The following is a 60,948-nucleotide window of genomic DNA, read 5'->3' on the forward strand; positions in this document are numbered from 1 at the left end:
ATTTAGGTTTATAAAGTGATCAATCCTACTGTTCGTTAATAAAGAGTAGCACAAAAGTGGGCGGTGTGTGGTGTTAAGTTGCATTCCCTCTAGTCTATCACTTCTAAATTAGAGACCGACTGGTTCAGATTGTCTTCGAATAGTTTTACGGGAAAAGCAACAAACAGACAAAAATACTAAAAAATACATATCCAGCCCAAGCAGTCAGTATGAACACTGCCTCCAGTATTGTTTATATTACACTATTACAATATGTTTTATTTTAGAACTATTCCAACAACATGCTTCAAAGTTAATTTCAATTTTTTTTTCGTGTTACATTCGCTTCCAGTACTTGTTGAAGGTATTGTCGTTGTGTTATGCCTAGTTTATAGGAAGAACATCACAGAAATAGATTACCTCCAAGTGCACGACAAGAAGCTGGAGGACTAGACGTGGTAGAGAAAAGAAACTAATGTATCTACTTCCTCGTATAAGAAGTCAAGTTGGACACGATGTAAATGTTCAAAGGAAAAACAGATTGGTCAAACTAAACCAAAAAAAAGGCTTAGTACGCTTTCTCAACCAGAATTTGTGTGTTTCAGGATTAGATTAAACTGTGGTCTGTTGTAAAGCATAGATCTACACGAAGGGCTATCTGTGCCTTGCTCTCTGCTGGTATCGATACCCGATTCATAAACATTATAAGCCTTTAGAGTTACTGCTGAGTCATCTGGTGGTCAGAATTAGAGCTTAGAAAAACCTGACAAGTTTGTTCATAAGAAATACACATTACTGGAGACTTTAATATAAAAGATATTTATTTTTATAACATTAGATTTTAGGGTCCAGTTCTTTAGTTCTTACATCTCCCATATATGTATGCTGGCTAAAATCTTTAGGCAAATGAACATAAAGAAGAAATATGCATTTTTCGTTGCTAGATTCTACCACTTATTTGAGTAGAGCTTCGAAATATTAAAATAAGAAAAAGGAAAAAAAAAAAAAAACTTTTAGCACTCAATAGAGAAAATGTGAATACTATGAAATTAGCCTAAATCTTTCGAAGCTCTACTAAAATAAGTGGTTGAGTCTAACAATGCAAAATGCATATTTTTTCTTTATGTTCATTGGCCTTAAGATTTTGGCCAGTAGTGTATGTGTTTATATCTGTCAGTTCTCTTTTTTTATGAACGTAAGAGGACAGAGTCTGACGGAGTATGATTACGAGAGTTCACTGTTCGTGTCCAATTGTCGTAAATTTCCACTCGGCATTTTGGTATCAAGGGTACGTTATAAAAGTGACAGTAAAATCTCACATACGATTATAATAACAAAGGAGTAGATGGTGGGTGCTGTTAAACAGGTGCCCCCAATTTTACTCTAGCATTTTAAAAGCATAAAATGATAAAAAGTTAGGCTGAAAACAATGGACCTGCTTTCCGTAAAGAAAGCTTTAATTTAATAGAAAATAAAATTATGTGATACTTCTAAATACCCAATGATAGAGAAAGAGTTGTAATGCTAGTAGTGACAACCAACAACAACAACAAAAACATTTGTAGGACTCAAAATACCTTCTGAAACTTCTATCATAAAACATTTAAACCTAGAAAAGGAATTACAGTTTCATTGCAGGTTCACTTGAAACGACTATTTTGGTGTAATTTTGAGGCACGTGAAAAAAATGAGTGGTATTATGGTAATAGTTTTGTGGAATTTCATGAAAAGAAAGTGCAGTAATATGATGGTATCTCTAATATAGCGAATATTTGGTGGGTACCTTCTAACTAATATAGTGAACGTTTAGAAAGGGTCCTCTAACTAAAATAGCGAATGTTTGGTGCATTCCCTTTAACTAACACAGCAAATGTTGAGTGGATACCTTCTAACTAACATAGTGAATGTTTGGAAGGTGCCCTCTAACTAATATATTGAAAGTTTGGTGGGTTCCCTCTAACTAGTATAATGAAAGTTTAGTGGGTACCCTTTAACTAACACAGCGAATGTGTGGTGCATTCCCTCTAACTAACACAGCGAATGTTTGGTGCATTCCCTCTAACTAACATATAAAATGTTTGGTGCATTTCCTCTAACTAGCACAGCAAATGTTTGGTGGGTACCCTCTAACTAGCATATTAAATGTGTGGTGCATTTCCTCTAACTAGCACAGCAAATGTTTGGTGGGTACCCTCTAACTAACATATTAAATGTGTGGTGCATTTCCTCTAACTAGCACAGCAAATGTTTGGTGGGTACCCTCTAACTAGCATATTAAATGTGTGGTGCATTTCCTCTAACTAGCACAGCAAATGTTTGGTGGGTACCCTCTAACTAACATATTAAATGTGTGGTGCATTTCCTCTAACTAGCACAGCAAATGTTTGGTGGGTACCCTCTAACAAATATATTGAATGTTTGGTTAATACACTCTAACAAACATTGCAAAAAATTGGTGGGTACCCTCTAACTGACGAAGCGAATGTTTGGTGGGTATCCTCTAACTAACATTGTGAATGTTTGGTAGATACTATCTAACTAACGTAGCGAACGTTTGGTGCATACCCTCCAACTAATACAGTGAATGATTGGTGGTATCCCTTACCTAACAAAATGAATGTTTGGTGGGTACCCTCTAACTAGTATAGTGAATGTTTGGTGTGCACACTCAAAGTAATATAGTGAATTCTTGGTAAATACCTTCTATCTAACATAGTTAAAGTTTGGTGGATACCCTGTAATTAACGTAGCGAACATTTGGTGGTATCCTCGAACCAATTCAGTGAATGATTGGCGGTGACCCTTTAAGTAGCTTAGCGAATGATTGATGGGTACCCTCTAACTAATATAGTGAATGATTAAGGGATATTCTCTAACTAAGATTGTGATAGTGAATCTTTAGTGATACCCTCTAACTACCATAGTGAATATTTGTTGGCAACCCTCTAACTAACGAAGCAAATGTTTGGTGCTTCGTTAGCTGAAGGGTATCCACTAAACATTCGCTACTTTAGTTAGAGTGCCCCATATCTAATACAGTGAATGATTGGTGGTACCCTCTAACCAACATAGCGAATGTTTGGTGATATCCTATAACTAATATAGTGAATGTTTGGTAGATACCATCTAATTAACGTAGTAAAATTTTGTTAGATACCCTTTGAATTTTATTGTGAATGTTTGGTTGGTATCCTTGAACTAGTATAATGAATGTTCGTCAGGTACCCTCTAACTAATACAGTTAATGATGGTCGGGTATTCTCTAACTGACATATAGAATGTGCGGTGGGTACCCTCTAACTTATAGAGCAAAAGATTTATGGGTACTCTCTAACTGAGATGGTAAATGTTTGGTGATACTCTCTAACTAATATAGTGAATGTTTGGTGGATGCCCTTTAACATGACGAATGTTTGGTGGGTACCCTCTAAACAACATAGAGAATGATTGGTGGATATTCTCTAACTAGGATAGCGAATATTTGGTTATACTTTCTAACTAGTATAGTAAATGGCTATTGGGTACCGTTTATCTAACCTAGCAAATGTTTAGTAGGTACTTTCTAAGTAACATAGCGAATGTTTGTTTGATACCCTCTAACTATCATAGCGAATGTTTGGTGGGTTACTTTTAACTAATACAGTGAATAATTGGTGGAACCCCTAACTAACATCGTGAATGTTTGGTGGGTACTCTGTAACTAAAATAGCGAATATTTGGAGGGTACCCTATAACTAATATAGTGTATGTTTGGAGGATTCCCTTTTATATAACGTAAGGAATGGTCGTTGGGCATTCTCTAACTAAGGTAGTGAATGTTTGGATGATACCCTCTATCTAATTAAGCTAATGTTTGATGGGCTCCCTCTAATTAGTATAGTCACTACTTGGTGAGTACCTTATAAATATTATTGTAAATGTTTGGTGCCTACACTCTTACTAACAAAGCAAATGTTTGGTGGGTACCCTCTGAGTAGTATAGTGAATAATACAGAGTACAGTGAATGTTTGGCTGGCACACTTTGAATAATATAATGAATGTTTGGTGGATATCCTATAACTAATACAGTGAGTGGTTGGTGGGTACGATCTAACTAATACAGCAAATGATTAATGGATACACTCTAACTAGTATACTGAATATTTTTTGGATACCTTCTAACAAGTACAGTGAATGTTTGGTAGGTACCCTCTAAATAACATAGCGAATGATTTATGGATACTCTCTAACTAATACAGTGAATAATTGGTGTGTACTCTTTAACTAACATAGTGAATATTTGGTGGGTACCCTCTAACTTTTATAGTGAATGATTGGTGAGTTCTATCTAACTAAGATTGCGGATGTTTGGTGATACCCTCTAAGTAATATAGTGAATGTTTGGTGGATACCCTCCAATTAATACAGTGAATGATTGTTGGGTACATTTTATCTAACACCAAACATTCACTTTCTTAGGTAGAGGGTACCCACCAATCTTTTCCTATGTTAGTTAGAGGGTATCCACCAAAACTTCAATATATTAGTTAGAGGGTATACTCTAACTAAGAAAGTTAATGTTTGGTGGCTACCCTCTAACTAGGATAAGGATTTTTTGGTTATACCCTCTAACTAGTAGGGTGAATGTTTGATGGCTACTCTCCCACCACAGAATCGAATGTATATACTAATATACTCAAGGATTAGTGGGTACTCTCTAATTAACATAGCGAATGTTTGTTGGGTACCCTATCACTATTATTGTGGATGATTGGCGGGTACTCTCTAACTAAGATTGTTGAATTTTGGTAATACTCTCTAACTAATATAGTAAATGTTTGGTGAATACCCTGTAACTAATACAGTGAATGATTGGTGATACCCTCTAACTAATATAGGGAATATTTGGTCGATACTTTCTATCTAATACACTTAATGATCGGTGGGAACATTCTAACTAACACAGCAAATGTTTAATAGTCTATCTAATACACTTAATGATCGGTGGGAACATTCTAACTAACACAGCAAATGTTTAATAGGTATCCTCTTACTAACATAGTAAATGTTGGTGCATTCCCTCTAACTAGCACAGAAAATGTTTGTTGGTACCCTCTAACTAACATATTAAATGTTTGGTGGGTTCCCTCATATCAATGTAGTGAATGTTTGGTGGATAACCTCCAACTAGTACAGTGAATAATTCGTGGATACCCCCAAACTAACATAGCGAATGTTTGGTTGGTACCCTCTAACTAACATAGCGAATGTTGGGTGGGTACTCTATAACTATTATAGTGAATGATTGGTGGGTACTCTCCAACTAAGAGTGTGGAGGTGTGGTGACACCCTATAACTAATACAGTGAATGAATGGTGGGTACTCTCCAACTAAGAGTGTGGAGGTGTGGTGACACCCTATAACTAATACAGTGAATGAATGGTTGGTACTCTCCAACTAAGAGTGTGGAGGTGTGGTGACACCCTATAACTAATACAGTGAATGAATGGTGGGTACATTTTAACTAACATAGCGAATGTTTGGTGGATACCCTCTAATAAACATTACAAAAGATTGATGGGTACCCTCTAATTAACATAGTGAATGCTTGGTGGCTACCCTGTGATTAACGAAGCGAATGTTTTGTGGGTAACTTTTAACAAATACAGAGAATGATTGGTGGGTACTCTCTAACTAACATAACAAATGATTGGTGGGTCCCCTATAACTATTATAGTGAATGATTGATGGGTAGTCTCTAACTAAGATAACGAATGTTTAGTCGGTACACTCTAACTAATATAGTAAATGTTTGGTAGATATTATCTAACTAACGTTGTGAGCGTTTGGTGAATACCCTTTAACTAATACAGTGAATAATTGATGGGTAGTCTCTAACTAACATTGCAAATTGTTGGTGGGTACTTTCATACTAAGATTGCCGATGATTGGTGAAACCCTTTAAATCATATAGTGAATGTTTTGTGGATACCCTCTAATTAATACAGTGAATGATTGGTGGATACATTTTAACTAGCATATCGAATGTTTTGTGGGTACCTTCTGACTAACGTAGCGAACGTTTGGTGGGTACCTTCTAACTAACGTAGAGAATTTTTGGTGGGTACCCTCTAATAAACATTACAAAAGATTGATGGGTACCCTCTAATTAACATAGTGAATGCTTGGTGGCTACCCTGTGATTAACGAAGCGAATGTTTTGTGGGTAACTTTTAACAAATACAGAGAATGATTGGTGGGTACTCTCTAACTAACATAACAAATGATTGGTGGGTCCCCTATAACTATTATAGTGAATGATTGATGGGTAGTCTCTAACTAAGATAACGAATGTTTAGTCGGTACACTCTAACTAATATAGTAAATGTTTGGTAGATATTATCTAACTAACGTTGTGAGCGTTTGGTGAATACCCTTTAACTAATACAGTGAATAATTGATGGGTAGTCTCTAACTAACATTGCAAATTGTTGGTGGGTACTTTCATACTAAGATTGCCGATGATTGGTGAAACCCTTTAAATCATATAGTGAATGTTTTGTGGATACCCTCTAATTAATACAGTGAATGATTGGTGGATACATTTTAACTAGCATATCGAATGTTTTGTGGGTACCTTCTGACTAACGTAGCGAACGTTTGGTGGGTACCTTCTAACTAACGTAGAGAATTTTGGTGGGTACCTTTTAACATAGTGAACGTTGTTTGTTGAGCAAGGTATCATTACACTCTCTGGAATACGTCATAGATGAGTTTAGTAGTCTTTGTTTTAGTTACATATGAGGACGTGATTACATGGTGGTCTTCGTGTTAACTGCCTGGTTACATATTGGTCTTTCTGTCAGGTACGTATGTGAACATGGTTACATGGTGTTATCATTTAACCAAGCGAGCATATCATGTACCTAACAGGAAAAACACCTATCTTGTGTTCATATGGGGTTACCCTGTCACCAGGCTTACATGGTTGTATTCATGTAAAGCACATGAAATATGTGCCTGGTGACATAGTAACCCCATATGATCACAATATAGGTCCATAACACCAGACACACACATATAACACCTGGTGACATGGTGATAATTGTGTTATGACCAAATGTTAACAGTACTACAGCCTATTAATCAGGATCACCGAGACAAAACCTGGAATATTAGGGTTTCCGATGTAGTCCATGTTTCGTAAAGAACAACTTAAAGAAACTTGTTATAAAACGAGGATAATATTTCCACTTTCCTCGAAGTAATATATGAAAGCAATTTCGTTAGAGACAGTTATTTCTTTATTTCATCTTACAAAAATTGAATTTTCTAAAACGTTCATTGTTTATAATGTTTTCATTTCACGCTGTTTATTATTTCAGGCTTTCTTTTCGTAGCCCTCTTGTTCTTTCTTTTCGCCTCTATAGAATTAATCTTATTTTATTTTTGTTCAACCTCTTGGCAAAATTTTCATTTTCTTAAGAATGAACCTTTTCCACTATCTTTAAGATGAAAACAACGATGTTCCCTAGTTTTTATTTTCACCACCAGGATTCCAACAGCTACAGTCTGTTATTTTATATGTTTTTTGTTGTTGTTGTTTCGAATTAAGCACAAAGGTACACAAGGGGCTATCTGTGCTCTGCCCACCACGGGTATCGAAACCCGGTTTTTAGCGTTGTAAGTCCGCAGACATACCGCTGAGCCACTGGGGGTCTTCATATGCTACTACGAATTACGAGAAACTTTGTAAAAATTAAAATTCGTCTATTTGACAGCAAAATGTTTCTTTATAAGTTACTACTATCTTAATGATATGACTTTTACATTATTATTCATTGCCTTGGGATAATCACTCTATCTTAACGATAACTGTAATTTACTTGCGTTACTTACAGTTATTCAGTTTCTTTTAAAATGAGACTGTATCATAAACAATCATATTTTAACGAAGTGATTTCTAAATTATTCATAACTATCACATAGTAATCCTGTTTTAATGTTTGCAATTTCTAAATACCCAGAAGGCTTGGATAGTTGCCCAATTTAATTATTGAATTTCTAAATCAACCACCCTGTTTCGATTTTGTTTTCTGTTATTTAATTTCTTTATTGATAAGTGTTCTCTCATAACTCTCTAATCTTACTGATAAACTTTGAAAAGTAAAAGTTTATTAATTATCTGATCCGTATAATTTTACAAAGGAATATCATGGACTTAAACCTTGGATCTTTCAACTGCAATCCAACATCTATATAATTTTGAAGTAGTAGGAAAGATAGTTTAATAACCTCGCCTATCGTCATCTCATGGGATCCTCTAATTGAGTAATGAGATTTGACCTCTACTCTTATAATGCACCTGCGGTCTTTAAGTACGAAATTGTATTTTAAATTTTGGTGGTGACGAGGCACAAACCAAGGATAATCAGATCCATATTCCAGAAAGTTAAACATTGAGCCACACTCGACTCTTGTTATGTTATTAGGGTTTGTTTTTACGACAAAACTAAATAAAGGGCTATCTGTATTGTGCCCACTTACAAAATTGAATTTTCTAAAACTCTCGTTCTTTATTATGTTTTCATTTCAATCAGTATCGAAACCCAGAGTGTAATGTTACAAGACTTCAGACCTGAGCCATTGGGCGGGCATTTAACCATAATTTATTCCCATATTTTTTCTGTTAAACATTTTAACTTACAATGTTACTGCTCCCACGAACTGGTATTTCTGGTAAGTCGCACATAATGGTAGAAGTTTCAAAGGATACAACCTTTACATTGACCTCAGTAAGGTTATCACGGAAAAGGCTCGTAACATCTCATTAAGTAGCATTGATATAATCAAAGTATAAGCCTAACACCTCAGTACATACCACCAATATTATCACAGGATAGGCCTAATACCTCATTACACACCACCAATATTATCACAGGATAGACCTAACACCTCATTACATACCACCAATATTATCACATGATATGCCTAATACCTCATTACACACCACCAATATTATCACAGGATAGACCTAACACCTCATTATATACAATCAATATTATCACAGGATAGGCCTAACACCTCAATACGTACCAATAATATTATCACATGATAGGCCTAATACCTCATTACACACCGCCAATATTATCACAGGATAGACCTAATACCCCATTACACACCACCAATATTATCACAGGATAGATCTAACACCTCATTAGATACCATCATACTGTCACAAGGCAAGACCATCACATTATAGTACAGTTCACTATTAATCATTTTCCAATACCGTTCTATATCTGTATTATTTATTTTCGATATGAACACGAATAACTAAAATCAATCATTATTGATTTTGACACACATATATATAATCAATCTGCATACATTAGATAGGTATAATCACTGTTTTTTGTTTAATATTTAAAGCTCCAAAACACAGGGATCAAATCCTAATTTATAACGTTATAAGCCATCAAACTTTCCGCTAAGCTAGTGGAGATATAGAATATGATAAAGATAAAACGGCAGAATACAATTATTACATTAAAAGGTCTAAGAACTTTAAAGTCGTGGTATACAAGTACTAACGAATAACTGATAAGTCATGATTGATTTATAAAGGTCGCTATTCTTTGTTAATTAATTAATATTTCACTTCTTGGCTAGATTATTAAAATATTGTATCTTCGTAGTCTTGCCCACGTCCAGCTAAGTTTACCAGAACAAGTCGAGCATGAGTGAGTACAATATCTTACTTAATGACACACAAACAAACGCCTCCAGATCGACGAGTTTTACTTCATCACAAATCAGAAAGAATTTCTTTTGAAACACCTTGTTTTCCAGGATGCTTTAAATTCACTTGAAGCTTGATATAACACGACTTTTGACCATGTGTGTGTGTGTGTGTTTTATAGCAAAGCCACATTGGGCTATCTGCTGAGTCCACCGAGGGGAATCGAACCCCTGGTTTTAGCGTTGTAAATCCATAGACTTACTTAGGACTCTTAATGGTTTTAATTGAAAATCTTTCGTTGTTAAAGTTTTCCTCGAGATTTCCGGAAAACAAATATCTGAGTTACGTTCCTCACTACTACAGAACGCTTCCAAGTGTATTTACAACTATAGAAACCGGGTTTCGATACCGGTGGCGGGCAAAGCACAGATAGCCCTGTTACACACTGTGCTTAACGACAAACAAACAAACCACGAAATCTTCGATACGGGTTTTACAAAATGTGAATTGTTCCAGTGAGTTTTAAGTTACCTAGAGAAGCTCCTATGTTTTAAGTTACCTGGAGAAGCTCCTATGTTTTAAGTTACCTGGAGAAGCTCCTATGTTTTAAGTTACTTGGAGAAGCTCCTATAATAAACGAATGGTCGACGTATAATTAAGAGGACAAGATGGGTTTTCTTTTGCGATAATTGCTTTTGAAGTATTTCTAGTTGAATTATATAATGCTGATTTATATTTACATATTTAGTTTTTAGGTTAATTACACATTACTAGTTTGTTTGTAGTTAAGCGCAAAGCAACACCATGGTCTATCTGTGCTATACCCGCCACGAGTATCGAAACCTCGTTTCTAGCGTTGTAAGTCGGCAGAAAATCCGTAATACTTAGCTTATTTGTTATGCTGCTTAGCTTTATACCATATCCAGTGTTTTGTTTTACCATATCTAGTGTTTCTTTATTTTTATTATAGTTTTCTTGCCATGTGAAACTAGATGTGTATTTATATCAAAGCTAGTAATGCTCTCTACTGTTTTTTTCCAGTTTCGAACCAATCAGCTTCACTCTACCCTCCGCGCTAAGGGACTGATTGTTCCTCTTATAACACATTCAGCCCTTAAAGTGTGAAAACGTTTTTTTTCTTCTATTTTTGAATGTCACAGATTCCAACACGGCTCGCCAATTCCGAAATCCAAATCTTTATCACAGGGGCAACTCAAACTCAGGGGTTGAACACCTGGTCTTTTCCATAGGGGCAACCTCCGTCCTCACTAGAGGCTGAGCTCTATTTATTAATAGAACTAATGCGTTTCAGTATTAAATAAAGGGATAATTAAATTTTAGTCACGTTATTAATATAATTGTACGCCTCTGTTTCCATTTTTCTTCGTCTGTACCGTCGTAAGAAAACATTTCTAATCGAAGAGCATCTTATGTGGACGTGAGCTAGACGGCCAAATCAGCGACTCCTAGCGTTCTAGTACTGAACTAACAACAGAACGAAGGCAGCCCGATAGGAGTAGTATAGAGAGTTTTGCAAGACGAGTTGGACACAACAAGGAAGATTTAATGTATATTTACGAAGTGTTCGCAGTTGAAAATGTCGAGCGTGTTCAGTGTAATTTGTCTCTAGCCTTGGACCACTCGACTTGATAACCCTTGGTTATACACCAAGTGTTTTATTTACACCTTAACAATTTTTATAAAACATAAATTCAAATATTATGTTATTTTTTGAATACATTTTACAATTTAGAAAAATAACAGTTGCAAATATTACATTAACAATAAATACTTCACGCTTTCTGTTTTTGTACAAACGACCACGTGTGCTGGTACCGCCAACAGATCGAACCTAGACTTTTGTCTCAGAAATCATTAAACTTACCGCTGAGCCGCTCAGACATTATACAAATATTTTCAAATTAATTTTTTTTCAATATTTTTGTTAGTATCATAATGCTATAGTAATTAAATAAGAAATCTACACAGAATATCTAACAATACATTTTATAGAAGTCGCTGTGTTCTCTGTTATAGTTCCTGACAAGTTACTTATTTTGTAACAGTAAACTATTAATTGTAATTGTTTGACACTCACAAAGATGGACAGCAAAGGTTTGTCCCCCCCTAAACACAACGTGCTTTTGAAGTGTGTGAACAGAAAAGCAGATGACAAAAACACCAAACGTCTTTAGTGCTAACAGTTCGGTAGACTATGCAATGTCAAACAGAAGACAACAACAACGACAAAATACACACCAAGAAACTAACTTGAAACGAACTATACGTCATCAAAATACTGTTTACCGAAAATCTCCAAGTCCTTTGTCCTGGAATTACGGTCTTATCTGTCGACGTGTCCAGGTTTCGTTTATCCCAGATTTACAGTCGTACCTATAATATATTAACATGCTCTGGTTTTCAAAGCTCGGGACTCAAAATGCTCTTCTCTCAAGGTATAAGAAAGAGGAAAAACATGTCCAAAAACGACTGAGCGGTATAATGGAACTTATAGAGATGTGGAAGGATTTCTGTGGCTTACAGTGAGGACTTTTCCAACGTCTGATACTCTGCATTAAGCCCGTTGTTTGTCTAGGTCTTTCGTAGCTAAATTTATAATAAGAGGATTATTAAACGAAACGACTTTCAAGATATAAAGCTGGGATGTTAGTATTATTATTACTTCTACTAAGTTCTGATGAAAGCAAACCGCCAGCACAGCAATTAACATACGGTCCTTTCGGTCGTAATCCCAGTAACGACTTACCAAACAGCATGTTTAGAAACTTATTGGATCGTGAAGACTGTATGCAGTTGAAGCATAGAGCTATGGGGTATCTGTGCTCCGCCAACAACGAATATCGAAACCCGATTTCTAGCATTTTAAGTCCCCAGACATACCACTGTGCCGCTAGGGGGCGAATCAGAAAGGACTAGTGACTTGCGAAAGAGCGACGCTGTTGGGTAGCTTTCACTTTGTTTGTTTGCTGAATTTTGTGCAAATCTACTGAGGGTTGTCTGTACTAGGCGTCTCTAATTTTGAAGTGATAGATTAAAAGTTAGGCAGCTAAACAATGCCACCCACCACCAACTACAGGGCTACAGAAGAAAAGAGGAATTTACCGTCATAGTGCACGAGAATATTCCCAGTGATAAGATGAATAAGGTCATAAGATCGAAGTCTACTATGTCAAACATAACATTCCAGTTTCGTTCTGTAAAACAAAATTAAGTTATAGCATTCTAGATCTGTTCTGTGAAACTAAACTAGATTATGACATTCTAGGTCCATTCTGTAAAGCTAAGCTAGATAATAACATTCTATGTCAATTGTGTGATACAAAACTGGATTATAATATTCCAGGTCGGTACTGTAAAACTAGACTGGATTATAACATTGTTGGTCCGCTTTATTATATAAAACTAGATCGATTCTGTGAAACGAAACTAGGTTAGAATATAACAAATATTAGGAGTAAAAGGTTAAAGTTTAAAAACCAGTATTTTCCTAGAAGCTGAATTATTAATCTGGTTTAGGAGAGATCCTTACTACACGTTGTTTCAGATGGACAGAAAGGAACTTGTTGTTATCATGCAGCAGTGGATGATCGATTTGTAGGAGTTTAGAGAATCAATAAACTTGAGGCCAAAGTATGTGATGTTTTATAAACCAAAAACAGACGTGTTGGTTTTTAGAGATTTAGAAAATCAACAAATTTGAATCCAAAGTATGTGATGTATTGTATTGTGAACCAAAAGCAGACGTGTTGGTTTTTAGAGATTTGGAAAATCAATAAACTTGAAACCAAGCATGTGATGTACTGTGAACCAAAAACAGACGTGTTGGCTTTTAGAGATTTGGAAAATCAATAAACTTGAGGCCAAAGTATGTGATTCATTGAATTGTGAACCAAAAACAGACGTGTTGGTTTTAAGAGATTTGGAAAATAAATAAACTTGAGGCCAAAATATGTGATACATTGTATTATAAACCAAAAACAGATATGTTGCTTTTTAGAGATTTGGAAAATCAACAAATTTGAGGCCAAAGTATGTGATGTGTTATGAACCAGAAACAGATGTGTTGGTTTTTAGAGATTTGGAAAATTAATAAACTTGAGGCCAAAGTATGTGATGTACTATGAACCAAAAAGAGATGTGTTGTTTTTAGAGATTTGGAAAGATCAAAAAATTTGAGGCCAAAGTATTTGATGTATTGTATTGTGAACCAAAACAGACGTGTTGGTTTTTAGAGATTTGGAAAATCAACAAATTTAAGGCTAAAAAATGTGATGTATGATAAACCAAAAATAGATGTGTTGTTTGCTGTAAAAAAAGAAACAGATTTTACTCGACTCTAATCGCCAGATGGCGTAGTAAGATGTCCGTCACTCAAAGGATGCTGGATAAAGTCACAATGGGTTATTTTTTATTACATCTAAGTTTAAAAAATTGATGTCGAATTTTACTTCAAATTACTAAAATTGAAAATGTCTTAATTAATAGTTTTGTGGTAAAAAAACACTTTAAAATGGGCTACCTGTGCTCTGCCCACTTTGACGTTTGCAACTATTTATTGAAATTATGTAAGTATAATCCAGTTTTAAGTTTAGACTCAAACATCAAAATGCTTAAAATCAAAATAATAAAGCACAGAAAACGTACATTTGAAATAAGTCTGTTTTTCCTCCTGGCCACTTGACGTCAGAAGTTGTTGCGAGAAAGGTTTTGAACGAATATTGATTAGATATCATAAAGTAATTGTTTCTGGAACTCATATTCCCTTCAAAGATGGATATTACTATTATGATAAGGGATTCGCATGTGCCGTTTGTTTAATGCGTAAAGAATTATGATCAAACGAAACTTAGGTCTTAAATAGGTTTGCTAGTCTTTAGAGAGAACTACGCACACGCTGTCCCGCCGTCCCAGTGGAGCTAATGACATAATGCTACACAGAACGTGGGTAAGTGTACGGAACTTTACATTTGAAATTATCACTATAAATACACTTTCTTTATAGACTATAATACTTTTATATATTTATGCACTAAATTAAAAAATATATATTTCTTGTATTTCATCCTTTCCATGATGACTGTGTAGTGACCCGCATTGGCTGCTAAGCTTCTCTCTATTTTATCCTTTCCATGATGACTGTGTAGTGACCCATATTGGCTGCTAAGCTGCTCTCTATTTTAATTTCGAATTTTTACCAAAAATATATCTATTATTTTCTTCAACTAGGTAACTACTCGTTGTTTTATTTGTTTATTTGTTATAAGTGTGGCGAACATTGAATCATAACTAATGTAAACTTCAGAGATGCATAGCGTACAACCCATTGCTAGTTTGATATCTCTAATACGCAAGTTCTCTCGTACTGGTTAAGAAATAACCGTTCTGTTAGTGGCACAGCGGTATGTCTGCAGATTTAGAACGATAGAAACAATGTTTCGATACCCGTGGTTGGCTAAGCACGCATAGCCTATTGTGTAGCTTTGTGCTTAACTACAAAACAAACAAACAAACAAGAAACAACCTTACGTAGCCAATGACACCAATCATAGGTCCCCAAGTGTTTGGATATGAGTTTCAATGGAAGGCAATCAACAAAATTTATATTTTTTTAAGATCTGTCTCGCTTGAGTATTTAATGTTTAACCGTTTCAACAACTTGTTTGTTGCTATTATAAAAGGATCTAGTTAGTTTCTTTAGTTTAAATCTAGAGTGACAGTTAAAGATCAGAAAATCTTTTCAAGACAATAGAAAGTTTCGTCTTATGCTGAGACAACTTTATTTTCCTTAAATGTTTGTCTTTCTTTAAAGATTAAAGAGACATATGCGACGCTAAAGAAGACATTTCGTATCAACAACTGTTAATTCGCGATTTTGTCGTTTTGGATGGAATTCTCTGTTGTTTCAGTTGGAATTGGCATTAAGAATTCACACAAACATCAGAGAAATCAAACCCTCTTATAATCATTCAATTATAAAAGAAACTATCAGCTCCTGAGACGAAAAACGTACACTTGAAGCACGACGTATGAAAGATGATATGCAGATAAAAAGTCTATGTCGTTAGAAGTACAAAAAATATAAATTGAAACGAGTTAATATTCTGTTCTTTTTTTGTAATGTACTACAACATCCTATGCATTACCACTGTTTGTTATTTTTAGGATTGGCTTTATACGATATGTCTTGTTGTATTCAATATCCATTACATTTGTACCTAATTTATGACGTTCCATTCTTATCATTGTATTATATAATTTAATTGCATTCTAATTTTAATGGTGTATATGACTTACCACTATTATTGTATGCATTTACTGGTGTTACAATATATAGTATCCTTTGACTTTTATTATTGTATATTATACTGTAAAAACATGGAAATTGTGTAAAGATGTTTGTTAAAAACTCAGCTAAAATAATTTTTAAAATTACATAATACTGTTAAAACTACTATAACAGGAACTAGGCCTTATTAAAGCTACTATAACAGGAACTAAGCCTTATTAAAAATCACATATTTCGGTGGGACACAACCTCAACACCGCTAGGAAGAAAATCCAGATATTTAGAAACAAAAAACAAGGTTGCATGATATGATTTATTAGCATTTTACTCTTAAAGTTGTGTTAAATGCACTAGTTTTCATATTAAGGTTGTATATGACTTAATACTGTCCTACATTTCCAACTTAAATGTGAAGTGTGTGACTTAAAAGATTAAAGATTTTCCGTGTGTGATATATATAGCTTTTTTTTCTATGTTTGCAAATTCACGAATCCAGCAAAACATGTTCTTCGTTTTGTGATGACGAGAAAACCCAATTGTAGAGAAATATATATATGTAAAAACGGCTGGTATGGGTGAAGAAAACTCTGTGTAGAGGAAGAATCAATGTTTCCACCTTCAGTGGACCTGGTGTAGAGGAAGGATCAATGTTTCCACCTTCAGTGAACCTGGTTTAGAGGAAGGATCAATGTTTCCACCTTCAGTGAACCTGGTTTAGAGGAAGGATCAATGTTTCCACCTTCAGTGAACCTGGTTTCCTTTCAACAGTTTGAAACAGCTTTTGTTTATTAGATAATTCAAACGCCCGGATTTTCAATTAGTTATTTCATGACTTAGTGTAGACTTACGATTACCTTTGCAGTAACGAGTATTACATGTATGAACTAAAAGCTTCATCACTCAAGTAAAAATACAGATTGTAAGAGGTTCAAAATGTTTCTTTTGTGCGGCGTAGAACAATAAAAGTATTTATTAAAGCTATACTGAATTAAACAAAATGAATTATTTGTGATTATCGGGAAACATTGACTTGAAATGAAAATGTGTTTCTCTATTCGTCTTGGAAGAAAAAATTAGGCCTAAAGTTAATCACTTCAAGGGTTTAAAGATAAAGTTATACCTTAGTTTTTCTTTTATTCTACCCCCTTCTTTATGGGTTGAATTAACATGCTTTAATTCATACCCCCTTACCCCATCAAAACGGATCGTCCTGTGAAAAAAAAAAACCTCAACTGAAAAGCTTGTATGAAAATTCTGATTTCTAGATTATTCTGTAAAATGATCATAATGTCTTTCCATAATATTGTTTACATTTATGTCTTAGATCGACTGTGTGCTTCTACAGAACCACAGAGAAACAGAATAAAGAATCAAAACATTTATTAGATACTTTAGTTTGTGGTCCATAACAGATGAGGCTCCCTTTTCCAACAGTTAGATAATTTAATATTTAACAACGTGGAAGGTATACATTAGGAAGAATACTAAACAGGAATATACACTTTACGTAAAGATAAAGTTACAACATCAAGCTTATTGTTAGCAATGCAACTACAATGGGTCTGTCTAACCCAGTAGAAGCACGTGTAAGAATGTCTTTTATCATCTCTCATACATAACGGTACACTGTACAGAGCTGAATTCTATACTTTCGGTTGCAGTACTTAAAAGCTGTGTCTACGAACGATAAAAAACAACAACACTAAAATGCAAATTTGAAACAGACATAGAAGAGATGATTTCAAAGAGCTCTTTGGGTTTTAGCTAGAAAACTAGATTCGAAAGAAACACTTAAAAGTTGATATTTTGTTAAGAGGACTTCAGGTGTATGGAAAAAAAAACAGTTGACAGGTGATGAACTGAATTACTTTAAGGAGATTTTTCTGAACGGAAAAAGTAAAAAAAATTGGTTTAAAAAAACAACTTATACCTCCCTTTTCTAATTCTTCTATTATCTGTCTGTTCCTGTCCTTTAGAATCATGCTGAGCTGGTCTGTTCCTGTCCTTTAGAATCATGCTGAGCAGGTCTGTTCCTGTCCTTTTGAATCATGCTGAGCTGGTCTGTTCCTGTCCTTTAGAATCATGCTGAGCTGGTCTGTTCCTGAAGAAATAATTAAAAGAATCCATCGGATTTAAAATAATTTCAAAACAACCAATACGTAGTACGTTTTCTTTGTCAAACATCAGGGTTATCTAAGAATGTTTATTTATGAATTAAAAATGTAGTTTTATTTGACATTAGTATATTTTATTTATATTGTAAGAAAAGAACAGAAAACACAGTAAGGCGTATCTCAGTAAAATAACATTCATATATAACGTTGCCCATACTACATTCTTAAAGTTTCAATATACTTGTCTGAAGAAAGAAATGTGATAACACTAAATTATATTACTGTGTTATCATACAACCTTAAAGGGTGAAGCTATGTACGTTATATTAAAAACGTTCTCATTCAACTGTGATACAACACACGTTAGGCCCGGCATGGCCAAGCGTCTTAAGGCGTTTGACTCGTAATCCGCGGGTTCGAATCCCGGTCGCACCAAAACATGCTCGCCCTTCCAGTCGTGGGGGCGTTATAATGTGACGGTCAATCCCACTATTCGTTCGTAAAAGCGTAGCCCAAGATCTGGCGGTGGGTGTAATGACTAGCTGCCTTCCCTCTAGTCTTACATTGCTAAATTAGGGACGGCTAGCGCAGATAGCCCTCGAGTAGCTTTGTGCGAAATTCAAAAAACAAACAACACACGTTCTCCAGCACAGTGCATATTGTTTTAGTTATGTTATATTCAACACGGTGAACCTATATTTACATAGAATTTGAAGAACAGTGATTTTACTAATTTATTACCTAAATTATTCGTCAGACAAACTGATTACGAGATTAAAATAAATGTAAAACTCAATCTGTCATTAGTTTTATTTACCAACGTTTACTATTATGCCGGTTATGGTCGTTAGTAACGCTATGTAAGAGCAAATCAGAAAAAAAGAGTGTATGTTCTTGCAGTGTATTAGTCAGTGTGTATTATGTGTAATGTTCTCTTATTTATAAAGTCCCAAAAAATCTAACCTGATCTAAAGACAAAAAATCTAACCTGATCTAAAGACAAAAAATAGAAAAACATTTTATGAGCGTCAAGTTTTTCAATACATTTAGGATTATTTTATGCTTTAAAAAAATCACGATATTTTTATGTCATATGATTTTATCTAATGAGACACAAAATGTCGGGTATACTGATATTTTAAAATTATTTGCCAACATTCTACCCTCAGAAACGTGTTGATTCGTTGTTTCCTTAACCACTCAGGTAGAAGGAACGTTTCAATAACTAATCCTATAAATTCTGTTACGAATATCCTCAGATAATGACCAAATAAAATATTATAGCTTGAGTAACTTCAAACAGAAAATGGCCCAAGGTAATCTCCAACAAACACTTCCTTCTTCAAATAAAAGCAAATTCCCATCTCGTTAAAATTTGTATATGAGTTTGTATGAATAGCTTAAGATAGGAGCAAACACTAACCTAATCATAAAGTCACATAATTTAGTGCACAAGAACAATTGACGTAACTAAGCAAAGTGTCTGTTTTTTTGTTTTTTTTCGGTTGGTTGGTTTTGCGCAAAGCAACATAATGACATTCTGCGCCGAGATCTAGCCTTGAATTCTAGCGTCAAAAACCCTCAAAATTTATAATTTTTTAGGGTGTTCTCTGCGGTGTCATTTCGCTTTGTAAAGCCACAATTGTTTAATGAAATATATCACATTAAAGCTTGATAGGTGTTATTCAAGAAATTCTAAGAATCTTCGGTCGGGAAATTAGCTCATGAATTTCTGAGTAACTTAATCCAAGGTAAACCGTTTTACGTTTTTCACATCTTACGTACCTTTGTTTTTATACCATAGAAAAAAGACTTGAATCAGGGTATGTTAAACCTATTTTCTTAAATTTCTCGAGGCTCTGATGTCCACGTCGCGTCATACCCCCACGAGCTCCGAACGTTGGAATCATGTGCGCGTTACAAAAGTGATGGTAAAATTTCAACATTTTGTTAGAGTCACTCAAAAGTTAGCGATGAGAGTCTTTGACTAAGTAATTCCCCTTTGGCCTATCACATTCTTGAACAATTGCTAATGAAAAACTCTGTACCGTATCCAAAACATAAGTAAGTAGCTTACAAATATCCACAGATTTACAACGCTAAAATCAGGGGTTCGATTCGCCTCGGTGAGCTCGGCAGATAGCCCTATGTGGCTTTGCTATAACAAAACACACATAAACACGCGAATATCCAACATTATGTAGCCATTCTAGACCTTTCTAGAAAAGTCATTGTAATCGCTAATCAGATTCTGAATAAGGAAGCGAACTTGTTTCTTTTGTTTTTGAATTTCGCGCAAAGCTACTCGAGGGCTATCTGCGCTAGCCGTCCATAATTTAGCAGTGTAAGACTAGAGGGAATGCAGCTAGTCATCACCACCCACCGCCAACTCTTGGGCTACTCTTTTACCAACGAATAGTGGGATTGACCGTAACATTATAACGCCCCACGGCTGGGAGGGCGAGCATGTTCGGTGCGACCGGGATTCGAACCCGCGACCCTCGGATTACGAGTCGAACGTCTTAACACGCTTGGCCATACCGGACCACAATAGCTACAGTGGCTCAGAGATCCAGCAGGCAAGACGGAGCGAAATTAATGTTGGAACATGTAAGTCAATTTCCTCTCTGACGGGAGTGGTTTAATGATTAACGTGTTGGACAGCGAGTAGGAGAATCTATGGTTCGCATTTCGTTGTCATAAACACTCGTACTCCTCATTTTGGGGATCAAGTATCCTACAACTGAGAAAATCGACACCTACTGTTAGATTAGAGTAACCCTACAATTTACAGTGGGTGTTGTTGATGGTTGCAGCAAATAGACCTTTTATGAATTTCTCAAAAAAACTTAAACCATACCATCTCCCACATTCCGTATTTTCGATGGCTCGGCAGGTTGTTAAGGCGCTCGACTCATAACCTGCGGGTCACAGATTCGAATCCCCGTCACACCAAACATGTTCACCATTTCAGCCGTGGGGGCGTTATAATGTTACGGTTAATCCCACTATTCGTTGGCAAAAGAGTAGCCTAAAAGTTGGCGGCAGGTGGTGATGATTAGCTGCCTTCTCTCTAGTTTTGCTCGGCTAAATTAGGACCGGCTAGGACAAATAGCCCTCGTGTGGCATTGCGCGAAATTAAAAACAAACAAACAAACCATATTTTCGAATGTGGCCTGGCATGGCCAGTTGATTAAGGCACTCGACTCGTAATCCGAATGTCGCGGGTTCGAATCCCCATCACATCAAAGATGCTCGCCCTTTCAGCCGTAAGGACGTTATAATATTACAGTCAGTCCCACTCTTCTTTGGTAAAAGAGTAACCCAACAGTTGTCGGTGGATGGTGATGACTAGCTGCCTTGCTTTTAGTCTTACACTGCTAAATTAGGGACGGTTAGCGCAGATAGGGCTGAAAGGGCGAGCATGTTTGATACGACGGGGACTCGAGCCGTGACCTTTAGATTACGACTCGAACGCCTTAACCCACCTGGCCATGCCTGGCCGTAAATTGAATTGAAGGTTAGCGTTAAAATAAAAGAACATTCATAACCAGGCAGAGACTGAAAAAATATATATAGTTTATTATCTGAGTGATTAATCTGCCTCCCTAGAGTGTTACGGCAGAAAATGACATCTGGGTTCTGGAGCCGCTCTCGTGAAAGAAGAAACACTGCACAGTTCTGGAGTTATGTGCTCAAACTTTAATCTGATGTAGGTGGCAGGATAATAAGAGAATAACAGCAGGATAACAATGTAATTAAATAACGTACGTTAAACATGTGTGTTTGAAAATCTACACATTAAACTGTGTGGGATATTAAAATCCGAGCTGTCATTCCTATGACTGTAGTATAGCTAAACAAACCTTTATTGAAATATTTAAAAGACCAACGTTTCTAGTTGTCGATTGTTACACAAGTAACTTTAATTTTAACCTTTAAAATCTTTCCTCTAGCGTTTCGAAAGAGGTGAGTGACTATACAATACGTTAGTGAATAACTGAAACAGTGTGAAAACATATAAATAGTAGAATGAATCAGTGACAAAACGCATAAAGAGTAGAGTGAACTATTGTGAAAACGTATAATTTATAGAGTGATTCAGTGGGAAAACGTATAAAGAGTAGATTAAAGCAGAATAGAAACGTATAAATAATGGAGTTCATAAGTGTAAAATTGTATAAAGTACATAGTAAATCACTGTAAAAGTGTATAAAGTGTGTAGTGAATCAGTGAGAAACTGTATAAAGTGTACAGCAAATCAGAGTGAATGTGTATAAAATGTGCAGTGCATCAGCCTAAAACTGTATAAGGTGTAGAGTGAATCAGTGTGAAAACATATAAAGTGAAGAATGAATCGGTATGAAAACATATAACGGTTAAAATGAATTAGTGTGAAAACATATAACGGTTAAAATGAATTAGTGTGAAAACATATAACGGTTAAAATGAATTAGTGTGAAAACATATAACGGTTAAAATGAATCAGTGTGGAAACATATAAATAGTAGAATAAACCAGTGTAAAAGTGTATAAAGAGTGAATCAGTGTGAAAGTATATAGAGTAGAGAGAATCACTGTGAAAACGTATAAAGAGTAGAGTGAATTAATCTAAAGAGGTATATAAAGTAGGGTGAATCAAAGTGAAAACATATAAAGGTTAGAATGAATCAGTGTTAAATCGAATAAAGAGTGGAGTTTATAAGTGTAAAACTGTATAAAGAGTAGAGTGAATCAGTGTGAAAGTATATAAATAGGGTGAATCAAAGTGGAAACGTATATAGGGTAGAGAGAATCACTGTAAAAACGCATTAAGGTTAGAAAGAATAAGAGTGAAAGCGAATAAAGAGTGGAGTTTAGAAGTGTAAAACCGTATAAAGAGTAGATATAAACACGGTAAAAATGTATAAAGAGTAGAGTGAATCAGTACAAAACTGTATTTAGAGTAGAGTAAATCAATGTCAAAAGGTTTAAACAGTAAAGTGAATCAGTGTAAAAACGTAAGAAGAGTAGAGTGAATTAGTGTGAAAGGGTATAAGCAGTAGAGTGAATCAGTGTGAAAACATATAAATGTTAGAATGAATCAGTGTAAAAACGTAAAAAAGTGGAATTTAAAAGTGTGTAACCGCATAAAGAGTAAAATGAACAGTGTGAACATATATAAATAATAAATTAAATCAGTAGAAAACTGTATTTAGAGTAGAATGAATCAATGTAGAAATGTATAAAAAGCAGAGTGAATCATTGTGAAAACATATAAAGAGTAGAGATTATAAATGTAAACCACATAAAGAGTAGAATGAATCAGTGTGAAAAAGTATAAAGAGTGAAATTTATGTGTAAAACCGCATAAAAAGTAGAATGAACAGTCTGTGAATCAGTGTGAAATCGTTTAAAGAGCGGAGTGAATCAGAGTGAAACCGTAGAAAAATTTGAGTAAATCAGTGTAAAACATCATAAAGTGTAGATAGAATAAGTGTAAAGCTGTACAAAATGCAGAGTGGATCAGTGTGAAAACATATATAGAGTATAATGTATCAGTGTAAAAGTAATAAAAGAGTAGAGTGATTTAAGTTAAAATAGTATAAAATATAGAGTAAATCAGTAATAAAGTGTGTAAAAATTAGAGTGAATCAGTGTAAAAATGTATAAAGGGTAGAGTGAATCAGTGAGAAAACGTAAAGAGAGAGGAGTGAATCGGTGTAAAATGTATAAAGAGAAGAATGAATTTGTGTAAAAGTGTATGGAGTGTAGAGTAGATCAATGTGAAAATATATAAACAGTAAAATTAATCAATATAAAACAGTATAAAGTGTAGAGTTAATCAGTGTAAATTCGTATAAAATGTGGAATGAATCAGTGTTAATACGTATAAATAGTAGAGTGAATCAGTTTCAAAACCTATAAAGAGCATAATAAATCTGTGTAAAATAGTATAAAGTGTAGTGTGAATGAGTGTGAAAACGTATAAAGAGTAAAATAAATCAGTGCAAAATAGCATAAATTGTGTCAGTGTGAAAGCGTATAAAGAGTAGAGTGAACCATTGTGAAGAGGTATAAATTGTTGGGTGAATCAGTGTGAAAAATATAACGAGCAAAGTGAATCAGTGCGAAACAGTATAAAGTGTAGAATGAATCAGTATTAAAGTGAATAAATAGCAGGATGAATCATTATGAAATTGTATAAAGAGTAGAGTGAATCAGTGTAAAACGGAATAACGTGTAGAGTGGATTAGTGTGAAAACATATAAAGACAAAAGTGAATCAGTGTAAAAGTGTATAAAGAGTAGAGCTGATCAGTGTAAAACTGTAAAAAGAGAAGAGTAATTCAGTGTGAAAAGGTATGAAGAGTAGCGTGAATCAGTGTAAAACTGTATAAAGAGTAGAGTGATTCAATGTGAAATCGTATAAATAGTATAGTGAATCAGTGTGAAATCATATAAATAGTAGGATGAATCAGTGTGAAAACGTATAAAGAGTAAAATGAATCAGTGTAAAGCCGTATAAAGTATAGAGTGAATCAGTGTAAAACTGTATAAAGTGTAGAGTGACTCAGTGTATAACTGTATAAAGTGTAGAGTGAATCAGTGTGAAACTGTGTAAAGCGTAGAGTGAATCAGTGTAGAACTGTATAAAGTGTAGATTGAATCAGTGTGAAAATGTGTAAAGTGTAGAGTGAATCAATGTGAAACTGTGTAATGTGTAAAGTAGATGACTGTTGTTGTTTTTGAGATGGTAAAACACTTGATGAGGTTTGTCCAACCAATTTTTCGAGTACAATAAAAGCTAAAGTTTAACCTATGGCGTCTTACTAGATATTGAACTTGGATCTTTAGATAAGTTAGTATTGATATACCCTAAAAAACGGCCTTCGTCTCGACTTGCAGCTGACATATTAAAATAAAGTAAAAAAGAAGACAATAAACCAGCTTGGCTTTGTCTGGTAATTAATATACCTAATATAACCTTCATAATCCAGCTTGTAACTTACTCTGGCTAATATATCTTCAAATACATGCAACATCCACGAAGAGTAATTCTGGCGCTTTTTGAAACGATTTGTTATACTTGCATATAATTGTTTGTTTGTTTTGGAATTTCGCACAAAGCTACTCGAGGGCTATCTGTGCTAGCCGTCCCTAATTTAGCAGTGTAAGACTAGAGGGAAGGCAGCTAGTCATCACCACCCACCGCCAACTCTTGGGCTACTCTTTTACCAACGAATAGTGGGATTGACCGTCACATTATAACGCCCCCACGGCTGGGAGGGCGAGCATGTTTAGCGCGACGCGGGCGCGAACCCGCGACCCTCGGATTACGAGTCGCACGCCTTACGCGCTAGGCCATGCCGGGCCCCTAATTGCATTTAAATCTAAATTCTCCTTTGATAAACGCGTTATCTGTTCTCTTCATTAGGGTTTTCCTCTCTCAGAAATGTTCATATCGGAACTTAAATAAGACCACTTTACATTAATTTAGGTCGATGAGGGTTCTCGATTTCCATGTAGGTGGGAGTGGCCTAAAGGTTTTCATGCCAGGCAGTTAATCCGATGGTTCATGGTTCAGGACCGTTGTTACATAATTACACTCTACACTTTGGAAAGTCAGTGCTCTATAGGAACGATACTAAAAATTTAATATTCGATGTGAGTAGCCCAAGGGTTGGGGTGGTGGTGGTGTTGATTAGTTCTAGTTTGTCAGTCTTAAACCTGAACAGCTCGTGCTGGTAGCCCTTCTGTTGCAATTCGTCAATACTCTGTAAAAAACACTAGAAAAACACACATACATGGAATTTCCCGAACGAAAGCTTGTTTGGTTTCATCGGGTTTCCTTACACTTAATTTACCAAACACCTTTTATATTGCGTGTATTTTAGTGTCACGAACAATTTTTGGTCATCGGAAGTTTACTTTGTTCTTTAGATTCTTGTTTCAATCAATATTTCTCTATTGATTTCTTCTGTGGACAACTTCCTTTATCTAAAGGAACGATATTATATCAGTTGATTCTGTTAACAATAAAATGTTATTCTGCATGAAAAGAAAAAGGCTTAGTGGCAACTGCTGCACTTTATCTGTTTCCTGTTACCGATATATCGAAACAGATGAGAACAAAAATGACAATAAAACATTCTGAGGACCTCTGTTAGAAGTAAGAAATAAGTGTCATCTTTGTAAATGTCAGAATCTTTCTTCTCGTGTGTGATTTTCTTTACTCTAATGATAAATAGCAAAGAACGGTCAATAAATGTCACCTGGAGTCACCCCTTGTCGAAATCCATAATGAGAAAACAAGGAAACTAAATTAAAATCGTATAAAAGGTTAAAACTTTATATTTTCCAGTATATTGTTAATTCTGATGTAAGGACGCCGTTAAAACGGAGGTATCAAGGGAAAAAATGATTTTCAAACTGTTGTATTTTTCGCAAACGGGAGCATAATATTGTTAACCCGAAACGTTGGGTTAGAAACGAAGTAAAGATATTTCCAACAATTATTTTTACTTGGCGTGAAGAGAGGTTTGTTAACACGAAACGTTGAGGTTAATAATGAAATGAAGATATGTTCAACAATTATTTTTACTTGACGTGAAGAGAGGTTTGTTAACACGAAACGTTGAGGTTAATAATGAAATGAAAATATGTTCAACAATTATTTTTACTTGACGTGAAGAGAGGTTTGTTAACGTGAAACGTTGAGGTTAATAATGAAATGAAGATATGTTCAACAATTATTTTTACGTGACGTAGAGAGAGATTTGCCTAAACATGAAACGTTGAGATTGAAAACGAAAAGAAGATGGCTTCAACAATTATTTTTTACCTGACGTGAAGAGAGGTTTGTTAACACGAAACATTGAGGTTAAAAACAAAGTGAAGATATATTCAACAGTTACTTTTACCTGACGTGAAGGGAGGTTTGATAACACGAAACGTTGAGCTTAATAACGAAATGAAGATATGTTCAATACTTATTTTGTATCTGATGTGAAGAGAGGTTTGTTAACACGAAACGTTGAGGTTAAAAAGGAAGTGAAGATAGGTTTAACAATTTTTTTTTTACCTGATGTGAAGAGAGGTTTGTTAACATGAAACGTTTGACTAATAAAATATATTTTTAATGAATGAACTATTATATATTATATAGAGATTCCACGTTTATAGATGTCTTTTATCTGCGGTAAAAAATAAACATAGACTTGCCACATGTAACGTATCTAACCACAATTCAATATTCTATATAGTTTGGTCGTTCAAGAAACTGTGATATCCGTGAATGGAACTGTTGAAAATAAAAAGTTAAAGGTGTTTGTATGGTTAGACAATTGGTTAGTCAGTGCAAAGTTGTAAAACAAGCACCTCAGATAACTCGATACAAAATCACACACCCAGCAGATCTAGTGGATGTCTGAAGCTACTGACAAACCCAGCAGTTCTATTTGAAGTCCGGAGCTACTGACAAATCCAACAGGTCTAGTGGATGTCTGGAGCTACTGACAGACCCAGCAGATCTAGTGGATGTCTAAAGCTACTGACAAACCTTGCAGATCTCGTGGATGTCTGGAGATACTGAGAAACCCAGCAGTTCTATTTGATGTCCGGAGGTACTGACAAACCCAGCAGATCTAGTGGATGTCTAAAGCTACTGACAAACCTTGCAGATCTCGTGGATATCTGAAGCTACTGACAGACCCAGCATCTCTAGTGGATGTCTAAAGCTACTGACAAACCTTGCAGATCTCTTGGATGTCTGGAGCTACTGACAAACCCAGCAGATCTAGTGGATGTCTGGGGCTACTGACAAATCCAGTAGTTCTATTTGATGTCCTGAGGTACTGACAGACCCAGCATCTCTAGTGGATGTCTAAAGCTACTGACAAACCTTGCAGATCTCGTGGATGTCTGGAACTACTGACAAACCCAGCAGTTCTATTTGATGTCCGGAGGTACTGACAAACACAGCAGATCTAGTGGATGTCTGGAGCTACTGACAAACCCAGAAGATCTAGTGGATGTCTGGAGCTACTGACAAACCCAGCAGATCTAGTGGATGTCTGGAGCTACTGACAAACCCAGAAGATCTAGTGGATGTCTGGAGCGACTGACAAACCCAGCAGATCTTGTGGATGTCTGGGGCTACTGGCAAACCCAGTAGTTTCTGAAAGGATAAAACCTCAGTTTTGCTCGTTTTTGGTTGAAGGGGCAGTTTGAAAACCTCAGGTTCAGGCTATTTGGTAATTTATATAGACTGAACAAATATGCCATATTCATATGTGTAGTAACCTCAATACACCATATCTATATGTTTAGTAGCTTACTAAATACTAGAGTATTGGAATATTTGTACTACTGGAGTATTTAATACAGATATTACTAGAGTATTTCAGTACTTGTACTGCTAGAGTATTGGGTAACATGTACTATGGTAGAACTTCTAAAATTATTTAGAATCCAGGCACTGAAATAACAGTCACCGAAAACTGCACAATATTTTATTGACTTATAATTTCTGTTTCATTAGCGTTCTTAATATCGATTCTATCTCTTTCCCTATCTGTCTATTCGTTGCAAGATTCTAAATATAACGCCGTACCTTTATATACATGCACGAATTGATTTTATGGTAGTTAAAGATCCATACATAAACGGAAACGTTTCGTACGCGCCCTCTCGTGGAACTTTCTCCATAAATAATTGCAGTCTATTTATATCGAGTGTATTTATCTTTACACATTATGGAAGACAGTGAGCTTATTTTTTTAATTTTCTTTTTGTTTGTTTGTTTCTTTCACTCGTTAATATTCGCCAGTTCGTGTAAGAACTCGTGATTCCGTTACCGATCAGCGAGTGCTTGTTCGTACTTGTTATACGCACGCACGTGCACTACGGACAGAGCTGCTCGATATTTCGTACGGCAGCTTCAGTCATGACCTAGTTTTCCATAATTCCTGGCAAATCTTTCTTTTATTTTGCAAGTTTTGATCAGTATCGTTCTTCATACATGCAGAATTTCGGTACATTTGTTTTTCTTTGTAGAATAGTTATTTAAAATAGGTCTAGTGTTGTTTATACCCAGGAAGGAGGGTTTGCTAATAGTAGGGGTGTTCAAACGTGTCTTAAATTTCTAGGTGAGTTTTTGAGTTTGCTCGTATAAAATTTGATATAAACACTTTTTAGCCCTAAAATGAAATAGATAGACAAGGGATGATGAATGGACAGACAGACACACAGGTTAATAGACAAACAGACAGAGAGGTAGGTAAATAGATGGACAAAGAGGTAAATAAACAAACATGTAGATAGCTAGATAGACCGATAGGTTGGTAGATAAATAGATAGATACAGACAGATAACTATCCTGTTTTATTTACCACTTAGAAGCGGTGTTTAGGTATAATATATTTTAACTCAGTTAAACACTGGAAAACACAGTCATTTTTTTTTCCCAACGTGAATATGAAATTACGGACAGATAACGTTAAAGTTTAGTTTCGTATCACGTGAGGATCACTTAAAAAGTTTCTGTTTAACTTAATCGTTTCGTAGTTCAAATAAATTATTAAAACTCGAGCGAAAATATAAAGTACGGGATCTAAAGCATAATCACGTGATTGTCGTTTTTGCCAAAAGATTTTTCATATGTTCGCGATGTTTGACCGAGTTTGACCGAAACGTTGAAGACATGCTTATTTTGTTTTTTGCAGTGGCCTTATTTTCGCCGTTGTTGTTTGATTAACCGGTAATTAATTATAGTTTCCTCTCGAAAATCAGACTTAAGAAACTACAGCAGATACACAACACTGTTCATAGTCATATGTAACTAAAATCATGAAAAATTCAGGTACTTAAGAAAACCAGTGTTAGAGTCAAGATTTCAACAGATCTCGTCGAGTACGTTATAAAAACGTAGCTTTATATTTTTCCTGCTATCTAATAGAAGATTTAACAAATTAACAACAATTTTTGTGTCCACCCCCTGTAAGTCGACAGTTTGTTTGTTTTGAAATTTCGCGCAAAGCTACACGAGGGCTATCTGCGCTAGCCGTCTCTAATTTAGTAGTGTAAGACTATAAGGACGCAGCTAGTCAGCACCACCCACAGCCAACTCTTGGGCTACTCTTTTACCAACGAATAGTGGGATTGACCATCACATTATAACGCCCCTACGGCTGAAAGAGCGAACATGTTTGGTTCGACGGGGATTCGAACCCACGACCCTCAGATTACGAGTCGAACTCCTTAACCCACGTGACCATGCCGGACCTGTAAGTCGACAGAAGGCGACCTTTATCAACCAAAAGTACAGATGTTCGTTTTGTGGTCATTCAGGTCAGAGTGAGTGAAACCAAAAATCGTCTGTTTTGAACAATCATATCTAACTATACACACGTTCCTGCTTTTAATATTAAAATACATTCTTCCATTACTTGAGTACCTTATGCATCCTTTTATTAGTTGAGTATCCTCGAAATTAACAATATTTTCGGCCGTAAACCCAATAATATTTCACGATCTGCGATCAGTTTTCGGTTTATCCTAAATAAATGTGTTAAACTTGCAATAAAAAATCCATCTCTGTAATAATGGTGTAAAAATAAAAAAAAAACAAAAATAAAAATTAATAAAGGGAAATATATTAAATAGTCAAATTAATATTAACATTATTACAATTATTAATTGTTATTTAATATAAAGAAATAATATAGTATCCATATCTGACGAAACGTAGTCACAGCAGTCGCCATACTATCGTAGGATTAAAATTCCTTGAAAAAGAACACAGAAAAACTCCCGAATTTTCCTCAAATACTTCATAACTCCGAATGTCTCGGGTTCGAATCCTCCTCACACCAAACATGCTCGCCTTTTCAACCGCAGGGGCGTTATAATGTAACGATCAATCCCACTATTCGTTGGTAAAAGAGTAGCGCAAGAGTTGGCGGTGGGTGGTGATGACTAGCTATCTACCTTCCCTCTAGTCTTACATTGAAAAATTAGGGAAGACTAGTGCAGATAGCCTTCGAGTAGCTTTGACTAAAGGGAAGGCAGCTAGACATCATCCTGCTTCCACGTTGTGTAGTTTTTAATGTTGTGCACTATGAAAGTGGAAGAACTTAAGTACAGTCAACAAAAGAGCTTGGAAAACAGTAAAGAAAATTCCAATAAAATAGAAGAGAAAAGGCTTAACAAGGCTGAAAAGTGACTATCATGAAAAGTTAGATAAGCAAAGCCCAAGGTGCTCTTTTTATGGGACTGACAGCTTTGAGTGAGACACAGCTCGCGAGATTTAACGTTTGAATTGTTAGAGGAACTGAAAAAAAATATCCATCAAAGATACTCTAGAGAGTATGTGTAATAGGGAATAACCTAAATCTGACGTGTTGGTCAGATGTGGAAGAAATAAAACCAACTGAGATATATTTTTCATTTCTATTTATTTATTTTTCAAATGAAACAAAATGCTGGTTACGAGAAGTGCTCAAGAAGTTACGTCGCGTGAAGAACATCAACTGATAACAAATAAAGCTGAGAAAACTACACATACATTCTTGCGTATACTCGATGGTATTATAATCACTTAAATGTATTTTGACATTTACAAATAAATATAAATTGGTTAGTTTCCGCTTTATTCTATTTTTCGTTTCTCTCGTTAAGGATATTCTCAAGGGCTATCTGTTAAGGGAGAGACTGGAGAAAATGCAATAGTTAACAGCACCCTCCGCCAACTGCTCAAATCGAATACTGGGATTTGATCGTCACTCTTATAACGCACCCACGAATCCCAAACTCCATAATATTACGTTACGTATTTTCTGACGACCCCAGTTTGTTTGTTTTTCTACAGAACAGATAGATTACTCTGCATTCTGTTTCTCCACCACAACGGACGTCATTCGCGAAGGCAGTGAATCTCATAGCATCTGCTCACCTGAAAACAGTCTCACTGGCTTTCTCTCAAGAAAAAAAAATCATAATAATAATAATAATGAAAGAAAATGTCAATTAAAATCGAAATTCAAATAATTATAATAATTATAGCACAGACTGGTGTCAACCATAGAAAACAGTCAAGATAAATAAAAAATTAAAGAACATTAAATACTTTCAAAGCTAAGCCTTTCCTACATTCTCTAACAAAAGACAGAAAGGTTAGTAATAACCCTCGAAGCAGAAATCTAGCAATAACTTGACGTTAAGCAAATTAATGTGCAGGACTGAATAGGAACGACAGTTTCTGGACATTCCATTTTGGAAATAATTCACATGTTATTCCTACTTCTCTTAAACAAAATTCCCGCCATATTAACGTGATAAAAACAATTAATCACCCTGACAACTAGGCTACACCTGACCCAAGAATCACCAAGAGGCGACATTGTTCACACCACTACGAACCACAGTAGAGGGTAAAGCGATGAAAATTTGTTCAAGTGAAATGAAAAAATCACTTACTTGGAGAGATAGAAAAAATAAAGTGAGGGGAGGGTAAGGGTTAACCAGTTCATGGGTTAAGACGCAGAACATAGCCAATCAAATCAGCAAGTTTCAAATAAATTTATCATTAACAAATGAATAAATTAAATAACAGGATTGACAAAGTAACACTAATAGAGGTCAAACACAAACATACTGAACGTTGAATATTTATATATTTAGACAATGTACCAATACTGCATGCCCTGCAAAACTATAAACATACTAAACGTTGAATATTTATGTATTTAGAAAACGTAACAATACTGGATGTGATGTAAAAATATGAATATACTGAAAGTTAGAATATTTATACCTTTAGACAATGTAACAATACTAGAAATCAAACAATAAATATCATGAAGATAAAAATATTTATCTCTTTAGACAATGTAACGATACTAGATGTGATGTAAAAATATAAATATACTGAACGTAAGAATATTTTTGTATTAAAACAATATAACAATCCTAGATGTGATGCAAAACTATAAATATACTGAATATAGAATATTTATGTCTTTAGACAATGTAACAAAAATAGATGAGATATAAAACTATAAACATACTGAAAATAAGAATATTTATGCTTTTACACAGTGTAACAATACTAGAAATCAAAGAATAATTATAATGAAGATAAGAATATTTATATCAGCAGACAATGCAACAATACTAGATGTCATGCAAAACTATGGATATACTTATTGTAGAATATTTATGTCTTTAGACAAAATAACATTACCAGATGTGATGTAAAAATATAAATATACTGAAGGTAAGAATATTTATGTCTTTAGACAATGTAACAATACTAGAAATCAAACAATAAATATAATGAGATCAGAATATTTATGTATTTGGAAAATGTAACGATACTAAATGTGATGTAAAAATATAAATTTACTGACGGTAAGAATCTTTATTTATTTAGAAAATGTAACAATCGTAGATATGATGCAAAACTATAAATATAGTGAATTTAGAATATTTATGTCTTTAGCCAATGTAAGAATACTAGATGTGATGCACAACTATAAATGTACTTACTGTAGAGTGTGTTTGTGTGTTTTTCGTATAGCAAAGCCACAAAGGGCTACCTGCTCAGCCCACCGAGGGGAATCGAACGCCTGATTTTAGCATTGTAAATCCGGAGACACACCGCTGTACTAGCGGGGAGCCGCTTAATGTACAATATTTATGTATTTAGACAATGTAACAATACTAGATGTGATGCAAAACTATAAATATACTTAATGTAGAATATTTGTCTTTAGACAAAATAACATTACTAGATGCGATGTAAAAATATAAATATACTGAAGGTAAGAATATTTATGTCTTTAGACAATATAACAATACTAGAAATCAAACAATAAATATAATGAAGATAAGAATATTTATGTATTTGGAAAATGTAACAATACTAAATATGATGTAAAAATATAAATATACTGAAGGTAAGAATATTTATGTATTTAGACAATATGACAATAGTAGATATGATATAAAATATAAATATACTGAATGTATAATATTTATGTCTTTACATAATATGACAATAGTGGATATGATATAAAATATAAATGTACTGAATGTATAATATTTATGTCTTTACACAATGTAACAATACATGATGCCTTATAAAATTACAAATATATTGAATTTAACAATAATTATGATCTTAAGCAACCTTACAATACTGGCTATGTTTTAAATCATTGAAAATATTGTATATAGTTACAAATACGACTTTAGATAAAGTTGTTGCTAGACCAATAGTTTTTATCTTATTTAGCGTCTTCCTATTTTTCTTCGGTTATGATTGGAAAGTAAAAAATTTGAAACAGAATCTACCACACAGACTTTTCTTCGGTTCATGAATAATTTTTAAAGTGAGGTACATGTGAAGTAATCAATTGTTAGATACTAGATGTGATGAAAAACTATAAATATACAGAGCGACAAATATTTATGTCTTTAGACAATTTAACAATACTAGATTTGATATAAAACAATAAATATACTGAAGCTAAGAATATTTGTGTTTAGAAAATGTAACAATACTAGATGTGATGTAAAACTATAAATATACTGAACAACGAATATATATGTCTTTAAACAATGTTACAATGCTAAATCTGAAATAATAACATGAATATACTGAATGTAAGAATATTGATGTCGTTAGACAATGTAACAATACAAGATACCTTATAAAATTATATATATATTGAATGTAAGAATATTTATGATCTTAGATATCCTTACAATACATTTTAAAGAATATTTTTAATATCTATTGCATGTTTTTCGTATTTCTTCATGCAAACACATAAGTTTCATAAAAAAGTTAGGAAGAAAGGTGTTTATCGTTTTAAGTATTTTAACACATACCTGTGTATTTTGTGTACCATATCTCATCTTTAACAGTTTATCCCCACAGTTAAGTCTGTACGTTATCTTTTTAGCTCTTTATACCTCTAGTTAAGTCTCTACAATATATTTTAACAGTTTATCCCTCCAGTTAAGTGTGTACAGTATATCATTTTAATGTTTATTCCTTCACTTAAGTCTGTACATTATTTCAACTCTTAGAGTTTATCCCTCCAATTAAGTTTGTACAATACATCATTTTAATGTTTATTCCTTCACTTAAGTCTGTACAGTATTTCAACTCTTCGAGTTTATCCCTCCAATTAAGTGTGTACAATATATCATTTTAAAGTTTATCCCTCCAGTTAAGTGTGTAAAATATATCATTTTAAAGTTTATCCCTCCAGTTAAGTGTGTACAATACATCATTTTAAAGTTTATTCCTTCACTTAAGTCTGTACAGTATTTCAACTCTTACAGTTTATCCCTCTAGTTAAGTGTGTACAATATATCATTTTAAAGTTCATTTCTTCACATAAGTATGTACAGTATTTCAACTCTTACAGTTTAACCCTCCAGTTAAGTTTGTACAATACATCATTTTAATGTTTATTCCTTCACTTAAGTCTGTACAGTATTTCAACTCTTACAGTTTATCTCTCTAGTTAAGTGTGTACAATATATCATTTTAAAGTTTATTTCTTCACATGAGTATGTACAGTATTTCAACTCTTACAGTTTATCCCTCCAGTTAAGTGTGTACAATATATCATTTTAAAGTTTATTTCTTCACTTAAGTCTGTACAGTATTTCAACTCTTACAGTTTATCCCTCCAGTTAAGTGTATAAATAAGCTTATTTTTAACAGTAATATTCTTTTTCGTCACTTGTGTAGAACAGCTTATATTAACGTGTATTAAATACCTCATTTTTAACAACGTTTCTTATCTCGGAAGAGCGAAACTGTACATTCTGTTGGTGATGCAACGCTAAATATCACTCACTGTTTAAAATACAAAAAATTGTTTCTGCCATACCACATTATGAGTTCGCGGTTTTTTAGTTACAAATTTACATAAAGACAAGGTATGAGAGATAATGTTTAGGTTCTTAATAGATAAGTGTTGAATAACGGGCAAAGTATTCCAGAAGTACAAGGTTATTGTTAATAATGAAAGTGCTTGTCTGTGACAAATGTAACAACAGAAGTGTCCAGCTGTGGCGAGTGTCATGGCATACCATGAAAAACATAAACACTTTAAACATAAAAACGGCGAATTGAGTCGAACGTAACAATATAACTCCCAAAACATAAATCCTTTAACAAAAGAAACGGCGAATTGTGACGAACGTAAGAATACAACCTCAAAAACATAGGCACTTTAACAATAGAAACGTCGAACTGTGTCGAAAGTAGCAATATAATGTGAAAAGCTTAGGCGAATAAACAATAAAATGTGTGTGTTTTTTCTATAGCAAAGCCACAAAGGGTTATCTGCTCAGCCCACCGAGGGGAATCGAACCCCTGATTTTAGCGTTGTAAATCCAGAGACATACGACTGTACTAGCTGGGAACATAAACAAAACAATAAAATAACAATCTATGAGGAATAAACTGAAGTTTATGAAATAAAAGAATTTTTTTTTCCTTTTTGCAAAAATATTAACAGTAACCTAATACACTTTGGTTACTGAGACAAAATCAGTCGATAATGTAAGTAGTATCTCAAACTGACAGGGAAATAATATATTATCAAAATATATAAAACTTTTAAAATATTGAAAAGCTATCATTATAAAACGTAATATTGATAAATTAGTACCGATAAGAACAATGGTTGGTCAATATACCATTGGTTTTAGTTTTGAACTTTGAGCAACGTTGCAGGGAATCTGTTTGGGTTAGCTACGAGGTGTTTGTCTGGGTTAAGCGTCTCTAATTTAACGGTAAAAGGATAGAGCTGACCAACTTTTGGGATATTCTTTTACCAGCGAATAGTGGGATTGACCGTCACATAATAATACTTCCAAAGCTGGAAAGGCAATCATGTTTGGTGTATTGGGGATTCGAACCCGCAACCCTCAGATTACGATATCTAATGTAAGATATGTGGGAAAGGCCTGTATAAACTCAGTTGTCTCGTGTTCCACGAGGAGATCACGAAATTTGTTGTTCTCTTCAGTTTGTTATATATGGAGATAAATTAATTGTATTAATGAACACAACTTAACATGTATTTTTTGTTAGATCTATCGAGAGATTTTGATAAACCTTTGCAAGAAAAATTAGTTTAAAATATGTATTAAACACAAGAAAATAATTAGTGAAAATTAATACAGTCACAAGTTATTGAATATAAATTATTTATGAAGATTGTTTGTTTTGATTTTCGCGCACAGCTACACGAGGGGTATCTGTCCTAGCCGTCCCTAATTTAGGAGTGTAAGACTAGAGGGAAAGCGGCTAGTCATCACCACCCGCCGCCAACTTTTGGACTGCTCTTTTACCAACGAACAGTGGTATTGACCGCCACATTATAACGCCTTCTATGACTGAAAGTGCGAGTATATTTGGTGTGACTTGGATGCGAACCTACGACCCTCAGATTACGAATCGAGTGCCTTAACCACCTGGCCATGCCAGGCCTCCTTACGCGGTCTTCTAGGTATCTATTTTAGGTCCATTATTATTTCAAATTTATTCAAGTTATATATATATGAAGTCATGTTTAATACAGAAATAAACAAAGATGTAGATGATTTAATAATATTGATTTTATTAACTGCCTTGATAAAAAATATATAGACAAATTAAACATACGAAGAAAAGGTCACTATGTTTAAATGTTAAGAATGTTTTATATGAAATTGTAAATAATTTAATATATTATAACAACTGTGCATCCCAGTTGTTAAACAGTAAAGAATATAACAATGGGCTCTCTGTGCTCTGCACGCTACAATTATGGAAACCTGAATTTTAAAGCCTGCAGATTTCTCTCTGAGCCACGCGAGGTCGATTATTGTAAACTGATTGCATTCAATTTCCATTTGTATTGAACAATGGAAACTTAAGATTTATTTTTATATATATTCAATTTATTTCCGGAGTTGTTATAAAAACCACACAATAATATTTTTACTGTATTTAATCTACGATTGAACTTCGTTTTGCAAGGCATGTTTCTGTTTGGTAAGATTAAAACTGAGAGACACAGAGCAGAGAGGCCGTTTGGTAGTCATACGTTAAAATGAGCAAACAGGTAGTTACTTCCGCCACAGAAACTAGATCCACATTATGTTTGCACCCCTGTGTGTGTTTGCCGGTTAAGTGGATTTTGACAAAAGTTAGCATACGTTTTTACTATGGGCAAACGTATAAGTGCTTACTTTTTGGAGAGTGAAAGTTAAATGTCAAGGTCACAGCAAAACCATGAAAAAAAAATCCGTATCCATATTTATTCTATAAATCAGTCAAGAATGTAAGCACACGCTCTATCGAGTGCCACTGTAGTTCTTATTTGTTGTATAATGTAATTTATATTGTATTCTTTAACTTTTGTTGAATTTATTGACTTCTAGGGTTTAGAAAAACTGGGTAACATTTTGAATCGGGAGAGGAAGTGATCACATCGAGTATGGAAATATAGTTAAATGAAGGTATTAATGATAAACATCCACAACTGTTTTTAGAGATAAATAGTGAGTACAAGTAACGATATGTCTCCTGTAAATATCGATGTATCTAGTCACATTAACTACATATGAAAAATAAAATACACTATCGGAATGTGTTTACAAGGTACTGTATCAAAAAGAGCCATCGGATAGTCTATTAGGTTTTGATATTGACTTTACATATATACACTGAAAACTCTGTCATTCTGTAGCGAAACACACCGTGGCGCTGTTAACACCCTTCACTGGATACAATGAGTAGAAGTATCGATTGTACTTCAAGTATATTTTTCTCTAAGCTGCTAGTGAATATTATTTCTCCCGATATATTTTTGCAGATTGTTTTCCTGTGTTTTCAAAATTACAATGCTAAAATTCGGGGTTCGATTTCCCGCAATGGACTCAGCAAACAGCCCAGTGTGGCTTTGCCCTAAAATAAACAAATATGTTTAACACTAAATATTGATAATGGAGCACGTTTCCTTTAGTTCCAGAACGCTGAAAGTAACTGTACGACTTGCTTTATTAAAAACAAGGTTAAAAGATTCACTTTCGTGATATTTCTCGTCAAGGAACTGTCTATTCCAGAAACGTCTCTGATATCATATACAGTTTCCATTATTTTATTACATATTCACTTTCTTCATAAAAACCCATGTGGTCATTTTTATCATCACGCACAACTTGTTCATCATTCATATTTACAATATTGTTATTGTAATTCGGACCTTTGTTGTTTTTCTTCTACTGTTTCTTTTATCAATACACTTCTCGGCTGCTTCCTCTCGCGTCTCTGAATTAATTTATCAGAAGTTGGTAATCCGTCACATACATAACCACGTAGAAAGCTTGCTAAGCCTTTTGAGCGTCTAGGCCATTTAGATTTGCAACATACGAACTCCAATTTGAACTATAATCGTATTTTTTTTATCGACAGTCGTTGAAACATTCATCAGCAATTTCGATTCATCGATTTGCAGCAGTCATTGGTTTAGTGAAGCCTAATAATAGCCTAAATCGTCGTCTTCTTGGTTAGTGATATTCCTCAAAAACCTATTTGTTCTGGATCTCCCTTTCATTTTTACCGACATTATTTTATTCACTTAAATTAACTTCAAGTAAATTGTTTAATATATAATATCTTATTTATTTTTATTATTTATCATTTTATATATATTTTTACAACCATGAGGATTGCAAATATCCTTCGTATAGTATATGGACTTGGGACTAACCTATATATCCCAAGCTGGCCGAAAGTAGTGATACATTAGTAGGATTACGGCCGAAAATATCGCTAACAGTAAAGTCACCCAATTGATGAATCAATGTATTCTAATCATTATAAGTACGAACGGCACATTAAATTAGATATACTCATTACAAGGTTAGTTCCTAATTATGTTAGAAGTAAATTATCGTTACGGCTTGCTTACGTCAGTTGTGAGTTTGACGTAGCGTTTTATTTCACAGAGCCAGTTTACAATACTGTTTTGTTTGTTTCTTTGTTTGCTTGCATGAATATAATCGTAAACCATTTACAATTGTAATTTATGGAGATAATGGTAACATGCAGTGCTTTTGTTTCGATAAACGTAACACACTGTGGAAGGAAACAAAAGGATTCGAGTACAGATTTTGACAACATCAACCAGCAAGGTTCCTCTTTTGTTAGTGTAGTCGGTTACTGAGACAGATCTTGTGACTCATTTGTTGCTAGGTTGTTATTACTGTAACCAATGCTTCAAGTGATGTTTGACTTGATCGTGAGGAGCACAGTAAGGGGGGATACTCCCCATCTAGTGCACAGAATGCTTTTAGTGAGCAAGAAATAATATATATATATAGTAAAATTAAATAAATACATTTAAATGTAGTTAAATGAATAAACAAACTCATGAGGAAGGACTGTTAAAAACAGCAAATCCTAATCTTTGATTATTTATATTATAATTCTATTTTTTTTTATCCAAAACACATTAAAATTAAACAAAATTCGATGCATTTTTAAAAAAAAAAGATCTCAGAGTACAAGCTACAACGTGGGATTATAAAATCTATCCTAGATTTTGGAGGTGACTGAAGAAGTGGGACCCACATTGCAGTGGGGATACACCGTCTATCAGTCTTAACTTCAGTTAAAATAAGAATAAGAAAAAGATAAACATAAAAAGATGCAAATAAAAAATAAAGAAAATAAGGTACTGCCATTATTTGTTTTTTCTTATTTCGATTTTTGTCATTATTTCAACTATATTTCGCTTCAGAATTAGCCGTATAAGTTTTTCATATATCAAGAGAAGAACGAGAGAAAGCTACATGATGTACTACCATCGCTGTTCCTACTGCAGAGGTCGTTCCCCAAATCTTAGCGTTATAAGTGTTAAGCGTGTCGCTTAGCCACCAGAGGGCGTTCAGGAAAGAAGCACCAAGCTGCATCTGACACGTGATAAAATTTTTCTTAGTGAATAAACTGAATCACTTTAGCATGACAGACGTTCAAAATATCCTCTCCGGCCATTATTGCACGTGACAGAAAAGTCCTGGTAAAGAGTCGCGAAGAATGCCATAGAATCAGTTACTTGAGTATATTTATTGGACGTGACCAACATGAAAGTCAATATACTATAATGGGATCCAGGGAATAGGATATCCATAATTTAAGTTGTTTATCTGATCTGATAAACAAAGTAGAATGTTTTAAATGTATCTGTTAGCTGTTTAAATAAATTTCTAGTCACAGAAATATGCGTGACCTTTCTCCAACGTTAAATAGTTTACAGTGCCATCTACATTTCACTTTCTTTCTCCAGCATTAAACAGTTTAGAGCGCCACGTACCTTTCACTTTCTTAAGCATTAAATAGCTTAAAACACCATCTACATACCTGTGTCATCTATCTATCTGTGTGTGTATTAATCTACATATCATTCAGTGTCTCTGTCTTTCTTTCTATCTACATCTGTTAATTTACTTTTATTTAAGACTTATGTGGTAATTTAAAATCGATCATAGGAGTTTCATATTCATCTCTCCCAACCCTTAACCCTCAGGGATTCATGGTTTAGCAAAGAGCAGATAGCCCGTCTTGTAACTTTGTATTTGTTTTTTTGAATTTCGCGCAAAGGTACTCAAGGGCTATTTGCGCTAGCCATCCCTAATTTAGCAGTGTAAGACTAGAGGGAAGGCAGCTAGTCATCACCACCCACCACCAACTCTTGGGCTACTCCTTTACCAACGAATAGTGGGATTGACCGCACATTATGACGTTCCCACGGCTGAAAGGGCGAGCATGTTTGGTGAGCGACCGGGACTCGAACCCGTGACCCTCGGATTACGAGTCAAACGCCTTAACCCACCTGGCCATGCCGGGCCTTATAACATTGTGATTTATAACAAATAAGCAAATCCAAATCATATTTATTGACTGTTTTATACTTCCACAGCTTAAATTAGTTTCCAGGGCTCTGCCCATTTCTTTAGTTTTTGACACGTCATCAGATAATATATTTAATCAGAGAATTTCCAGCTATTGAAATGAAAAATGAAACCACTTTGAATTAGGCATTCTAATATATAATAATAATAAATCAGAGGTTTGAATCAACCAGAAAAACGTAAAAAACTTAAGTACGACTAGACAAAAGAAGAAACATTATCTAATGTAACTTCGTTCAGTTGTTTAGACGAAATAAAAATGTTTTTGCACAAGACGTCTCATACGTTGAAGTTATAGGATCTACATTATTAAAAATAATAATAATAAATGTAAGAAAAGACATTGAATGTCGTCACGTGACAGTGTTTTGTTACACAGATACGTGCCGATGTTGAAGTTATAGGATCTACATTATTAAAAATAATAAAATAAATGTAAGAAAAGACATTTAATGTCGTCACGTGACAGTGTTTTGTTACACAGATACGTGCCGATGTTTGACTAAAGCATTTAGTTCATTTCTCATAATCTGTTTGATGGTGTTAAGTGTGCTAATATTTGTATAGTGTAATCGGATTACCTGTAACTAACTTAACACCAAAGGAATCACATAGAATAGAAATAACTGTCAATCTCTTTATGATAAACAGAATAACATGTCAAAGTGGCTTATTCCAAATTATCTGCGTATTTATCTCTACCTATTTATATCTATTTATCTATCTATCTATCCGTCTTCCATCCATTTATGTAGCTATAAATTTATTTGTGTGTTTATCTATCCAGCTGTCTTTGTTTATATACCTGCTACTATGTGTTTGTTTATCTATCTATATATTTATTTAGCTCTCTTTCTGTCTATTTATGTATTTACCTATCTATGCGTCCGCCATATATATGTATCTGACCATCTTTGCGTTGATCTGAACGTCTATCTATATGCGCTGTTATATACTTAGCTACGTGTTTATATATTTACTTACCTGTGTCATCTATCTATCTGCGTGTGTATTAATCTACATATCATTCAGTCTCTCTGTCTATCTTTCTGTTTACATCTGTTAATTTACTATTATTTGGAACTTATGTGGTAAAATATAGCATGTATGTTAATGATTTGTGTATAGTATTTCTCGCTAACGTCATAAGAAACACTTGACTTAAAACGTTATCACAGTTTATTTTCAAGTGAAGCGACACGGAATTCTTTCAATTTAAACACATATAAGAACATTCTCTGAACCCAAACTGAAACTTGTAACACTACCAGCGTTCTTCTTGACGCCACCACCTGTGATTGATTAATAAAGAAGCCTATCAATCGATCTCATTTTGCACGAGGTACAAGTCGCTGCGCAATTTAAAAAGAAATATTCCTTTTGACGAAAATTTGTTTGTTTGCTTTTAAATTTTGCGCAAAGCTACTCGAGGGCTATCTGTGCTAGCCGTCCCTAATTTAGCAGTGTAAGACTAGAGGGAAGGCAATTAGTGATCACCACCCTCCGCCAACTCTTGGGCTATTCATTTACCAACGAACAGTAGGATGAACTGTCACTTATAATGACTCCAAGGCTGAAAAAGCGAGCCTGTTTGGTGTGACGGGGATTCGAACCCGCAACTGTCAGATTATGGGTCGAGCGCACTAGCCACCTGGCCATGCCGGGCATGTCCTTCATTGATGGAATATGAAGATAAACGAATTAGCTCCCCCTTCATCCACCTCTCACTGTATGGCTGCGTGTTCTTATAGCAAAACCATATCGAGCTATCTCCTGTGACCATCATCGCCATCTCTGGGGCTATTCTCATACCAGTGAATAATGAGATTGATCATAACATTATAACGTCCCCACAGCTGAAAGATCGAGCGTAACTGGTGTGACGGGGATTTGAACCCGCGACTCTTAACCACCTGGCCATACCAGGCCTTTAACGGAACAGAAATATCTGTTAAAGCCGGAATGAGCTAATTATTCACAAAAAAAAAAACCTGTGTTTTTCATATGAGTGAAATGGATTAACATTCGCGAAGTTCCTATAAACCTGTGTATGATTGGTGTAATAACAGTGCCTATATTTATATATTTTCAATTTTTGTTATTGCACTGAATTTAAAATTATGTTAAGTGAATATAACTTAATCATCTAATAAAATTTAATTTAACAGTTAAGTTAAATATTTTAACCTACTTTTAACTGGTAATATTTTAGCTTACTTTTAAACTTAAAGTGTAATTTGTTTATTATTATTGTTCTACGACTTATCGCAGAAAACTGAACGACTGATTTTTATCTGGACATTTTTCTCGAATTCTAAATATTAATATAACAGACACCAAACCTATCATTTCATTTACCAATGGGTGTTATCGGTTTTGGGGAACTCCAACTCTCATCAGTTTGTTTGGTTTTGAATTTCGCGCAAAGTTACACGAGAGCTATCTGCGCTAACCGTCCCTTATTTTGCAGTGCAAGACTAGAGGGAAGGTAGCTAGTCATAACCACTCACCGCCAACTCTTGGGCTACTCTTTTACCAACGAATAGTGGGATTGACCGTAACATTATAACGCCCCCACGGCTGAAAGAAGGGTGAGCATGTTTGGTGCGACGGGAATTCGAGCCCGCGACCCTTAGATTACGAGTGGAACGCCTTAACCCACATGGCCAAAAGAAAGCGATATTAATATTCTTATATGGGTGGGCTGTATGCTATATGTATTGGGTTTATTAATCGAAAACAATACAGAAGTGGATAGCTATCGAAAAATGAACCAATCACATATTAAGACACATTACTAGATAGGCGTACCTCTTTACTTTTCAGTTGAAATTCAGTCTTAGATTCAATTACGAAAGATTTCTAGCCCTTGCGAAATTAAAATACATAAAATTCAAAAAAGAATCAACGCATTTTCCTTGTGTTATCAAAGAACAGCCATAGAGGAGTTTTCCCTTCAGTGTTACGTGATAATTGACTGGTTAAAATGTATGGCGAACATGATATGTGATCAATGATTGGCCATTATTTACTTAAACACGCAATTCTGTAATCTAATATTTTATAAACTAAGACAGTCGTTGTTAACTAATACATGTTATTTAGTTTCCACGTCATTGTATATCAACGTCTCTGTACGACTTTTATCGTCACATGCACTTAACTTCACAATATAATAATAACGTCATCACAACATCGGCTGAGAAGACTGAACACTCCATATCGATTTATCGATGCAGAGATATAAATTATCATAAAGAAATCAGATGTTTCATGTAATTATTCGAAGCTCTAGCAATTCCCTCAATTGTGGAAGATTTCATTTTATTCAGTAGTCTTAAATCTGTCATTTTTACAATGAGACCGAAAAATTGAGAAAAGTAAACGGGGTAAAAAGGAAATCGCATTTCAATGATGCCATCTATAAAGCATTGAGCTAATCTGAAAAAAAAGTTATTGAAGTGCGCATGTGCAACTACAAAAAAAAATAAGTGCGCATGCGTAACGCTAATATACTACGACATTATCTGATACTCCCGTAAAAATATCGATACGTTCCAGGGAATTCGACTCTACGTCTCAGAAAAAACAAACAAACAAAAGCAACTGTGAACAAATTGTTGCGATAAGTCAGTTTCTTTGAATAATATTAAACTGACAGAAATGTTTTGTGACGTATAATTATAGTTACTAACTGGTTAATTCACTTTCAAGAAATGAAACACTTTGAAACTTTACAACGAAAAGAAATTTAAGAAAAAATACTTTTTATTTTGTTATTTCTTTTATTCACCATAATAAAGTTCAAGTTCAAAAATTAAATTATAGTTTTCTTTATTTAGGTACCACAATACACTTCTTTCTCCAATAGATGGCAGTAGAAACAAAGATAACTTAAACACAAAAGGTTTTAAAAATTATAAGAAGTTACACAAATTAAGAAAGAGCGCGCCCTTTTGTTATTATTTCTATAAACTTATAATTTCATGTTATTATATTATTCAAATCTTATCCCGTATCTGTTTATTGTTAAGTATGCTATTTCTGTTGTCCCCAGTTAGCTAATTTCTAGCCTCACAAGTCTTCAAACGTATCACCGAGTCGACTTTGACGGTGAGTTTGTTTGTTTTTTTGAATTTCGCACAAAGCTACTCGAGGGCTATCTGTGCTAGCCGTTCCTAATTTAGTAGTATAAGACTAGAGGGAAGGCAGCTAGTCCTCACCACCCGCCGCTCACTCTTGAGTGCGAGCATATGTGGTGTGATCACGATTCGAACCTGCGACCCTTGTATTACGAGTCGAACGCCTTGATCCAGCTGGTCATGCCTGATATAGACGAATAACAGGTGTGTGTATAAGGAAAAATTTAATCAGAGAAATTCGTGCAGGTAACTCGAAACAACGAAAAATTAAAACCACGTTTCGTCAACTTGGAGATTGTTCGGAGTTTGATAGAGAATACGATAAAACAAAAAGTAAGAAATACTATTTAATAGAAAGCATAATAAATGAAACTCAAAAAGTCAAACCACATGTTTCAACAGGATGGCACAACTCTGGTCGACAATGCTAAAATCTGAGGTCTGAGGTTCGATTTGTCATAGCAGACAAAACAGTTACACCATTGTCGGAAATTCATTTTTACACTACTAGAGAAGAGAATATCATTGTTACAGTACTAAAGATGTGAATATCATTGTTACAGTACTAAAGATGTGAATATTATTGTTACAGTACTAAAGATGTTAATATCATTGTTACAGTTTTAGAGATGTAAATATCATTGTTGCAGTACCAAAGGTGGGAATGTCATTATTAAGTGCTATAGATATGAATGTCATTGTTAAAGTAGTAGAAAAGAGAATATCATTGTTAGAGTACTAAAGTGGTGAATGTCATTGTTTCAGTGCTATAGATGTGAATGTTATTGTTATAGTACTGGAGAAGAGAATCTAATTCTTACAGTACTAAAGATGTGAATATAATTGTTACAGTACTAAAGATACGAATATCATTCTTACAGTAGTGGAGAAGAAAATATCATTGTTACAGTACTAAAGATAGGAATGTAATTGTTATAGTACTGGATAAGAGAATATAATTGTTACAGTACTAAAGACGAGAATATCATTGTTACAGTTTTAGAGATGTGAATATCATTGTTGCAGAACCAAAGGTGGGAAATCCATTGTTACAGTGCTATAGATGTGAATATCATTGTTACAGTACTAAAAATGTGAATATTATTGTTACAGTACTAAAGATGTGAATATTATTGTTACAGTACTAAAGATGTGAATATCATTGTTACAGTACTAGAGAAGAGAATATCATTGTTACAGTACTAGAGAAGAGAATATCATTGTTACAGTACTAAAGATGTGAATATCATTGTTACAGTACTAGAGAAGAGAATATCATTGTTACAGTACTAGAGAAGAGAATATCATTGTTACAGTACTAAATATGTGAATATCATTGTTACAGTACTAAATATGTGAATATTATTGCTGCAGTACTAAAGATGTGAATATCATTCTTACAGTACTAAAGATGTGAATATTATTGTTATACAACTGAAGAATATAATATAATTGTTACAGTACTAAAGATGTGAATGTCATTGTTACAGTAGTGGAGAAGAGAATATCATTGTTACAGTACTAAAGATGTGAATTTTATTGTTACAGTACTGAAGAAGAGAATATCATTGTTACAGTAGTGGAGAAGAGAATATCATTGTTATAGTACTAAAGATGTGAATGTTATTGTTACAGTACTGAGGAAGAGAATATCATTGTTATAGTACTAGAGAAGAGAATATCATTGTTACAGTACTAAAGATGTGAATATCATTGTTACAGTACTAGAGAAGAGAATATCATTGTTACAGTACTAAAGATGTGAATATCATTGTTACAGTACTAAAGATGTGAATATTATTGTTGCAGTACTAAAGATGTGAATATCATCCTTACAGTACTAAAGATGTGAATATTATTGTTATAGAGCTGGAGAATGTAATATAATTGTTACAGTACTAAAGATGTGAATGTCATTGTTGCAATAGTGAAGAAGAGAATATCATTGTCACAGGATTAAAGATGTGAATATCACTGTTACAGTACTAAAGAAGAGAATATCATTGTTATAGTACTAAAGATGTGAATGTTATTGTTACAGTACTAAAAAAGAGAATATCATTGTTACAGTACTAAAGATGTGAATGTTATTGTTACAGTACTGGAGAAGTGAATATCATTGTTACAGTACTAAAGATATGAATATCATTGTTACAGTACTAAAGATGTGAATATTATTGTTACACTAATAAAAAGGTGAATATCAATGTTACAGTACTAAAGATGTTAATATCATTGTTACAATTTTAAATGTGTAAATATCATTGTTGCAGTACCAAGGGTGGGAATGCCATTGTTAAGTGCTATAGATATGAATGTCATTGTTAAAGTAGTGGAAAAGAGAATATCATTGTTAAAGTAGTGGAAAAGAGAATATCATTGTTAGAGTACTAAAGTGGTGAATGTCAATGTTTCAGTGCTAAAGATGTGAATGTTATTGTTATAGTACTGGAGAATATAATATAATTCTTACAGTACTAAAGATGTGAATATAATTGTTACAGTACTAAAGATACGAATATCATTCTTACAGTAGTGAAGAAGAGAATATCATTGTTACTGTACTAAATATACGAATATCATTCTTACAGTAGTGGAGAAGAGAATATCATTGTTACAGTACTAAAGATAGGAATGTAATTGTTATAGTACTGGAGAAGAGAATATAATTGTTACAGTACTAAAGACGTGAATATCATTGTTATAGTCTTAGAGATGTGAATATCATTGTTGCAGTACCAAAGGTGGGAAATCCATTGTTACAGTGCTATAGATATGAATGTCATTGTTACAGTTTTAGAGATGTGAATATCATTGTTGCAGTACTAAAGATGTGAATATTATTGTTGCAGTACTAAAGATGTGAATATCATCCTTACAGTACTAAAGATGTGAATATTATTGTTATAGAGCTGGAGAATGTAATATAATTGTTACAGTACTAAAGATGTGAATGTCATTGTTGCAATAGTGAAGAAGAGAATATCATTGTCACAGGATTAAAGATGTGAATATCACTGTTACAGTACTAAAGAAGAGAATATCATTGTTATAGTACTAAAGATGTGAATGTTATTGTTACAGTACTAAAAAAGAGAATATCATTGTTACAGTACTAAAGATGTGAATGTTATTGTTACAGTACTGGAGAAGTGAATATCATTGTTACAGTACTAAAGATATGAATATCATTGTTACAGTACTAAAGATGTGAATATTATTGTTACACTAATAAAAAGGTGAATATCAATGTTACAGTACTAAAGATGTTAATATCATTGTTACAATTTTAAATGTGTAAATATCATTGTTGCAGTACCAAAGGTGGGAATGCCATTGTTAAGTGCTATAGATATGAATGTCATTGTTAAAGTAGTGGAAAAGAGAATATCATTGTTAAAGTAGTGGAAAAGAGAATATCATTGTTAGAGTACTAAAGTGGTGAATGTCAATGTTTCAGTGCTAAAGATGTGAATGTTATTGTTATAGTACTGGAGAATATAATATAATTCTTACAGTACTAAAGATGTGAATATAATTGTTACAGTACTAAAGATACGAATATCATTCTTACAGTAGTGAAGAAGAGAATATCATTGTTACTGTACTAAATATACGAATATCATTCTTACAGTAGTGGAGAAGAGAATATCATTGTTACAGTACTAAAGATAGGAATGTAATTGTTATAGTACTGGAGAAGAGAATATAATTGTTACAGTACTAAAGACGTGAATATCATTGTTATAGTCTTAGAGATGTGAATATCATTGTTGCAGTACCAAAGGTGGGAAATCCATTGTTACAGTGCTATAGATATGAATGTCATTGTTACAGTTTTAGAGATGTGAATATCATTGTTGCAGTACTAAATATGTGAATATTATTGTTTCAGTTTTAGAGATGTGAATGTCATTGTTATAGTACTGGAGAACAGAATATAATTGTTACATTACTAAAGATGTGAATATCATTGTTACAGTTTTAAAGATGTGAATATTATTGTTACAGTTTTAAAGATGTGAATATCATTGTTGGAGTACTAAAGTTGGGAATGTCATTGTTTCAGTACTAAAGATGTGAATATCATTGTTACAGTTTTAAAGATGTGAATATCATTGTTGGAGTACTAAAGGTGGGAATGTCATTGTTTCAGTATTAAAGAGGGAATATTATTGTTACAGTTTTGAATATGTGAATATTCTGTCCAGTAGAAAAGTGTTTTTTACATAAGCCAGCAGATTCTACATCGTTATCAAGTAATATAACAATTTTTAACCATGATAATTTAACTGTCTAGATAAAGGTTAGAACAAAAGAAACTCACCCTTAGTAGATTTGGAGATTGTCCTTGGTCACATTTTCTACAAGAACACACATTGAAGTCTGGTTTTCTGCTCATAAAACTATAAATACAGTTAAATACGGAGCTATTGCTTTTTTATAAAGAAAACGTTTTACTCTAGCGTTCTGTATCTGAGACATGCACTCGATGTTGCACTGTATCTCAGACGTGGGTGCATTCGATGTTGTAGTCATTACTATGTCGACGGATCAGTTTCCATTTTGGCCAATGACACTTGCAAGTCGCCGATTGTAGCGTTTCTTTAAACGCTTCTCGGAAATCTTTATTGAAGTAAGCGTAGATTATTGGATTGAGACAGGAATTGAAGTAACCAATCCAAAAGAGAGTGTCCACTAGAGTCCCTGGTGTGAAACACTTATCTCCACAAAGCGATACCGACACGTACCATAAGAAGAAGGGTAGCCAGCACAGAATAAATGCTCCCATTATTATCCCCAGGGTCTTGGCCGCTTTGTGCTCTCGTTTCATCTTGTTTATTGCTCGTTTAGTTGGGGTTGAGCGCCCGTTTTCCGAATCGTCCACACACGATGTTCGGTGGACGGGTGGAGCTAACAAGTTGGTAGAAGCCGTTTGATCAGAGCTAAACCGGGCGTCCGTGCTGTTCCGAGCGCTGCTCGGAGGTACGTACGCCGCCTGCGACCTGCACAGCATTTTCTCCTGGCGGGTAGCTTCCATGTAGATCTTCCAGTAGGTAAAGACCATGATGAAGCAAGGAATCCAGAACGACACACTGGACGAGATGATGGCGTAAAGTTTGTTGACGATGAACTCGCAGGTGTGTGGGTTGAGCTGTTGAAACTCGAGGTTCTCCGATGTGGTATACCATCCTAAGAATATAGGGATGAAAGATATCAGCCCCGCGGACACCCATACACAGGTGAGCATGATGTAAACTCGGACATTGGTCATTTTCAGCGGATACTCTAGAGGTCTAATTATAGCATAATATCTATCCACACTGATACAGCAAAGATGCATTATAGACGCTGTGGAGAAGAGGACATCACACGAGTTCCATAGTTTACACGTGGTCTGATCGAAGAGCCATCTCCCAGCAATGGTAAGACTAGCATTGAATGACATAGCAACTAAAGCTACTAAAGTATCTGCAAAGGCCAAGGATACAATAAAATAGTTCGTTGTCAGGTGAAGCCTGCGGTGTCGGTAAACGCTAACGATAACCAAAATGTTTCCAAATACAGCGCACAATATAATAGCGCACATAACAAGAGATTTAGCCACTGTCGTAGCCACTGACTCCAACGAGTACTCCTCCAAAAATAAACTATCATTATGGGGCTCGCCCCCGCCCTGGGAATGAAAAGTAGAGTTTTCTATCTCTGACGAATGTCCGTGATTAACAACCGAGTCTGTCATTTTCAGGTTTGAAATAATATTACTACAGAGCGGTTGATTAAAAACTACTTTCAAAGGGACAGGTATCTTACTTACAATGAAAACAAAAGTTAGGACATCAGTAACATAGATCCAAGTGTCGGAGTGTTCTGGTTGAATAGAGCAAGAGAGAAATAGTACACCAAGATTAACGTGATGGTTAGAAGTTTATATTTATTACAGTATCATTGTTACAGTACTGGATGTAAGAATACCTCCTAGTTACAGTACTGGATGTAAGAATACCTCCTAGTTACAGTACTGGAGGTAAGAATATCTCCTTGTTACAGTACTGGAGGTAAGAATATCTCCTTGTTACAGAGCTGAAGGTAAGAATATCTCCTTGTTACAATACTGAAGGTAAGAATATCTCCTTGTTACAGAGCTGAAGGTAAGAATATCTCCTAGTTACAGTACAAAAGATAAGGATATCTCCTTGTTACAATACTGAAGGTAAGAATATCTCCTTGTTACAGTACTGAAGGTAAGAATATCTCCTTGTTACAGTACTGGATTTCATAACGTTCTTGTTACAGTACTGGATCTCATAACGTTCTTGTTACAGTATTGAAGTTAAGAATATCCCCTTGTTACAGTACTAGATTTGACAACGTTCTTATTACATTACTTGAGGTGAGAATGTCTCCTTGTTACAGTTACACTTCTAGTAGTTCAGGGAGCCGACGTGAAGACATGATATCTGACGTACTGAAATCTAAGCTATCCTCTAACAGTTCTAGAAATTAAAGTATTCTGTACGCGTACTAGAGGCAACGCTGCGCTCCCATCGGTGGTTCCCGATTGAAGAGAGTAGGTTGTCGGAGAAGCCCGCATACAGAGGCCTGCTGTTAGCGCCCTCTTTAGACATCGACAAAACTAACCATTTTCCGATTATTGATTATGACCAGCAGGCTTAATGGAACTTCCAATCCCGAAACGACACTCGGAGTCTTTTTAATGAGAAGTCTACGTCCTGAAACTCAGGGTTTTTTTCACCAAAAGCTGTATAGAGAAGAACCGTCTTAAGTCCGGATATTAAATCTCACAATACGTGTATGAATTAAACGCCTGCTGAACGAACCTTGTTCTGTTTCGTGAATTTCTTGTAAACATTGAATAAGGTGAATATTAAAGGGGTACGGTCCACATGGATGTGAATTCTATTGAAAGACGTATCTTACTATTACATGAATGAAATTAGGTAATTTTCATAACGAGTGCAGCTAGTTGTGGTGTAATAACGAAACTACCATCTATTTATCTCTACAGGACAGTTAACTGTTTTACCATACTACCATAATAATGGTAACACAACTTTAATATACTAAGGTTTTACTAAGCCTTGAATTAAAATAACCAATGCTCTCTCGCATGTTTTCTCAGTGATAAGTCTGAAGACTTATGGAGCTAAACAGAGACAGCGCATCTATATAACAATAAATATACATATAACCAATATATTATTATTTATATCGACTCATACACATCTGAACTATATTAGCTTATATTATGATCCACGTACACTGTACACACAACTACATCCCATATACACACAACCCCACTCTTCAGATGTTTAGACACATTTTAAAAATCTATTTTTGCACCAGTTCGCTTATAAGATGATCCCTACTAAAAAAACATAATCCATGACTATTGTAATTAAATCGTTTCATTATTTCCGGAACTTCCAATATTATAGCTCAGAAAATAAATAATTCTGTCTTTTTTTTATGATGTGTTGTAACCGATAAAAATGTACGATTACTCAAAACAATGATTCATACCCAGATTAAACGGTTTAAAAACAGTTCGATAATTAGTAAGTTAATATAAGCACTGAATTATTGTTCACTTTGATAACATATCTTTAATAAAACAACTTGTTTTGTTAAAATCGAATAGATTTGGTTATAAAGCAAATCTATTGTCGAGAACAGGTGGCTCTGCTAGTAATCAAAACGAAACAACACCTCAGTTTCGTGAATATATTTTCGTTGTTGTTGACCAGATATTCATAGGGTCTTTATCCACGAGGCAATATGTTGACTCTCAGCTAACTAGCACATCTTCGGCTCACCAGTGCTGAGTACATAGAGAAATCCTCCTTCATTGGACTAAAGCTGGAGATATCAGTTCCTAACAGAACTACATTAAAAATGTTTGGAGGGGAATTCCACTTATCAGTTCCTAATAAACCCCTATAAAACTGCTTGAAGTAATGTCCCAGTTCCCAGTTCGTAATATAACTTATTAAAACTGTTTGGTGTTTTGTTCCAGTTTCCAGTTCCTAACAAATGATCCTGTTCTCAGTTCCTAATAAAACTTTATTAAAACTGTTTCGAGTAATGTTCCAGTTTCCGGTTCCTAATAGAATTTTAATAAAACTGTTTGAAATAATTTACCAGTTCACTGGTCCTTTATTGAAACAGTGTGAAGTAATGTTCCACATTCCAGGTCTTAACAAACTCCGATAAAACTGTTTGGAGTAATGTTTCAGTTTAGAGGTCATAATAGAGCTTTATTAAAACTGTTTGGATAAATGTTCCAGTTTAGAGGTCATAATAGAGCTTTATTAAAACTGTTTGGATAAATGTTCCAGTTCCCAGTTCCCAATACAACTTTATTAAATCTGTTTGGAATACCGTTCTAGTTATCAGGTCCAAATAGAACTTTATTCATACTGTTTGGAGTAATGTTTCTGTTCGCAGATTGAAATAGAAGTTTATCAAAACGGTTTGGAGTAACGTTCCAGTTCCCAGTTCTTAACAAACCTTTATCAGACCTGTTTGGAATAATGTTCCAGTTCCCAGGTCGTAATAGAACTTTATGAAAAATGTTTATAGTAATTTTCCAGTTCCCAGGTTCTAATAGAACTTTATTAAAACTATTTGGAATAATGTTCCTGTTCCTAATTGTACTTCATTAAAACTGTTTGGAGTAATGTTTCAGTTCCCTGGACTTAATAGAATTTTATGAAAATTGTTTAGAGTAATGTTCGTGTTCCTAATAGAAATGTATTAAAACTTTTTGGATTAGTGTTCCAGTTCCCACATTTCAACGAAACTTTATTAAAACTGTTTGGAGTAATGTTTCAGTTTCCTGGTCTTAATATAATTTTATTAAAACTGTTTGGAGTAATGTTCGTGTTTCTAATATAAATTTATTAAAACTGTTTGAAGTAATGTTCCAGTTCACAGTTTCTAAGGCAACTCTATCAGAACTGTTTGGAGATATGTTCCAGTTCATAGTTCCTAAGGCAACTTTATTAAAACTGTATGGAGTCATGTTCCAGTTTCCAGGTCCTAATAGAATGTCGTGAATAGAACTTTTCAGAATTAGAAATATTCATCTTAAGAATACATTTTTTTTATTAATTGAAGAATATCGATGTTAGGTTTGTGATTTCATAGTTCAACAATATTGATGTTAGGTTTGTGATTTCATAGTTCAACAATATAGATGTTAGGTTTGTGATTTCATAGTTCAACAATATTAATGTTAGGTTTGTGATTTCATAGTTCAACAACATTGATGTTAGGTTTGTAATTTCATAGTTCAACAATATTGATGTTAGGTTTGTGATTTCATAGTTCAACAATATTGATGTTAGGTTTGTGATTTCATAGTTCAACAATATTGATGTTAGGTTTGTGATTTCATAGTTCAACAATATTGATGTGACGTTTGTGATTTCACAGTTCAACAATATTGATATTAAGTTTGTGATTTCATAGTTTAACAATATTGATGTTAGGTTTTTCATAGGTCAACAGTATTAAGGCTATGTTTTCATAGTTCAACAGTATTAAGGCTAGGATTTCATAGTTCAATAATAGTGATGTTAAGTTTCTCGAAATTCAACAATATTGATATTATGTAGGTTTCCATAGTTCAACAGTGTTAAAGCTAGATTTTCATTGTGCAAAAGTATTGATGTTAGGTTCTCATAGTTGAACAGTATTGATGTTAAGTTTCTGATTTCACAGTTCAGTAATATTGATGTTAGGTTTGTGATTTCGTGGTTCAATAATACTGATGTTGGGTGTTTCATAGTTCAACAATACTGATGATAAATTTTCCATAGTTTAACAATATTGATTGTAGGTTTTTCATAGTTTAACAATATTGATGTTATGTTTTCCATAGTTCAACAATATCGAGATTACGTTTGTGATTTCATAGTTCAAAAACAGTGATGTTAGGTTTTTCATAGCTCAACAGTATTAAGGCTAGGTTTTCATAGTTCAAATGTATTAAGGCGAAGATTTCATAGTTCAACAACACTGATGTTAGGTTTCTCGTAATTGAACAATATTGATGTTATGTAGGTTTTCATAGTTCAACAGTATTAGGGCTAGATTTTCATTGTGCAAAAGTATTGATGTTAGGTTCTCATAGTTGACAAGTATTGATATTAGGTTTGTGATTTCATAGTTCAATAATACTGATGTTGGGTGTTTCATAGTTCAACAATACCGATGTTAAATGTTTCAAAGTTTAAAAATATTGATTGTAGGTTTTTCATATTTCAACAATATTGATGTTAAGTTTTTCATAGTTCAACAATACTGATGTTAGGTTTTTCATAGTTCAACAATACTGATGTTAGGTTTTTCATAGTTCAACAGTATTAAGGGTAATTTCTTCATAATTCAACAACATTGATGTTAGGTTTTCCATAGTTCAATAGTATTAAGACTAGATTTTTCTATTGCCGAAAAGCATTGAGGTTAACGCGTCCATAAATGAACTGTATAAGGGAATTTTTGTGACAAAGTTTTGTGATGGAACAGGCGATACGACATAATACCCTTCAAATAAACTATGGGGCGTTATAAGAGTAAAATTCATCTCCTTATCGTGATTTATGGGGGCTCTTGACTGGCTGCCTTCTGGTCAATACTTAAAAATTAGAACTCGACACGTAATCTGAGAGTCGCAGGTTCAAATCCCCGTCACACCAAACATGATCGCCCTTTCACCCGTGGGTATGTTATATGTCACAGCCAATCCCACTATTCGTTGGTAAAAAATTAGCCCAAAAGAACTTAAATTTTTGAGGTATTTGTTAAATAATCAATGACAAATAAAACATCAACAACAGATATATAAGTGAAATAAAACATTGTTCAATAAAAATTGTTGTTGCACAACTGGAAAAGAGAATATCATTGTCACAGTAGTGGAAAAAAGAATATCATTGTTATAGTACTTAAGAGGTGAATATCATTGATACAGTACTAATTATGTGAATATCATTGTTACAGTACTGAAGATACGAATATCATTCTACAGTACTGGAGAAAGGAATATTATTGTTACAGTAGTTAAAAGGGGAATGTCATTGTTACAGTAGTGAAGAAAAAATATAATTGTTATAGTACTTGAAAAGATAATATCATTGTTACAGTAATAAAGAGGTGAATGTCATTGTTACAGTAATAAAGATAGGAATGTCATTGTTACAGTAATAAAGATAGGAATGTCATTGTTACAGTAGTAAAGAGGTGAATATCATTATTACAGTAATAAAGAGGTGAATATCATTGTTACAGTACTAAAGAGGTGAATGTCATTGTTACAGTACTAAGAGGTGAATATCATTGTTACAGTACTACAGATGTGAATATCATTGTTACAGTAATAAAGAGGTGAATATCATTGTTACAGTACTAAAGACGTGAATATCATTGTTACAGTAATAAAGAGGTGAATGTCATTGTTACAGTAATAAAGATAGGAATGTCATTGTTACAGTAATAAAGATAGGAATGTCATTGTTACAGTAGTAAAGAGGTGAATATCATTATTACAGTAATAAAGAGCTGAATATCATTGTTACAGTACTAAAGAGGTGAATGTCATTGTTACAGTACTAAGAGGTGAATATCATTGTTACAGTACTACAGATGTGAATATCATTGTTACAGTAATAAAGAGGTGAATATCATTGTTACAGTACTAAAGAGGTGAATATCATTGTTACAGTACTACAGATGTGAATATCATTGTTACAGTACTAAAGATGTGAATATCATTGTTACAGTACTAAAGATGTGAATATCATTGTTACAGTAGTAAAGAGGTGAATGTCATTGTTACAGTACTAAGAGGTGAATATCATTGTTACAGTACTACAGATGTGAATATCATTGTTACAGTAATAAAGAGGTGAATATCATTGTTACAGTACTACAGATGTGAATATCATTGTTACAGTACAAAATAGGTGAATAGTATTGTTACAGTACAAAATAGGTGAATAGTATTGTTGCAGTACAGATGAAGTGAATATCATTGTTATAGTACTGGAGAAGAAAAGATCATTGTTACAGTACTAAAGAGATGAATATCATTGTACAATACAAAAGATGTAAATATCATTGTTACAATAAAAAAGAGGTGAATCTCATTGTTACAGTAATTAAGATAGGAATGTCATTGTTACAGTAATGGAGAAGAGAATATCATTGTTACAGTACTAAAGAAATGAAGGACATTGTTACAGTAATAAGGATGGGAATGTCATTGTTACCGTAATCGAGAAGAGAATATCATTGTTGCTGTACTAAGAGGAGAATGTCAATGTTATAGTACAAAAAATGTGAATATCATTGTTACACTAATAAAGATAGGAATGTCGTTGTTACAGTAATAAAGATGGGAATGTCATTGATACAGTAATGGAATAGAGAATATCATTGTTATAGTAGTGGAGAAACGAATATCATTGTCATAGTACTTTGAAAGAAAATATATCATTGTTACAGTACCAAAGAGGTGAATACCATTGTTACAGTGCTAAAGATGTGAATATCATTGTTACAGTACTAAAGAGGTGAATGTCATTGTTACAGTAATAAGAATGGGAATGTCATTGTTACAGTACTAAAGATGTAAATATGATTGTTACAGTACTGAAGAGGTGAATACCATTGTTACAGAACTAAAGGTGGGAATGTCATTGTTGCAGTAGTGGAGAAGAGAATATCATTGTTACAGCACTAAAAATGTGAATATCATTGTTATAGTACTGGAGAAAAGAATATCATTGTTACAGTACCAAAGATGTGAATATCATTATTACAGTAATAAATAAAGAGGTGAATGTCATTGTTGCAGCACTGGAGAAGAGAATATCATTGTTATAGTACTAAAGAGGTGAGTATCATTGTTACAGTACTATAAATGTGAATATCATTGTTACAATACTAAAGAGGTTAATATTATTGTTGCAGTATTGGAGAAGAGAATGTCATTGTTATGGTACTGGAGAAGAGAATATCATTGTTATAGGTTTAGAGTAATTATTCAGTTCGAAGGTTATAATAGAATTTTACGAAAATTGTTTGGTGTAATGTTCCAGTTTGCAGGTCCTAATGGAATTTTATTAAAATTGTTTGGAGTAATGTTCCCGTTTGCAGATCGAAACAGAAGTTTATCAAAACGGTTTGGAGTAATGTTCCAGTTACCACATCTTAACAAAACTTTATCAAACCTGTTTGGAATAATTTTCCAATTCTCAATTCCTAATAGATCCTTATTAAAAATGTTTGGAGAAATGTTTCAGTTCCAAGGTCCTAATAGAACTTTATTCATACAATTTGGTGTAATGTTCTAGTTTCCAGGTTCTAAGAATTACGACGAAACTGTTTGGAGTAAGGTTCCAGTTCACAGTTCCTGATAGAATTTTATTAAAATTGTTTGGAGTAATGTTCCAACCCGCAGGTCCTAATAGAACTTTATTAAGGTTGTTTGGAGTAATGTTTCAGTTCCCTGGTCTTAATATAATTTTATTAAAACTGTTTGGAGTAATGTTCGTGTTTCTAATACAAATTTAAGTAATGTTCCCGGTCACAGTTTCTAAGGCAACTCTATCAGAACTGTTTGGAGATATGTTCCAGTTCATAGTTTCTAAGGCAACTTTATTAAAACTGATGGAGTCATCTTCCAGTTTCCAGGTCCTAATAGAATGTCGTGAATAGAATGTTTCAGAATTAGAAATATTCATCTTAAGAATACATTTTTTTTATTAATTGAAGAATATCGATGTTAGGTTTGTGATTTCATAGTTCAACAATATTGATGTTAGGTTTGTGATTTCATAATTCAACAATATTGATATTAGGTTTGTGATTTCATAGTTCAACAATATTGATGTTAGGTTTGTGATTTCATAGTTCAACAATATTAATGTTAGGTTTGTGATTTCGTAGTTCAACAATATTGATGTTAGGTTTGTGATTTCGTAGTTCAACAATATTGATGTTAGGTTTGTGATTTCGTAGTTCAACAATATTGATGTTAGGTTTGTGATTTCATAGTTCAACAATATTGATGTTAGGTTTGTAATTTCATAGTTCAACAATATTGATGTCAGGTTTTCCTTAGTTCACTAGTATTAAGATTAGGTGTTTTCCATTGCCGAACAGTATTGAGGTTAACGCGTCCATAACTGAACTGTATAAGGGAATTTTTGTGACAAATTTTTTTGATGGAACAGGCGATACGACATAATACCCTTCAAATAAACTATGGGGCGTTTTAGGAATAAAAGTCATCTCCTTATCGTTATTTATGGGTGCTCCTGACTGGCTGCCTTCTGGTTAATACTTAAAAATTAGAATTCGACTGTTAATTCGAGAGTCGCAAGTTCGAATCCCCGTCACACCAAACATGATCGCCCTTTCAGCTGTGGGTACGTTTAATGCGACAGACAATCACAGTATTCGTTGGTAAAAGAGTAGCCCAAGAGTTGGCGGTGAGTGGTGATGACTAACTGCCTTCCCTGTAATCTTATACTGCAAAATTAGGGACGGGCTAGCGCAGATATTCCTTGCGTAGCTTTGCGCGAAATTCATAAAAGACACAAACAAGACTTTTGGGTGTTTAGCGCCATCTTTATTGAACTAATGTTACTACATCTTAACAAACGCTTCGATACAATGGCATTT

At 34.1% G+C, this 60,948-nt stretch overlaps 1 pseudogene across 1 annotated transcript; it reads right to left on the reverse strand.

The window, feature by feature from the left end:
* Positions 1-17,412: 17,412 nt before the first annotated feature.
* Positions 17,413-52,786, reverse strand: LOC143257351 (octopamine receptor beta-2R pseudogene; annotated as a pseudogene). The gene is made up of 2 exons (XR_013031809.1): positions 50,561-52,786; positions 17,413-18,109 (listed from the first exon to the last, which is right to left on the reverse strand). The product of XR_013031809.1 is annotated as an octopamine receptor beta-2R pseudogene (transcript).
* Positions 52,787-60,948: the final 8,162 nt, after the last annotated feature.

Source organism: Tachypleus tridentatus, chromosome 7 (genome assembly GCF_004210375.1).
Source record: "Tachypleus tridentatus isolate NWPU-2018 chromosome 7, ASM421037v1, whole genome shotgun sequence".
In the NCBI taxonomy this organism is placed as follows: domain Eukaryota; kingdom Metazoa; phylum Arthropoda; class Merostomata; order Xiphosura; family Limulidae; genus Tachypleus; species Tachypleus tridentatus.